This window comes from Dromiciops gliroides, chromosome 4, assembly GCF_019393635.1.
Source record: "Dromiciops gliroides isolate mDroGli1 chromosome 4, mDroGli1.pri, whole genome shotgun sequence".
Classification (NCBI taxonomy): Eukaryota; Metazoa; Chordata; class Mammalia; order Microbiotheria; family Microbiotheriidae; genus Dromiciops; species Dromiciops gliroides.
Window position 1 is genome coordinate 224,041,823 of NC_057864.1, and position 72,089 is coordinate 224,113,911.

The 72,089-nt window shown below is 37.8% G+C and overlaps 1 protein-coding gene across 1 annotated transcript; it reads right to left on the reverse strand.

Annotated features, from left to right (window-relative positions):
- Nucleotides 1–5,450: 5,450 nt before the first annotated feature.
- Nucleotides 5,451–35,364, reverse strand: LOC122754402 (myosin-3). The gene is made up of 39 exons (XM_044002796.1): nucleotides 35,161–35,364; nucleotides 34,101–34,244; nucleotides 31,699–31,855; nucleotides 30,854–30,881; nucleotides 30,314–30,422; nucleotides 28,797–28,889; nucleotides 28,046–28,109; nucleotides 27,867–27,965; nucleotides 25,164–25,267; nucleotides 24,944–25,082; nucleotides 23,699–23,817; nucleotides 23,453–23,602; nucleotides 22,652–22,822; nucleotides 22,252–22,558; nucleotides 22,086–22,156; nucleotides 21,087–21,174; nucleotides 20,871–20,988; nucleotides 19,719–19,842; nucleotides 19,486–19,622; nucleotides 19,086–19,341; nucleotides 18,306–18,548; nucleotides 18,036–18,212; nucleotides 17,813–17,958; nucleotides 17,563–17,653; nucleotides 16,667–17,056; nucleotides 16,432–16,558; nucleotides 15,192–15,310; nucleotides 14,834–15,030; nucleotides 13,155–13,338; nucleotides 12,869–13,034; nucleotides 11,769–11,893; nucleotides 11,011–11,319; nucleotides 10,716–10,919; nucleotides 10,515–10,640; nucleotides 7,914–8,084; nucleotides 7,693–7,797; nucleotides 6,760–6,855; nucleotides 6,508–6,645; nucleotides 5,451–5,599 (listed from the first exon to the last, which is right to left on the reverse strand). Exons 1-39 carry the CDS (start codon nucleotides 35,362–35,364, stop codon nucleotides 5,576–5,578), a joined length of 5,820 nt encoding a protein of 1,939 aa, XP_043858731.1. The 3' UTR covers nucleotides 5,451–5,575.
- Nucleotides 35,365–72,089: the final 36,725 nt, after the last annotated feature.

Sequence of the window (72,089 nt, forward strand, 5' to 3'; positions counted from 1 at the left end):
GCTGATTTTATGGCATCTGTGCAATTCTCTTAACCTCAGTGATTAAAGCTCTCAGAGTATGACTTGCAGAGTAGTTGCTGATATAGGGAGTTTCCTTACCCAACATTAATGAAATTGGAAGATAGTCTACCTCCACTTCTCCACCACTTCCAAGAAAAAAACAAAAAACAGCAGTATAATTCCTTGCAACCCCAATTGCAAGAAGTCCATGTGGTTTGGTGGAAGGAATTTTATGTCTAACAAATAGGGTTTGAATTTTAATTCTGCTGCTATGAATTTTTTTTTTTGGTGAGGCAATTGGGATTAAGTGACTTGCCTAGGGTCACACAGCTAGTAAGTGTTAAGTGTCTGAGGCCGGATTTGAACTCAGGTACTCCTGAATCCAGGGCCGGTGCTCTATCCACTGCGCCATCTAGCTGCCCCTGCTATGAAATTTTGATAATAATTTATCTGGGCCTCAGTTTCCTCACCTGTAAAATGAAGAGGTTGATCTAGATTAGTGGTATAAAAAAATCAAGTAGAAACTAACCCCTGCCAGTCAAAAATTTACTTAGAAAACCACAAATTAACATATCTATATTTTATTGTATTTTTATTTACTTTGCTAAACCAATTCTATCTTCCCATGGGACTAGCATTTGACAACTCTAGTCTAGAATATTTCTATTATCCCTAAAGCTCTAACTCTAAGATCTTATAAAGTTTCCTTTCCTTTTCTTTTTTCCCTTTTTCCAGCTTTTTAGGGTCTTCAAACCACTTTATGTCTTCATTTGCTTTCCTTCTTCTGTGAAAGTTTCTTTATGTGATGAAATGAAAAGAGATTAGGCTAGCCAGTCCTGAACCCCACTAGGCCATTTGCAATGGCCCATTGTGAACTTTTCCCCACCCCTTTCAGGGTATAAAAGAAAGACTGAAGAGAAACTCTTAGGAACACCAGTTATAAAAAAAATAGAGTGGGTGAGTGGGGTAAAATAACCAGAAAAGGAGAGAAATACTGAAAAGAGCTTAGAAACCATTTACATTTTAGTAAAACCCAACAACCATTACTTTTTTTAAAAAAATGGGGCAATGAGGGTTAAGTGACTTGCCTTCAGTTCCTCCTGAATCCAGGGCCGGTGCTTTATCTACTGCACCACCTAGCTGTCCCAACTATTACTCTTAAGAGTTTTAGTTACTGTAGCTTATCTATGCTTGTTTTAGTTTGACCCCTGTTTTCCTATAAGGAAATCTCCCTGGGGATTCTTAGTGTAATTGAAAGAACATTGGAATTAAGGTCTGAATATTTGGCTTGAAAGCATAATTTGGTTGTTTTTACTACCTGTGTGACCTAGGGCAAGTTATTTCCCATCTTTGTGCCTCAGTTTCCTCATCTGTAAAATGTAGAGGTTATAATAAATAATCTCTAAGTTCTCTTCCAATTTCAAAACCCATGATCTTTGCTCTCTTCCTGCTTAATAAGAAAGGTGGTGATGAGGAACCATAAACAATGAAGAAATAGACCTACAGATAGGGAACCATAGGTAGAAAAATAAGTGGTGACAAAAACGGGGAGTGAATAAGAGGATCAATCTCTGGGGTCCAGAGACAAAAGGGAGGACATCTATTAATGGCCACCAGTTGTGACTTTTTCTTTCTCCTCATGACCATGAAAGCACAAAACATCTTACATAAAAATAGCCTTTGCCATTTGGGGCTTACTGCCTCATGTTGGCATGCAGACTGGAGGCAGGCTAGCTCCTTGGAATGTCTCAGCATTGCTGAGGGTAACTAGATCACAGTTCAAGTCCAGAAAGTAGCCATCAAATCCCCTCAGCCCAAGGTTGTTTTTAGAAACAGACCATTTGTAGGGGTATAAACAGACTCCTGCCTGCTAAACAGATTCTTCTCCCCACATTCTCAGCTGCTGTGATGATCCAACCTAAAAGAAATTGAAGGTTGTACCAGCTGGCGGAAAACTTCAAACATTTGTTTTCTCCCCATAAGGACTTGTTACTTTTTTAGAACCAGTGTCCCACATGTGACCATGAAGGGAACTGTCAATCAAAAAAGAGAGTATCTCAAAACCACTCCCAGCAAAGAAGTTGCTCAGACCCTTCCTCTCCATTTCCTCTAAAACTTTGGTTCTCAGTATCTTTTTAAAAATCCAGTGTTCTCTATCTCCCCAACATCAGAAAAAGCGTGTTTATTTTAAGTGTGGCTACTAAGAAGAGGCAACAGAAGCAGCTTTTATAGTGAGAACAAGGGACTGGGGTCAATATATTCAAAAGCAATGCCTAGTGCTAACCTTTTTATCTTTTTCTAACTCTCTTATTTCTATAATTTTTCTACTTCTTGACCATTTCAACAGCTATTTAATTTCTTATTGCCTTGTTTCCAAGATAGGACTTCTCTTTTGTTCTTTAATTGTCACTCTTAGTTCCTTAGTTGAGGTTAGTACAGTGCTTTTCCCCACTTAAAAATAGTGAGATTAGCATCTTGTTAATCTATAGTGGAATTCTTTAGAAAAAGAATTCTATCAAAGTAAGCTATAAAGGACATTTTAAAAAATGACTTTGTTATAAAGGAGTAATATTCCTAAAACATAAATTTTCTCCCAGTAGACACACCCATGGACAGCTTCCAGAATTTAATTCCCCTCCTTTTGCTTCATTTTGAAAATTTATAGTATGTAAAATCACTAGATCATAACAGCACACTGAACTATTGGGTGCCATATTGTATGTTCCAGTCTGAAACTTCAGTTCAGGACTTCCAATTTTGTAAAATGTGTACATTTTCAGTTCTCAATTTTGAAATTTTATAGAATGGGTAGATAGGATGGGATGATCTGAAATGCTGTCTTTTATAGATATCCTCATTAAACTGCAGAAGGTATTTTTTTTTCCCAAATCACCATTTTGGCCATGGCAGTGCCCAAGCACCAATAGCACTGAGTTTGATTTTTGACTTCTGAGTACCAGTGATAATCACAGGTCAGTAATTCATTCCTCTTTTTAATTATTTATCACACTGTTGACTGAGGCATTAAAAAGCCATGTTCCTAGCTCTAGAGAGGCTATGAGGTATATAGATACGAGCAGTCAGAAAGCCTGAGTTTTAATCTCATCTATGCCACTTACTTAGCCATATGGATAGGGGATAGGGACTGGACCTATGATTTTATTGTCATAGGGAACTCTCAGAATGAAGTAACTTCCTCTATCAATGCAGGATAGCATCTTTTTTTTTGAAGGGCAGGGTTAAGTGACTTGCCCAGGGTCACACAGCTAGTAAGTGTCTGAGGCTGGATTTGAACTCAGGTCCTTCTGAATTCAGGGTTGGTGCTTTATCCACTGCACCACCTAGCTGCCCTTTTTACCTTCTTTTTAATTTAGCTGCCTAAAACATTGAGAGGTTAAGTAACTTTCCCAGAGTATTACAGCTTGGATGTGTTCTAGGTGGGACTTAAACCCAGGGATTCTTAGTTTTCAGTCAGGCTCTTTATCCATTATATCACACTGCCTTCCCATATACACTTTTGTTAAGTTTAACTTTTGGTATATCACTTCATCTCTCTGACCCTCCTTCTCATTTGTAAAATGGGGCTAATAACATTATATTAGTACTACCTAACATACAGGACTATTATGAAGATCAAGTAAGAAGATACAGGAAATAATTCTGAAAACTATAATTTGCTATATTGTTGTTATAAAGACCACCTTGAAACCATCAATATGTGGACTCATACAAATAATGGTTTTATTCCTATCTTGAAAGCAAACCCCAAACTTTATAGTTTGCTTGCAAGGATTTTCCAGCATGTTCCTCACCCCTGTTGCCTTTGTAATGCATATGTAAGATAACTTTGGTTATAGGTATACTCTAAAGACTTAACTTTAGGATTTTACACAGTCATTCTCTGTCCCCCCCCCCCCCCCCCCCCCCGCCACTTCTTTTTGGAAGACCTGTCATAGAAGATAAGAACAATTCTGATGCAAAACTCAATACAGAATGGAGAGGGAGGACTTGATACTTGGTCAAAAGAAGCAATTGAATTACCAGCACTGCCAGAAGCTCCAAAAGCTTCCCTCCCCTTACCTTCTGGTTCAATACCAGAATAGTTACATCCTCCAGGATGTAGGGATGAGAGTCAGAGTTTGAGTCCAAGTGTACACATGTCCTAAGGGCTCTTACTTGCTAGACACATTCTTACCAATTGAAGGCAGTATTGCAAATGTTGCCTTCAACTGCTAGTTGTCTTTGAAATATTCCAGACCTGGTCAAGTTAATATGATTACATGTGGTTCTCATACTTTCTAACTGACTGCAATATGATGCAATTTTAAAAAACATTTATTAAATTGCTACTCTGCCCAAGGGCTAAGGGAGATATTTAAGTAAGATAGATTCAGGTCCTGTCCTTAAGAAGCTTTCAGTGTAGTATAACTAATTGCTCAAAATAAACTATTGAATTCATGGAGAGAGAAAGAGAGAGAGAGAGAGAGAGAGAGAGAGAGAGAGAGGAGAGTCAATCCCTCTCTCTTTTCTACCCTAAATTTTCTGGGGCTCTAGCATCCCCCCAAAATGGAGATGAATACATGGTTCATCACTAGTGAGAATAGACTCTATCATATCCATTTTAAGGACAAACCTATGTCTCTGTCTCCCCCATATTTGAGAGTAATTGTTCTGAAAATCTCAGAAGATAAGCATCCATCTAAGCATCCATCCTCAACAAAATAGGGGTGTGCTAGATAAACTCTAAGGCCCTTTCCCACTCTCAATTTCTATAGTTCTCTGATTATATCTATATATTTCCATTTATAAACATTTTCACTCATTGATCCAGACTATAGATATTCTAGGGAATACAGGAGGTTCTGATAGGGAGGAAAACAAGAATATGACTGAGGGGAAATAACAGAAACTGAATCAACATTTTGGAGCAGCTAGGTGGGGCACTGAACTCATCTTCCTGAGTTCAAATACAGCTTGAGACACTTACTAGCTGTGTGACTCTAGACAAGTCACTTAATCCTGTTTGCTCAGTTTCCTCATCTGTAAAATGAACTGGAGAAGGAAATGACAAACCATTCCAGGATCTTTGCCAGGAAAACCCCAAACAGGGTCATTAAGAGTCAGATACAACTGAAGCAAATGAACAAGTGTTCTTCCTGAAAGGATGGAATAAGGTCGCTAATTATGAGATCTTAACTATCAATGACTTCAAACCAGATTATAAAAATGATAACATGAGAACATGACAGCTTTCAAAAGTTTCACGCATTCTCTTGATCTTCCCAAACCTATGACAAATAGGTAATATAGTTTTTTCCCCCATGCAACACTGATTTAGACCCCTTTGGCTCAACAAATTATTGGCTCACAACATTGACACAGAGGACTCTGTTATTTAACCCTTGGTGGGGTAAAAGGATAGAGTGAAACTGCTCAAAAGTGAAAGCAGAGAAAAGTTTATTATGTGCGCGTATATACAGGTGAGAAAATGCCACATGGCAGCTACAAGCACACATGGTTAGGAACCAGGGAAATATACATTTTGCATATTTTTTGCCCAGCTCCCAGAAGTAGATCACTCTTCACTTTCATGCACCACCTGGGAATGGGGGAAAAAAAACAAAGCCTTTTTTATTCATATCAGATATCACTGCATCAATCTGCTACTAGACCCTTACCCAAGACACCTGTATGAATTTACATGCCCATGTTTCAATATGAAAACTCAAGTAAACTTTATGGCCCTTATATCTATGAACAGCTACATATACAACTTCAGGCACTTTATTATTTGGAAATTCTGACCTTAAAACTTCTTTAGGAAGAGAATAAACTGTAGACCAGGCCAGGGAACAAAGAAGTAAATTTTTAGCAAAAGTGACTATAACACAAATGTTTTTCCAAAAATTTTTGCCATTAACTTCAATGACAAAATTAGTAATGTTTCAATACGGGGAAAAATCCCCCAATAGTCCATGTCCCACTTTGTTCCCTATTGTACTCCCCTCATCATAGATGCTTCTCTAATCATAGATACTCCTCTCATCACCATAGACATTTCCCTCTCCCCAGGCTAAGGCTTGGATACACAATTTTTAAGGTGAATGGACTGTTAGAAATGTCTAAAAGCAGATACTCAATTCCCTGCTTTGATGAATCCTCAAAGTATACTCCCTGGAGCAGGGCTTCTTAAACTTTTTCCACTCATGACCCCTTTTTGCCTGAGAAATGTTTACCCTGGGTATATAGATATATAAAGTAGGTATACATAACCTTTTACTATTACCAAATTTTTCACAACCCCCACATTAGTTACATGGCCCCATAGTTTAAGAAACTAGATCCTAGAGAGCAAGCTCAGTAGGACAATATTCTTCTATTCTTTCCCTCTGGGGAGACTCTTCAAAATGGTGGCTTATGCTTCCTCACCCATTACTGCTTCCTTTTGTTTAACTCAATTCAACTAGTCCTTCCTATCAGTTAGAGTGTTCTTCAATGCCAACTCACTCTGGTAGAGGTAAAATCTCGGGTCTTAGCTCTCAGCTTATTGACTTGAGACTCTGCAATATCTGCTCGTTCTTCAGCCTCCTCCAGCTCATGTTGAGCTTTTCTGAATTTGGTGAGATGGGCATTAGCTTGTTCATCCTGAAACAAAACAGCAAAAGGAGGTAAAGATCATGGAGTGGGTTTCATCATGTCTTTTGTGAGAAATAAAGATGGTTTGCCTGTTTCTTAAGATATCTGTGTTGCATGACTTACAGCCTCCTCAGCTTGTCTCTTGTAGGATTTGACCTTTACTTGGAGTTTATCCACTAAGTCCTGCAATCTTAGCACATTCTTTCTGTCTTCTTCACCCTAAAAAGATAAGACAATCATAGTAAACTTAACAAGGTATATAGGTGGTAGAGCGACAGTGACTACCATTTGAAAGAAATACAGATTAAAGGCACCAGGGCCAACTCTCCCCAGCTCTAATTGCTAAGATAATCACAACAGGAAGATTTTCCCCATCTGGTTCCAGTGGCTCTGACAACTCCATGCCATCAGATTAGACCCATCAGAATTTGGGCTGCATTAGTAAAGCATCAAACTGACTGTCGGCTCTCTGCCAATCAATCAAAAGTAATTTTTAAAGTCTCTACTATGTGTCATGGAACTTTGCTAGTCATTGGGAATATAAAGACAAAAATAAACAAGACCTGCCCTCAAGTTGCTTACAGTCTATCAAGGGAGAAAATATGTTTGTGTAGGTGTCTATGTCTACATCTATGTCTACATCTATGTCTGTATGCGTGTATACAAAACATATACAATATAAATACAAGGTTATTTGGCAGTGAAATCACTAACAGTTAGCACTTATGAGGGAAGTCCTCACATAGGAGGTGATGCTTGAGCTGAGCTTTGCAGAAATCTAAGAATTCCAAGATTCTAAACTAAAGATCTATCCAAGGGTTTTGTGTCTCTCTTTTATGACTGTGGTCTCTGGAACACAGTTACATCAGACAAACCCTTATTTTCTATATACCTATAGGCATTTCTGCCTCTGATCTTCTTTCTCTCTATACTTCATTACTGACTTTTTCTAAAGACAAGACATTCCTAATTTCAGTATTTTGGAGAGCAAATGGTGAGGTTCAAACATATCAGAAAAGGCAAAGCAAGAAAATATGGGGTTTTTCTTCTACTTGCCTGGTAGGTCAGTTCTTTGACTCGCCGTTCATATTTCCTGAGTCCCTTAACTGACTCTGTATTTCGCTTCTGTTCTCCTTCAAGTTCAAACTCCAACTCTCGGATCTGGAAAAATAATTGAAAATAATTTGCAGGCATAACATAGACAGGAAGAGAATGTCCAGGAAGCACGGTCTCTTAATCCAGTACATCTAAAAGTTCCATTTAGCTCTGATAGGTACCCGAGTCTCCAGTTTCTGGATCTGCTTCTTTCCTCCCTTCAGGGCCAGTTGCTCGGCCTCATCCAGGCGGTGCTGCAAGTCCTTCACGGTTTGCTCCAGGTTCTTCTTCATGCGCTCCAGGTGGGCACTGGTGTCCTGCTCCTTCTTCAGCTCCTCAGCCATTATGGCTGCCTGGAAACATAAATTACATTCACTTAATACCACATGCTTATAAAGGATTTCAAGTTTTATAGAAATTTCTTCACTATGAGATATATACCATATCTGAGAAATGAAGAAAGGATGAAATAAATGGGGGAGTAACACTGGATCTAAGAGTAAATCCTAGTGTAATTAGGAGACCTTGGCAATGAAAAATATATAATAAGTGCATATTTTAATATGGACCTGTGAGTTCCATTAGTATAAGGAAATCCAGGGAAAGAAACTCCTTCCCACAGTATAATTAGCAACTATTCTACAATAGATAGTATTAGAAGAATGCAGGAACACTGAAGAGACAAGTGACTTGTTCAGGGCCACACAGCCAGTATGTTTAAGAGACACAACTTGAAACCAGGTCTTCTTGATTCAAAGGTCAGCTCTCTCTCCACTTTTCCAATGTTGCCTCTTAATACATAAGTAGGAATTGGGTGCTAATTAGAAAATGGATTACTATTAAAAATAGTTATGGTTATAATTCTAAAGCATATTGAAAATAAAACCGTCAGTTCTTGAAGTAGTAATCCTCAATTAAAGACTGCTTTTCCCTTTCCGTAGGCTAGATTCATTTGGCTCTTTTTTTTTTTAAATTTAGTGCTAATCATTGCTAAATAGACGTCGTGGAAGGAAATAAAAGTATCAATTTTACAAAGTAAACTGAGACATGAAGATGTTAATTTCTATTAACATTACGTAACCAAATTACTATTACGTTACCAAATTGTGAAAGAGAACCATAAAATAGAAGGGATCCTAGAGTTCAACTAACCCAACCTCCCTGTTGTCCATATTAATATGCTAAGTCCCAGGAAAGTGAAATGATTTGCTCAAATTCTCAAGGCTAGTGAGAAGATGGACCTGAAACTAATCTCTCTACTATACCATGGGGTGGTCAGTGAATGTTAGGGCTATCTTTTGCCTTTTCTGTTGTATCTTGGGATATCTAAAGAGGTCCCTATAGAAGCTCTTTAGGAAACCTGGTAACTTTCTGATTCCATCTAGTTGGGTCCATCCTAATCTGCTGCAGTCAACTGGTCAGAAGAAGGGATAATGTATGGAGAGATCAGTTGCTCTAATGACACCTCCAAATGATAAAAACAGAACCTATAGGAAAATCTTGAAATATTGGGTGGATTTTGGGAAGTGTCCATGGAAGGATATGGATAATAATCACACAGGATGAAAAGTCAAAGAAGTATACAAAACTCAAATCAATGAGATTATCAAAATATTGAAGAAGCATAAAATAATCAAAATTCATTCTGTATTTCCCAGTTAGGGGAGAGAAAAAGTGGTGGTGGTGGTGATAGTGCCAAGGACAATGTCTGGATCAACAGTTTTGTTTTTGTGGATTCTGATTTTGGGTGGGAAAGCCATTAAGTTGTAATGATACACAGACAACAAAAAACACAGGACTGAAGAAAAGGTAAAAAAGTTCAAGGATAGAGATGCATCTATAGCAAATAACATTTGAAGAAGCAAGAATAGATGAGATACTCTCAGAGAGATAGATAAAAAGATGGGTGAATTGAATATAAAACAGACATAAAAGGGAAACTATCAAAATGAGACTAAGAGAGAAAGATAGTCAGTCATATATAAAAGAACAACTAATAAAATATAATATAATAAAAAGTTCTGAGTGTACCCCAGAAAATGTTTCTCAAAGCTACAGGTGCATAACTAGGAATTGGAAAAATGATGTCTTCCCTAGAATAGTGGGAAGAAAGGTGAAGGTTCCTTAGGGAAAGAAAGAGGATTTTGTTAGGCAATGGCAATGTTTGTAAGGGAAAATGGTACCTGTTTGTCTCAATTTTGCCTTTGCAATAAGTCAAAGAAAGATAGAATGGAAAGAAGCATAACATAATCACTTCTAGCTTCTCACTCTCTGTGGTATCTGTGAGGCAATGTTGCTGCATATACAAAATTTTTCAACAAGAAGGGAGGACACAAGCTGAGCCAGAGGTATATGGCATAGAAAGAATGTCTACAGCAAAATGCCATTGACTGCACCCATTCATATATATTATCCCTAGACAGATTATTAAGAACTAGTTCTAGTGATGGTTTAATAATCTCACTATTAAATAATGAGGCCAGGGGTTTAGTGGATAGAGTGCTAGACTTGGAGATAGGAAGACCTGGGTTCAAATCCTGACTCAGAAGCTAACTAGCTGTGTGACCCTAGGCTAGTCACTTAACCATTTTCACACGCAGTTTATAAAATGGGGATAATAATAGCATTTAAGTTTATAGGGCAGTTGTGAGAATGAACTGATATGACATATGTAAAGGACTTTGCAAGCCAGCATATAAAATGCTAATCAAATATTAGAGTCCTTGGCAATTGAATGGAGAATAAAAATAATTATGAAGGAAAAAAAAAACCCAAAACCTTACATCTGTTATTGCTTTCTTTGCTTTCTCTTCGGCATTCCTTGCATCCCTAGTGGCATCCTCAACCTCACTTTGGAGTTGGGTGACATCCGTTTCAAGCTTCTTCTTTGTATGAATGAGGCTGGTATTCTAGTGTAAAGAAAAAGAACAAAGTTAGCTTCATGTTCAAGGCTTTCTCTCTTCTCTCTCTTCACTTTTACTTGCCTGGGTGTGCAGCAGTTGCACTCTCTCATTGGAATCCAAGAGCTCCTGTTCAGCCAGTTTCCGAGCTCTCTCCGTCTGTTCCAAAGCAGCTCGGAGTTCTTCCACTTCTGCTTGCAGCAAGTTGGCTCTGCGCTCCACAATGGCGAGCTGTTCTTTCAGGTCCTCTTGGCCTCGGAGAGCATCGTCCAGATGCAGTTGGCTATCCTGCTCAGAGAGACAAGAAGTGTTAAGATCCAGAGTCCACAGTGCTAAGAGATGCTGGTGGCTGTCAAAAGCTAGGGTGTCCATCACCAACCTTAAGCTGCCCTTGCACATTCCTGAGGTGTTTCAGTGTCTCGGCAGCCTGGCGGTTGGCGTGGCTCAGCTGGATCTCTATTTCATTCAAATCTCCTTCCATCTTCTTCTTTATCCGGATGGCCTCATTCCTGCTTCGCACTTCCGAATCCAGGGCACTCTGCATGGTCTCCACTGTTCTCTGGTAGTTTCTCTTTAGCTGCTCAATCTCTTCATCTTTCTCTGCTATTTTTCTATCAATTTCTGATTTTACTTGAGTCAGTTCAAGCTGGATGCGTAGGATTTTAGCCTCTTCATGCTCAAGAGCTGCCTTTAAAAGGAAAAAGAAAAAAATGGTACCAGGGCCAATTCAGAGAACACTATGTTTGGGGCCAGCAAAGGCCCAGCTAAATATGCCACTTGTCATTTCTGTAATACTTGAAACTAAGTTTCCTAGTGTATCTTCAACATACATCCATGTTTGGGAGGAGTTACTAGTTACTACCTCTTATTTGAGATCTTATATTTGTATTTATAGGATAATTTTGTTAAAGGCTTCAAAAGCAACTCTTAGACATTATCACACCTTACAATAATGTTATGCAAAGGGTAAGAAAGGTATCATCACTGCTGTTTTATGGAGGAGAAGTTAAGACAAGGAGAAGAAAAAGAATATAATGAAAAAATCAGGAAATAAAAACTCAGATATCACAAATCTAGGCCAGGGCTATATCAATTCTCCCCCTATTTTTCTCTACTTTTCTTGATACAAAAACCTACCTCTGCTTCCTCAAGAGCCAGTTGTGTATCAGCTTTTTCCAACTCAATCTGCTTTCTTGATTTCTCAAGTTCATGGATGGTTTTACCATTTTCAGCAATTTGTTCAGTAAGATCCACTATCTCCTCTATGAGGTAAAAAGTGGACATTGGTTAAAACGCCTACAGTTCAAAAGATTTTTCTCAACCACTAAATCTGAAATTCTCAAGGGTTGCTAAGTGGCACATTGGACAGAATGCTGGGCCTGGAGTCAGGAAGACTCCTCTTCCTAAAAAGAGTTTGAGGACTCTTCCTAGCTGTGGGACCCTGGGCAAGTTACTTAAGCCTGTTTCCCTCATTTCCACATCTGCAAAATGAGTTGGAGAAGGAAATGACAAACCACTCCAGTATCTTTGCCAAGAAAACTCCAAATGGGGTCACAAACAGTCAGACACAACTGAAATGAATGAACGACAACAAAAACTGAAATTCTACCAATAGAGGGGAGAAAACCAACATAGCTATATGTAAAATGGCATATGCCTCATTGAGGGCCCAGTCATATCTCCACTATTAGTACTTTGCCTTTTGTTTCCATTCCCCAGGAAAAAAAACAAAATGTGAATTATCAAGATTCTAAAGTATATACATGCATTTATATATATATATATATATATACATACATACATTATACATGTTCACACACACATGTATGTATTAGTATATGTGTATATACACACATGTATGTCTGTATGTATATATGTGTGTATACATGCTCTTTCAAGGAGAACATGTTTTAAATTGTTTTTATATTCTCCAACAGCAACCAGTGAAGACCCTACACACAATTAGGCAGCACTTAACTTGCATTCTAGAAGCCTCCCCAAGTCAAGATACTGTGTATGTACCAACGTCATTGATGGTAATTTCTACCTATCTGTATAAAGGTAACTAAAGAGACTACTAACATATTCTTACCCAAGTTGTCAGCATTCCCCTCATGTTATCCCCAGAATTGCTAAGTGAGTCTGAGGGCATGCCAGGTCAGCACAATACCCCATTCTAGCTCAGTAATGTGGCAGGGATTTTCACAAAATATTCCATACCAGTTACTAGAACTTACGCTCCAGGTTCTTGTTTTCTCGTTTTATGGTTTCCAGTTGATCTAAGGCTTCCTCATAGGCATTTTTCAATTTGAAGAGTTCAGTGCTCAAAGAGCGGGACTCCTTTAGAGCCGCTTCCAACTCAACCTGACTTTCCTCACACTTTGTCTTCCATTCAGCCAGGACCTGACAAAACAAAGAGGTATTGAGTTATCCACTGTGGTGAGAACCCAGGCATCCTGCCTCGCAGACCTGAACACTTTCTGCATTACCCCACTGCTTAGACCTTGTGTGTTGATGAGGTACCTTATCAAAATTCCTCTGCTTTTTGTCCAGAGCAGCTGCCAGCGAGTTGGCTCGCTCAACATCTATTATAAGGTCCTCCACTTCTCCTTGTAGCCGCTGCTTTGTCTTTTCTAAGGAAGCACACTTCGCATTCACTGCTTCAACCTGTTCCTCAGCATCTTGAAGGCGTTGGGCAAGTTTTTTCCTGAAAGGATAAGAGACGGAAGCAAATTCTATCAGAATTCTAATACTTTTAAAATTTATCAGGGGCATCTAGGTGGCTCAGTGGATAAAGCACTGGTCTTGGATTCAGAAGTACCTGAGTTCAAATCCAGCCTCAGACACAACGCTTACTAGCTGTGTGACCCTGGGCAAGTCACTTAACCCTCATTGCCCCGCCAAAAAAAAAAAATGTATCTATTCAGTTCAAGTTGAAAAGCATTATTAAGTATTTACAACTGTGCTAAGCACTAGGGATTCAAAGAAAGACAAATATAGTTCCTGTCTTCAGGGTGCTTAGAACCTCATGGATTCATATTTAGATTTGGGAGGTACCTTGGAGGTCCTCTAGTTCAACCTCTTCATTTTACAGATGAGGAAACTATGGTCCATAAAAGGTAAGTGACTGGCCCAAACTCACACCAGGAAGTGAATAACAGAGGTAGAATCTCAACAAGTCCTCCAACTCCAAAGCCAATACTCTTTCCACTGTAACACATTGCCTTTCATTCATCTACTGCTTAGTCTTCTCTTCCTAACATCCATTTATTCCCATCATCCCTGAAGTATTTTCTACAAAAGATTGCTGTGAATAGATAATCTGTATCTTGTTTTCAAAGATGATCAAAGTTCTTTGTCTTTTTGATGGAAACTTAGGAAAGATCAGTCATTTTGTAGTACAGCAAAGAAGAACAGAAAGAAAAGACATATTTCATTAGAGCTCCTGTTTGATTTTTTGTACAAGTGATTCTAAATTCTACCTAATAATAGTATATTCCTATAGTGCTTAGAGATTTGAGAAGTTTCATTTAATTTTCTCTGCTCAGGAAGTGTCTGAAGCAAGATTTAAATAGGTCTTCCAGACTAAGCCCAACACTCTATCCACGACTTCACTTAGCTGCCTGAGGAGGCACCTAATGTGATAGAGGGGAGTGACAGGACCAATAACTACCATAGTTTCCTCCTATCCTCCTCTCTCTTCTCTTCCCCCAAACATGGGTTCGGCTAGAGTTCCCCTAAAAGGTGACAAGGCCATGACTTTATTGGCCCCAGGTTAGAGCAAGGCTCAAGCTGTGTCTCCCTTAATACAGCTTCTGGTGGGCTCTGACTCTGTGAATGGGACTTACTGGTCACTTATGAGCAGAATAGGTCCTACTCATATAGAATTAATGCCCTTTGGACTTGGTGGATATCTGAGACCACTACGCTAGCCTGATGACCAGATGTCTGTCCTTATGGAGACAAAGAAGGTCGTCTAACTGAGCTAAGTGCTGTCCTGTCTAAATTACGGCTGAGTAAACCTCCTTTTGTTAACTGGTTAATGACTTAATGAGTACCTCATTTAGTCTCACTTGACCTGAACAAACAGGTTGCCAGCATCTAACCATTTTAAGTGAAGGGGATATGTTGGTAGATATGGGCTATGTAACAGTGGGATTTTTAGAATGTTAATTCCCTCCAAAATAAACACTATTTCATACTTGGCCTCCTCCAGTTCCTCTGTGCGCTGAATAGCATCGGTCTCATATTTGGTCCTCCACTGGGCAACCTCGCTATTGGCTTTGGACAATGCCCTTTGGAGCTCAGCCTTGGCTTCTTGCTCTTCTTCATACTGTTCCCTTAACAAATCACAGTCATGACGAGAAGATTGTAATCCATGAGCCAGCGCATTCTTGGCCTAGGAAATAAAGGACAAAGAGAACACAGAGAGCATTAAGATACTTGCAGAATTCAATTTTGCTTGATTCTGTTAGCTACAGAATTTTCTTATTCTTCTTGTGGTAACAGAAAATGTAGAGCAAGTGGCAAGTAAGTATTACCACAGTATAGACTATTTACCTTGGTCTCTTCCTCCAACTGTCTCTTGAGTTCCTCAATTTGTTGAGTAAATGCTTGTTTGCTCCTAGAAAGCTGGGATACAATACTTTCTTTTTCTTCTAGCTGGCGACTCAGCTCACCTGTGATCCAAGGGAGTTGGGGAGGGAGGCAAAATTCTTTAATATCATCAACAAACTGCTATTAAGTACCCATATATGGCACTGTGCTGGTTTTAAGAGATAGAGAAGCATATGACTTGGTTCCTGACCTTATCAGATATAATTTTGTTGGAGAAAAAGGATACGTAGATTAAATAATAATATCAGGTAGCACATGCTAAGTGCTAAATGATATGATGCTTTATAAAAGCCATTGGAATGACTTCAGTGAATCTTCAGTTATTTGGCTATGGCTACTAGCAAGTTAATTTACCTGTGTGGCAATAGGTCAGGTCTGGGAAGAGTTATGTTTTCCCAGTCAAAGACACTAAAAGCATTTGCTTCCATCTTTGCTATTTCAAGCCCATGATCCTTATAATTGACCACCTTTTTATAAATTATCTTTTCTTCAATTATTAAATCAACCAACACATTTATTAAGCACCTACTATGTTCTAGGTATTGCACTAAGAGCTTGGAATATAAAGAAAAATTTGTATCTTGTTAAAAAACAAACTAGGATCCCTTCTTTGGGATGTCATACTTGCATGAGTAAAAATTCTCTTTATAACTGCCATTAAGAAAAAGGTGCAGAAAATGAATCATTTGATTTCACTAATGGCAAAACGGAGGAGCAGTGAGGTCTCAGAACTAGAAATCAGAAAGTCTATGGCTTAGTGCCTGCTCTGTGACTCACTACATGCCCCTTAATCTCTCTGGGCTTCAGGCTCCCCAGTTGCAAAATGGGGAAGTTGGACTAAATGACTTTTAAGCTCTAAAACTCTAGGTTCCTATGATTTGTTGGGCAATTGTTCTTTCCTATCTTCCCCAGAGTTATCTTCTTTTTCTGGTATATCACCAAACATCTCTTTGCGAGTTGTTTCCTTTGTTGTTCCTAAAAATGAACTTAGACACATTCATTCTCTAAGCCTTCTTGTCCTTAGTGAGAATCAGCTCTGCCTTTGATAACCTGATGTTTTGTCATCTGGGGGTGGTTTTCATTGATTCTGCACCATTATGGGACACAAGCACGTCTTACTTTTGAAAAATAGTTAATACTCTCTCAGATCTATTCCCTTTTTAACTTTCTGTCACATCCTCACCTGACTCTGTCTGTAAACGAGCCTTCTGAGCAGTCAGCTCATTCAAATTCCTTTGAGTTTCTTCTGTTTTGCTTCTTGACTCACTTATCTGATCCTCCAGGGTCCGACATATCTTTTCTAGATTTGCCTAAAAAGTTGAGAAAGCACAACATCATTATTTTGCTCACAGCTTAATCAACATTAGAGTTTCCTATTAGTTAAGTGCTTTTGATCCCCACATTCAAAAGAAAAGCACCTTAGATTTAGATACGCTTTCCACATTACTAGCGAGGTCATCAATTTCCAGTTTGAGTTCGCTCTTCTCCTTCTCCAGTTTCTGTTTGACCCTCTGCAGGTTGTCGATTTGTTCACTCAGTTCAGCCGCACTATCTGCGTGCTTCTTCCTCAAGGTGGCAACCATAGCTTCGTGCTGCAGCGTGGCCTCTTCAAGATCCCGCCTCAACTTTAGAAATTCTGCCTCTCGCTTCTTATTGAGTTCGATCTGGGTTGAGGTGACGCCTCCAGCCTCCTCCAGTCTTTCGCTAAGCTCCTCTAGTTCCCGGGCGTAATCACTTCGTTGTTTCTCTGTCTTTGCCCGAGTGGCTCTCTCTGCTTCAATCTCCTCTTCCAACTCTTCAATTCGAGCCTGCATAAGATAATCATGCCATGGTCACTATTTTAAAGGATGACTTTAAATACTCCCTTTAAAAAGGGAGGGGGGAGCAGCTAGGTGGCCCAGTGCACAAAGCACTGGCCCTGGATTCAGGAAGACCTGGCTGAGTTCAAATGTGGCCTCAGACACTTTGACACTAGCTGTGTGACTCTGGGCAAGTCACTTAACCCTCATTGCCCCACCCCCCCAAAGAAAACGAGAAAAAAAAAGTGTTTAAAAAATTGTTGAATAAGGAAAGTGTGATATTCCATGCAATGAAGGCACAGTAGTGATTTGTTTTTCTTACTTTGTAGGTATCACATTTCTGAGAGCAAAATGAGAAAGATCTTGGAGGAACAAGTAGGCTCTAGGGCCCCACCCATCTTTACGGCTCCCCAAACTGCCACCTACAGCAGACCTTTTTATTTTAAAGGGACAAAGGAAACTTGGCAGATTATTGGTTACCTCAAATTCTACACCATCCCTATGATGTCTCTTACTTGTAGTTCTTTGATTTTCTTTTGGAATTGAAGGCCCAGCGTCTGTTCATCTTCCAGTTTGCTTTGCAACTGACTATATTCAAAGTCCTTCCTATGGAAAAAAAAAATTAAATTTAAAGAAAACACATCAGAACCACCCACTTTTAGATCCAGAAGGGATGTTAATGATCATCCAAACTCCTGAATTTACAAACAAGGAAACTGAGACGCAAGTAATTTCAAAATAAGAATAAGTAATTTTATGGCATACTTTTTCAGTCTTTCATCCAACTGCTGTTTGTCATTTTCTAAATCTAATATGGATTCCTGGGCAAGTTTCAAGTCTCCTTCAAGCTTTCGTTTATTCCTTTCAAGGTCCACTCGAACTTTCTTTTCTTGTTCCAGTGAGCTTTCAAGCTACAAAAAAAATAGTTTTAGTTTGATAACAAATGACTTTTAAATTATGATCATTTGCTGAGCTGGCCATCACTTACATCATCAACTTGTTGTTCCAGTTTGCTCTTGGTTTTTGTCAATGTATTGACTTTGTCTTCTTCAGCTTGGAGATCATCCAAAGCTTGTTGATGGGCCTCTTGGAGAGCCTTCTTCTCCTTTGTTAGCTTTGCAATTGTTTCATCCAGGCCTGCCAATTCCTCAGTTAGATTTTTAACCTGTGAAAAAAGCACATGGAAAGTCACAGTAAATTATCTGAGCAACCCTCAGTGACTAACACCAAGAAGAAATACCCACAAAGATCATCAGACCTTGTTTTCAGTAGCGTGTTTTTCCTTTTCAACCTTGGCTAGTGTCAGCTCAAGGTCATCAATGTCTTTCTTGAGTTCTGAACATTCATCCTCCAGTTTTCTCTTTTTGGCTGTCAGTTCAGCATTGATCTCTTCTTCATCCTCAGCCCTTTCAGTCACTTCCTTGATCTTAGCTTCAAGTTGAAATTTGGCTTTGATCAGCTGGTCACATCTTTCCTCAGCATCCAACAAATTTTCACTTTCCTTTAAAAGAGAGAGTTATTTCCTTTAAGGAGATAAGGTCTGATATGCCTTACATCCTTAATTATTCTGTAAACACTATGTAATATTCTTCAACTAGTAAATATCAACCTTTATATTGAAAAAGTAACTTTAATTAATTAGTGCCTCAATTAAATCAAAGGTCATAGATTTAGAATAGAAAGGGATGGGCAGCTAGGTGGTAAAGTGGATAAAGCACCAACCCTGAATTCAGGAGGACTTGAGTTCAAATCGGGCCTCAGACACTTGACACTTACTAGCTGTGTGACCCTAGGCAAGTCACTGAACCTTCATTGCCCTACAAAAAAGGAACCTTAGAAACCAATTAGTCCAACCTCCTCATTTTACAGATATCGAAACTGTAGCCCAGAAGGTTAAATGGCTTGTCCACAGTCACACAGTAGTAAAAAACAGAGGAAGAGTTTCAATCCGGGTGCTTTGACTTCAAATCTAGCACCATTTTCATTGTATCATGCTAGCTCCTAAAAGGAAATGATATGAAGGTTACAAAATACATACAGATTGTACTTGGAGCTGAAGGTCATTTTTTTCTTGTAGCAGAGTCACCATCTTTTCCTCAAGCTCCTTTCTTTTTGCCTCTGACTTGGCAAGTTCATCTTTAGTTTTCTGGAATTCTTCCTTGATGGTGGCCATCTCCTTTTCTGTTTCAGCACTCTTAAGGAGAGGTTTAATCTTGAAAAACAACTTCATCCAAGGCCAGTGTTTGACATTCATGAATGAGCGAATGTTGTACTGAATACAAAAGACAGACTCCCTGCAAGAAAACCTTGGTTACTTTGAGAAGAATCTTTTGCCCCCAAAGTGTGTAAGTGTGTATGTGTGTGTGTATATATAATTGTGTTTCTGTGTGTGTGTGTGTGTGTGTGTGTGTGTGTGTGTGTGTGTGACAGTACTCTACCTTCTCTGGACCATCTTTTGGAATTCCACTCTCATGAGGAACCCTCTACACACAGCCTGAGTTCGTGTAATCAATTTAGCCAAACGATCATCCCTCATCTCTTCCAGAGTTCCCAATAATCCAGCTTTAAAAAATACCTTATAGGAGAAAAGTCAGAGCAACACTCAGTTTGGGGGGAGTTTAAGTAAGAAGTGTTTAATGTATGAAATATGTTAGCAATATTAAATAATTACTTTTGTATGTCCAAACTTGTATTGGGTGTGGTCAATATCAATAGATGCCAACAATTTTTCACAAGCTTTCTTGCTGTCAATAAACTGTCCCTCTGGGATAGCACTGGCATTCAATACACGGTACCTGCAAATTCAAAGAAAAGGCAAAATGTTGGAGTGTTAAAGTTGTAAGAACCTTAAAGATGATTAAGTCCAAGCAACTCATTATATAAATAAAGAAGCAGAGGGGCAGCTAGGTGGTGCAGTGGATAAAGCACTGGCCTTGGATTCAGGAGGACCTGAGTTCAAATCCAGCCTCAGACACTTGACACTTAACTAGCTGTGTGACCCTGGGCGAGTCACTTAACCCTCATTGCCCTGCCAAAAAAACCAAAAAACCAAAAAAAACCAAGAAGCAGAGATGCAAAAAGGCTGAAATGATTTGTCCAAAGTCATGCATCTACTTTATGGCAGAAACACAAGTTAGGACTAATATCTCCTGACTAGGATACATGGTTCAATCTCCAGAAAAGAAATATAGAAGGAAGTCCATTAGTTTTCATTTGACCTCCTATAAGCACTTCTCCATTTCAGCCAACGCATAAATAGTCCTAAATCACAGGTCTAACCATATTACTCCCTTGCTCAAAATTTTTAATGGCTCCCTATTACTTCTGAAACTCCTCTGGCATTTAAAACCCCAGCCTTGTCATAAAATGACTTTATTTTAAACAATCTATAGTCCAGTCAAACTAGTGTTCTTGCTCTTCTTCAAACATGGCATTCCTTCTCCTCTTTCTGTGCCTCACCTTTGTCTGGAGTGCACCCATTCCTTATATATCTACCTTTTAGAATTTTTAATTGCCTTCAAAGCTCAGCTCAAGTGCCATTTCTTACATGAAGCTTTCTAGATCCTCCCAACTGTTGGAGTCTCCCACCACCAAATTATCACCTAACCAAACTTGTATGTACTTATATGTATAGAAGTGATCTCCTCTGATGGAAGATCAGGAATATCAAGGTCAGGGACTATTTCATTCTTGTTTTTGTAACCTCAAAGTGCCTGGCACATAGTAGCTTCTTATTAAATGCTTGTTATTCAATTGATTGGTTCAGATGCCAGCATTATTCCTTCTCATTAGAAGAATAAGGCAGGAATTTTTAATCCCATACCTTTGTTTAAAATCTCCATAAAGGATCCTATTTGGAAATCCCTTTCTGCAAATCCTGATACCTTCCAAGACACCATTACAGCGTAGCTGATGTAAAACAAGACTGTGTTCCATGGCTCCTAAGATATAGAAACAAAAAAGAAAAAAATCAGACACACATCAAATTATCTGGCTCAGAGAATGGTTTGGAGATTCATATTGTGAATTTGTGAATTACCTGGGGTTTTGGTTTCATTGGGAATTATACAACGCACAAAATGAGGGTGAGTTGTTCTTAAATTTGACATCAACTTGTTCAGATTTTCCTAAAAAAAATACAAGGTAGGCATGTCACAAAGCTTTAAAAATATACTTACCCTTGATTTATCTCTTTTTACTGAACAGCTCTAGATTTTTATAGAATAATAAGAAATACCCTTTAGAATTATGTATAAATGTAAATGGATAGCAACTTTAACTTTCAGTTTTCATGACAGATGGTCTTATGTGGAAAGAGGCATAGTGGACATTTTAGTGGTACATGTTCAGTTACAACATCCTCTTTGAGCCAGTTTACTGACTCAAAGTAACTATCATTTGTGCAGCACTTCCATGTCTGCAAAGCACTTTACATGCATTTTCTCATTTGATTCTCAAAACAACTCTGTGAGGTGGATGCCATTATTATCTCCATTTTAAAGATGAGGAAACTAAGTCTAAGAAAGGCTAAGTGACTTGCCCAGGGTCACACAGTAAGTTCTGAGATATAGTCTAACCTAGGTCATCTTGACATCAAGTCAATGAAGCTCAACACCATACACACACACACGTATATATGTGTACATGTATACACATATATGTGTGTATGTTTGTGTGTGTGTATGTATATATATATATATATATATATATATATATTTTCCTGATATCATTCACTGGGGTACTAGGTACTAATCCTATGTTATAATTCAAGTCAGAAAGGAAATGTTAAGGGCCTACTGTGTGCAAGTATAGCTTGTTCCCCACTTTGTGGTGTTAAACACAATGAAAAATAATCAGTTTCTGGACCTACTTCCATAATGGTTTCAACTACAATAAATGGTATTGTTAGTATATCTTATCAAATATTATATGATAAAGTGAAAACCTTAAGGCAATATAATAACTCTCAAATAAATCTATTTTGGAACTCCTGGTTTTGAGCTTGATGGCATAAAATCACTTTTCAATTGTCCCCTACCCGGAAAAGAGCTGAGACAGTTTGGAATGAAGACCCCTTCTTCTTGGCTACTTTCTTCTTTCCACCATCTGCTGAAAGAAGTAACAATATAAATTCTTAGCTATATTAAGCTATATTAGCTATATTAAAATTAAGACCAAAAAAGATAATTTCTTATTTTTATTACCATCTACAGCAGAAAAGGTGGCATAAAGATGCGCCAAAAGTTTGTTGGATGATTTTTGGTATAATCCAACAACAGTCTCATTCAGAGGATCCTTGTTCTTCTCCAGCCAGCCAGTGACACTGTAGTCCACAGTGCCAGCATAGTGTATGAGGGAAAAGTGAGCCTCAGCCTTCCCTTTGGCAGGCTTGGGTTTCTGGAAATTGCTGGACTTGCCAAGGTGTTGGTCATAGAGCTTGTTCTTGAAAGAAGCATCTGTTGCTTTGGGGAACATACACTCTTCTTCCAGGATGGAGAAAATGCCCATTGGCTATATTTAAATCAAGGCAAGTTAAGAAAGGTAAATATGAACTTTGGTGACATATTGTAGAGGAGGACTTTGTTAGGGTAGATAGACAGATACCTTCTCAATGAGCTCAATGCAGGCAGCCAGGTCCATCCCAAAGTCAATGAACTCCCACTCAATGCCTTCTTTCTTGTACTCCTCCTGCTCCAGCACGAACATGTGGTGGTTGAAAAACTGTTGTAGTTTCTCATTGGTGAAATTGATGCATAGCTGCTCCAGGCTGTTATACTAATGCCAAAGTATAATTTTAGTATGAAACATCAGTCTTCAAATCAAAATTTAAAAGCTCAACAAAGAGCTTTTTCTTGCCTCAAGCTCAGACTTTTCTACAACCTCAGCCCTTGTTCCCTATTTTGTTTTCCAGACCAAACTTCATCAGTTTCATCCTATAGATGGAAGACACTGGACCAGATAGCAGACTCTAAATCCTATAACCTATCTTATCAGATTTGAGTAGATCACAATCACCATCTCACTTATGCATTTACATCTGTTCCTAACATCACAATCCAGAGGATACTGATGTTAGAGCATATTATTGTTAGTTCATTATTGATTTCTAAACATTTTTCCAAGCTAATTTGTGGTGCTATTCTTTGATAAAGTTGTTTTTTTTCCTATTTTAACCCACAATATATAATTCAAAATTCTAGTTGACTATCATTCCAACTTTGAAAAATAATTAGAAACCTTCCAAATATGGTACTTCTCTTCTACCTAACCCCACTCACTATAGTTTTGCATAAATATTCCATTAATGGTTAAAGTCAGTTTAATGTTTTTGTAGCATGAAAAACACCAAAGCCCCACAAATAAAAGTTGTAGACAAATTCACTGCTAGAAAAGAACATTACAAACCTCAAATATTTCAAAGCCTGCAATGTCTAAGACACCAATGAAGTGTTGCCTTGGCAGCTTAGTATCTAGTTGCTGGTTGATGCGTGTTACCATCCACAAGAATAATTTTTCATACACTGATTTGGAAAGAGCATTTACAGCATGGTGCACCTAAGCAAGAAAAAAAAATACAACAGGTGTTTAAGTTAAAGCCAGTTGCAGTCAGGTATTAAGTATTACTTATTGCCTTTAAGATGAGTCACTTACCTGATCTACAGTTTGACCTTTGGTAACATATTCATTTCCAACTTTCACCCTGGGAAAGCATAAGGCTTTCAACAGATCAGATGAGTTCAGGCCCATCAGATATGCTGTTTTGTCAGCCACTGGCAGAAAGAGAAAGACAATTTACATGTGAGATCACATGAGGGTTAATCAAATAAAAAAGCTACACAGTGCATTATTCAAATATTCCCAGAAATTAAGTTTTCAGATGTGTAGGGGTTTTTTTCCTCTCAATATTTTCACTTTTTCTGTTTGTTCTTTCAAAAGAACATTGATTTCATCAATGTAGAGAATTTCTTCCACCAACACCCCTGACTGCTTTAGTAGATGGTTTTATTGATAGCTATGTTGAAAGGGGGGCAGTTGCCATATTTTGGTGATGAGCCTCTCTGAACATAGAGAGGTCACTGATCAACCAACCCAAGCTATTACTAAGTATACCACACTGGAATAGCCTTGTAGAATTCAAACCCAACATACCACAGGTCAACAATGGTCAAGAGAGTAGGATGACGATCAGCAGTGAAAGAGTAAACTCCTTAGAATGAGATTTTGCTGCTCAGGAAACATGACACATATTTTGAGAAAGCAAGATCCAAGTCTAGAATGACCCCAAACCTTAATGCCACTCCAAATTAGGTAGTAGTATTATAATGGCTAAACAAATGTGAATGACAAGATCCTCCAAACTCTTCACCTTTCCAAGTATGGTACAGTGGAAAGAGTGGTAGATTTGGAGTCAGAGGAGCTGTGTTTGAATCCCTGCTCTCTTGTTTCATATCTGTATGACTTTGTTGTTGTTCAGTCATGTCTGACTTTTCATGACCCCATTTGGGGTTCTCTTAGCAAAGATACTGGAAAGGTTTGCCATTTCCTTCTTCAGTTCGTGTTACAAATGAGGAACTGAGCCAAACATGATTAAATGACTGACCCAGGGTCACACAGCTAGTAAGTGTCTGAGATCAGATTTGAACTCAGGAAGGTGAGTCTTCCTGACTCCAAGCCCAGCACTCTATGCACTATGGTGCCACCTAGCTTTGGGTCAGGCATATACTTTCTTTGTGCTTCAATCTCCTTATCTATAAAAAGAGGGCATGGAAACTAGCTCCTAAAGTTAGGACAACAACTCCCAAAGAAAAACTTTCAGGTTATTTCCACAAAAACAACCTAGAGAATTATCACAATAGGATTCCTCCCTGGACTATGGTAGATTGTTAAGATTTTTACCTTCAGTGCCATCGGGCTCTGCCTGTTCTTCTCGCTGTTTCTGCTTGAACTTCATGGTCCCATAGTGCATCACAGCACCTGTCAGCTTGTAGATTCCTGACTTTTCATCTGGACTGAATCCCAGGATGTCAATGGCACTCTAGAATTTAAATATCAGTAAATAAGTTGACCTGAGTGGTAGATGAGTAATCTTCTGCATCTCTTGTTCCATTCTACTTACATCTGTAGCTAACAACTCCTCTGTGTCATCAATGCTTGCCACCAAGATTTCACCCTGGCTAATGAATGGGTAATCATAAGGATTGGTTGTAATAAGCAGCAACTCTGAAATAAAATAGGAATTTAAAAAGATTTCTCAGATGGAAGAACAGTTCTACTCTACAACTCATATCATAAATTTTAACTGCTATATTTTCCTCTAGGACTGGAAAGTCTCCTCTTAGGAAAAAAATCCAATCTGAGAAGTGATATGCTCTATAGAGGAAATTCAAGCTCATTGGGGGCCTTTGTGACCCTCCAGCACTTATCCCCTAAGTAAAAGGTTTTAAAGAGAATTCCTTATATATCAGCATTGTGCACAAAGCCCAAGAAAATCTGCATGGAAATTTGAATTTGTCAACTAAGAAATAATAGTATGTGTAGTCATGTAGGGGGGAAATATAGCTTCTTTAAGATGTGCCCTATTCCAGAAGAGCCTGCCACAAAATCTTTTAGAATTAGAATCTTCAGGTACCAACAGTGTTATATCTCCAGTTTTGAGACAGGATATACATCAACCACCTACATGAGGATGCCTGCTGACCTAAGGTATCAAAGTTATGCTGAATTGGGGCAGCTAGGTGGCACAGTGGATAAGGCACCAGCCTTGGATTCAGGAGGACCTGAGTTCAAACCCAGCCTCAGACACTTACTAGCTGTGTGACCCTGGGCAAGTCACTTAACCCCCATTGCCCTGAAAAAAAAAAAGTTATGCTGAATCATATGGGTCATATGCATGTGAATTTTACTGTGATGTTATGTCATAAGCCTTAGATTTTTCACACTACCTCTGTGATCTTAAGCAAGTCACTTTATCTCTCTGGGCCTATTTCCTGTTTTGAAAAATGAGGGAGTAGGACTAGATTACTTCTTTTTTTTTTAATTTTTGTATGCGGGGCAATGGGGGTTAAGTGACTTGCCCAGGGTCACACAGCTAGTAAGTGTCAAGTGTCTGAGGCCAGATTTGAACTCAGGTCCTCCTGACTCCAGGGCCAGTGCTCTATCCACTGTGCCACCTAGCTGCCCATAGATTACTTCTAAGGTGCAAAGCAAAAGATATCAATAAAAATTTTAAATAAAAAAGAGAGATAAAAATTGGGGACAAAAAGAGGGAATCTGGAGGATGGAAAATATTGCAGCCAGCATAGTTTTTAAGATGGCAAAGGATAAGGTGAAAAGGACAGTTAGATCATAAATATAATAACATTCATAAGTTCTTAAACACCCATCTGGCAGTAAGTAGGCTTTGGTTACAGAATAATTTTGGACTGCCCTGAAAACTTATGGAAGTACAGGTGTAGGACTTGTGGTCAATTTGGATGAACTTGCTCTATGACGTGGTCAAGATGGATGCACAGACAGACCACTCAGTTCTCATACATGTACTCCAGCAAAAAGCTAAAATTTGGTCCAGATGAAATTATGATCAAGAAATAGAATGAGAAACTATATTAAGTGACTCTTTCCACCTCAGAACTGCACAAAAAGTCATCAGTCTATAGGGAATATGAAAGGAGGCCACCAGTAAATTCAGTGCCAGTGTGGGCGAACTGGTAACATCCACACCTGGTTAGAGACATATGCAAAGCAAGTCCCCTAAGAAAGACCCAGGGAGTTCAGAAAGCCTCAAGGTAGGAACCTTGGAAGTGTTAAGAATCAGCAACAAGCAGAGTCATATAGCAGTGCTCATACCAGAACACCCCAGGTGCATAAAGGCTCTTTGGTCCTAACACTCTATACAAAGATGTCATAAGAAACTATGGACATTCAACATTATGAATCATAAAAATCTGGGTTTCTCAACACCAGGAGGTAGATGTTAGAATAGAAACACAGGTTAAGACCAAGCCAAGCTTGCCCACCCCACTTAAAAGTATAGCAGGAAGCACATTCTGTCCCTGGCCACAATTTCAGGAACTTTATTGGCCCATTTTGTTTTAAAATGAAAAATGTATGGAGTTAAAAGCACCTTTTAAGCTTTCTCCACTGAAAATATATTGGTGGATTCCCATCCTATTGTGCATTTCAGCAACCAACTTTTTCCAAATTAGTAAATTATGTGTGAGGACACAAGGTGGTGCTAAAGGACAAGAGAATGATTTCTCCAGCATAGGAGCAAAGGTGATGGCTTGTTTAGTAGGTCTGTGGTTCACAGTTACATTGCTTAGACTTTCTTCTGTCACAAAGTACACTAACCCTATCACCTTGATAAACCCCCATTGCCACTAAGTGACCGCAGATTTTTGAAAAATTGTTTTCTAATTGTTGTGTCTATGTCAAAATAGCCATACTCTTGGAACAGTTTACCAAAAGGGACTGGCTTCCTTCCATTGTGATGCAATGGGAAATACATAGGATTCGAAATTGAGAAAACTCAGTTTCCAAACCTAGCCCTGCCATTTACTACCTGTCTAGCTCTGGGCAACTCATTTACCCTTTCTGGATCTCATTCTTCATATGTAAAATGACGATTCTGGACTAGATGACCTTTATGGTTCCTTTCACATCTTAATCAATGATCCTATAATCCACGAACTTTTGAAGCATATATATAATGCACTATCTATAGGCAAAACAATTTGATTGACCTGATGAACAAAGTTTGAAATGTCTAAGAGACAGAAATCCCAGTCCGCTTGACATTGAAGTAAAAGCTCTTTCTTACCAATGAGCTCAGGCTTCTTATTTGAAAGAATCTGGTAGAAGATGTGGTAGCTTCTTTCAGCCTTTAACTGGAAAGTAACTCTTGACTTCTCCAGCAAATCTATAACACAAATGAATATTTATTTGCTGAAGTGCCCCTAGTTAGTGTAAGCAGCAACCTGGCCCCAGTTATTTACTTACAGGTCTCAATATCTGCAGAGGCAAGTTTTCCAGTGGTTCCAAAGTGAATTCGGATGAACTTGCCCTATGAGAACAAAGGGAAACCAGAGTTGTTCACAATCAAACACAAATATATTTCACAAGTCAGATCGACTAAAGGGTGCTAACATTTCCCATGAGGTCTACTTGGAAAATAAATATAAATTTATCACCCAAAACCTTTTTTAATTTTTTTTAGGTTGAAAGTATGTGACCTTCCTCTTCTCCCTTTTCATCTTCTTCCTTCAATTCAATATAATCCCATTCAACAAATATTTATTGAGTACCTACTATGTGCTTAAGAGTATACTATACTAGGCCATGGGAGTATAAAAGCCAAAAAGAACCAGTTGATGAGTTTACATGTCACATAGGAAGGTAAATAGAAAGCCTTTCCTTTTTTTATTCTCCTTTTTTTTCTACCTGTCTTCACTTTTGCTTGGGCAAATAGTACTTGAGTCAAGCAAGACTAGAAAATGATCAAGGCTGACCAGTTCTAGGAAAGACAGAAGTGGAGGAGAGGAACGAACACCAGGGACAAACTTTGCCTACGTTATAATGTGAGAGCAGTCATGAGAGTTCTAAGCTATCATGATTAGATCTAGGGAATGAAGATGGTGGCAACTTTGTTCCCCACAAATCCTCCCTTCTTTCTCCCATAACTCCTCTTTTTCTTTCTCTTGGTTTTAATAGGCTAAATTTAATATCCAATCATCATACTAATCTGACTTACAAAACGGGATGAGTTGTCATTCCTCACAGTCTTGGCATTACCAAAGGCTTCCAGCAGGGGGTTGGCACTGATAATCTGGTCTTCCAGTGTCCCCTAGAACCAAAATTTAAAAATAAATAAATAAAATAATAAACCAAGAGGGAAAAGATTTCTTCATTTCTCAAATCAAAAAACTGCACAAACAAAATGAGCACATAGCTTATTTGTGATAACTACTTATACACTAACCTAAAGAGTACCCCCAACTCCAGATAAGTAACTTCTCAGCCTGTTTCCCAATTTGAAATTCAAATAAATGTTTAAGACATTGGACTTGAGATGATTTTGCCTTTTCTATATTAGTTATAATTATTAAATTGTTCTCTTGTACTGCCTTTGTTCTAAAAATATCATTTTGGTGCATAACTAAAATTTTCTAAATTCTGTCCATTTGTTTTCTCCTATCTGAGAAACTTCCAGCAAACAAATCATTTTCAGATCTATTTGCATGAAACCTTTTTTCCCCCCTAAGTCTTTCCTAAGATCATAGCATTAAAAGTCATCAAGTCTAACCCTTTTATTTTATAGATGAGGAAACTAAGTCCCAAGTAAGGTAAGGTCAGAATCAAACAGTAATTGAGAAAGCCAGAATTTGAAGTCAGGATCTCTGATTTCAAATCCAGTACAATTTTCACTGCACTGTTTTGCAGCCTTAAGAATTGAAAGATCTAGAGCAGCTAGGTGGCGCAGTGGATAAAGCACCAGCCCTGGATTCAGGAGGACCTTAGTTCAAATCCGGCCTCAGACACTTGACACTTACTAGTTCTGTGACCCTGGGTAAGTAAGTCACTCAACCCTCATTGCCCTGCCCCCCCAAAAAAAGAAGAAAAGAAAAGAAAAGAAAAAGAATTAAAAGATCTTCATTGTAAATTCAAACAATAAAAAGAAAGCAGAACAGTTCTAAATTTGGAGTTAGAAGATCCAAATTCAAATTCTGATCCTGCCACATCAAAGCATAGGAAGGTCATTTCTCTAAGGGTCTGTTTCTTTAATCATCAAGTACGTTTTACTAGATGACTTCTAAGGTTTCTTCCAGCCCTAAAACTTCTGATGATCACATAGATCTCTAGTTGGAAGGTACCTCAGAGGCCATCCAATTTAACCCCCTTATTTTATAGATGAGGAACTGAGCCCCATTTAATTGCTATACCCAGGATCATTTAGGTGAAAATCAACAGATAGAATCTGAAGCTAGATTCTCTAAGTTCAGGACCAGTGTGCTTTCTACTGTATCAAGCTGCCTCCTAAGCGATCCCTATCTTTGCTCTACTAATATACATCTTCTTTTCTTTGTTATATAAAAGATTCTCCCTTTGTTTTCCAAACTGAAATTTAAAAACATTTTCAATGAGGAAAAATAGAACATGATTGACTGTAGAGAAAGAAGCAAAGTATGAACCCTTCTCACAGAAGTAAAACTATGGCTTTTTTAGATTCAGATTTCGTTCTTCATTTTCTCACGCAGGATCTCATCCTACCTTCATCTTGCCTTCCTTTTTCTTGGCAAGGTCTCCAGTAGCAGCAATTGTTGCAAAGTACTGGATTACCCTCTTGGTGTTGACAGTCTTTCCAGCACCAGATTCTCCACTATTCAAGAAAATTAGAGGATAGGGACAAGAAAGAAGATACACCTGATGGATCTGTTCATGGGGATGGCTTTAACAGAAAATGTTGTGCCCCGTTTGTTTTCTTAGCATCTCAAAGGGATCATCTCTCAAGCAGGGCCATCTCTTTATCATGTTCATCACAAAGTTCAAGGTAAACACCAGCATGAGAGGCAGAGTGCAGCTTAGTATAGCTTTCTTAAGCCTCATTTGTCACCTCACCTATGCCCCACCCTCACTTTTACACATGGACACAGACACACAGATATAGACCTATACATTTCATGTACATGCTCTCTCCTCCACCATCACCCCACATACTATTTTTTTTCATTAAAAGGCCACAGTAAATGATACATTTGCTTTATAATTTTTAAATGGACCATTGAAACTAGCAATGATTTTGCTACTTACGTGATAAGAATAGACTGATTTTCCCGATCTGTCAAAGGAAAACATAGTAACCATCACCAATGCTACCAAAAGAGCAATTATCTCTCCTCTAGTTTACATCTTCCAGTATTTTGACTGTTCTAACTCATTCATCTGCTAACTTTTCATTTCCTTAGTTCTTGGTTACAGGATTCCCACCCAATCACATTTTCCTGAAGTATCTGGCACATTAGTTGAAAATTTTATATGGGCATATTACAACAAGACTGTACAATTACAATGAAACCCATTGAAGTGCCAAGAAATCCTGGGTTCAATGAGTTTATTTTTCACTTTAAAAAAAGTCAAGGGAAATGAGCTTAAAATTCTACTTAGAAATCATCTCTTCCAACCCCCTTATTTTATGGATCAGTTTAATCAATCAACAAATGCCTAATATATGTTTGGCACTGGGAATACAAAATAAAAAATAAAATAATACCTGCCCTCAATAAGTTTACAATCCAATGGGGAAGATATATTTATGTAAATATAGAAAAAATATATTCTAACAGAAAAGGAAATGAAATCAGGAGGGGAAAGTGACTTGCCAAGGTCACACAGTAGTAAGGACTAGGGCAAGGATTTGAAACTACAGCTCAGGCTTCAAATACAATACTGCTTCTATTATATCGCAGACCTTAGAAATCATCAATGCTACTTTCCCCCTTCTGTTTTACATGGAGGGGAAACCAAGACCCAAAGATAGGAAGTCACATCCCCTAAGTCACATGGCTAGCTATTGGAAAAAGAAAAACTAGAAGTCAAATCCCTGACTTATTCTTATATTATTTCCACTGAGCTAAGTTTCCTTATCTGAAACATACCAGTTAACATGAACTGATAGGCATTGTCAGAGATGGAGAAGATGTGGGGAGGAGCCTCCTGGCGCTTTTTGCCTCGGTAGGCATTCACCACCTCTGGGTTATACACTGGCAGCCACTTATAAGGGTTGACGGTGACACAGAAGAGGCCAGAATAGGTCTTAAAGAAGACAAACAAAAATAATATTATAATCTGGATTTCTGGAGCTCCTTTTCTCTTAAAACCCAATAAAGTCATTATATATGTTTTGAGTTTAACTTTAAAATAGCCCTTCAAGAAAAAGAAGCAGAATGAATCTTGTTTACAACTTGCAGAGTTGATGTAGCCCAACTCCATATCTCAAGTGGGTAGAGGGAGAGAGAAAAGGAAGGGAGGAAGAGAGGGAGGATGGGAGAGAGAAAGACAGAGAGATAGAGAGAGCGAGCCTGGAGTCATGAAGACTTGAGTTCAAATTTGACCTTAGACACTTACTAGCTATGTGACCCTGGACAAGTCACTTAATCCCTGTTTGCCTTAATCTACTGGAGAAGGAAATGTCAAACCACTCCAGTATCTTTGCCAAGAAAACCCCATGGACAGTATGGTCTACAGGGTCATGAAGAGTCAAACACAACTGAATGACTAAACAACTAAACAACTCCTTATCTAGAACTCTTATCTATTAGATCATGGTTCCTGACATGAATGGAATGTAATAAGCATTTATAGAACACCTACTACATTGTGCCAAGCACTTTACAAATATTATTTTAATATTGATGTTCATTCCTATTCAATCCATTTTTTATCAAATCATCATAAGATTATGGACCTAGAACTATAAGAGATCTAAAAGGCTATCTCCTGAACCCATTTACAGATGAAGAAAGTGAGGTCCAAGATTGAGGGACTTGTTCAATGTCCAATAGGTAGCAAGTGTTAGGGGTAAAATTTGTACTCGGGTCCTGTGACTGCACAGTTAGTGCTTTTTCTACTGCAACATACTACCCATTGTTTGACCTAGTGATTCCATCAAAATAATAAGAACCAGAAATTCTCCCTTGGATCCCTTGATTCATTGAAACCCTGACTCAAGATAAACTGATTTCTACTCTACAAAATGGCAAGAAGGTCAGCCTTGGTGAAAGAATGGACACTTTCAGCCCACACTTTGAAGGAGTTCCAAAGCTGGTAGCATCTCTGCTGCTACTGATGTCAGTGTAAATCTAGAAGCTGAGATGAGCTAATGATTGGATGGGGATGCCCCAATCAAAATGCAAGGAGGATTTCTGAATCAATCAGGTGAAAGGCTCAACACATGCTCTAGAAGCATTTTGTGGGAACCCTGTCTTTCCCCAAGGCATAGCTGGCTGCCCAGGGCACAATTCAGAAAGCCCTGGACTTCAGGAAGTTTTGCAGAGTGTACTTTCAAATGTTTATTTATATTGTCATATCAAATTAACTTTCAAAAACTGATTCTCTCAGTATGTGTCCAAACTGAGGAAGGAGTGAAGAATAATTCAAGCTATTTATAATTTTGTTATCCCAAAAGACAATACTTGCCTTAGCTCAAAGACTATTCTTATCAATTATTAGCTATAGTTAAACAGCTTCCCTCCTCCTGGCCCAATGAAATGCATAGTTTTCTTAGGGCATGATTTAGACTTATGAAAAGAGACAAAAGAGGCAATTGCCCAAGGCACATTCATTTGCTCTCCTGATCCCTCATCAAGATGGATAAATAATATTCACAAAGCAGGTAGTTTAGCTATAGACAAGGTCTAGATTCTTAGGGAAAGGGGAGTAGCATGTCTATTAAGCCTAAATATCTCCCAAACAAACAAACAAAAAAACACCTCAATCTCCTAGAACACTGCATTTACTTGTTATCCCAACATCAGCCAAATTTGTTTAGCTGTACATTTTATAACTAATGTAACTCTGAAATGATAGTTTGAAGGCTCAGAGGACTATGACTTTAACTTTAAATCACTGAACTGATATTTTTTCATCTTGGTCAAAGTAAAATAATGTTAACTCCCATCATTTTTCATAACATTGTCTAAAATCTTTACCAGAGCCCCTCTCTATTATGATGGCATGGAAATTAACCTGGGTCCTTGAATGCTATGTTAGTATAGTACAAGCTCTGGTACTTCATAACAAGTTGGAAAGGTTCTGAGTAGAAGCTTAGAGATAGACTATGTATCTGAGTACCAGCCTAACTGAATTTGGACAGTCTTATAATCAATCAGATTGTCTATGGTACATAGAAGTGTTGTAATCTTCATTGGTGGGAAAAGTCCCCCTGATGATGTCTATTTTTATTTGAGGCCATTCACAATACACCATTCCCCCTTCCCGAATCATAGCCTGTGGTCTTTCATGGAAAGACTCTCCCAGAAGTGACCAAAAAATTACTGACATAGATCATCCAGGAAGTATAACGATCCTTGAGGTTATATAGGACAGCTGGCTCATTCAGATGGGTCAGCATTGCCATGTCTTCAATCTTATCAAACTTGGGTGGATTCATTGAATACACATCTTCTGGTTTAACAACCAGTGTCTGCAGTAGGGAAGAAAATCAGGATTGTTAGCCAACATTTACTTTGTGCACCTTGAGGAATGCTAAATTAAGGAACTCTGAAGGGATGGCCAAATAGGTCTTCTTTTAACTCTTTCTCTGTTTCCCCCAAGTTGTGAAACTAAGGACTTTTGCGACTTCAGAGTTTAGACGCATTCAGAAACAGAGGTGGGGTGGGGCTGCTAGAGTAGGAAGTTATAGAATTATAAATCTTGAGCTGGAAGAGACATCAGGAACCACTCAGTCTAACCCCTTCATTTTACAGATGAGGAAACTGAGGCCCAGTGAGATTAAGTGACTTGCCAAAGGGTCACATAGGTAGTAAGCATTAAAGGCTAGATTTGGACTCCTACCTTCTGACTCCAGAGCCAGTGCTTTTTCTACTATGCTACATGACTCCTTTGTTTCCATAGCACTTGTCTGGATTACCATTTAGCTCAAAGGGCTGATCTGCCCTTTTCTGCCTTCACAGAAAAAACATTACATGCCTCTTCCCTTGGCATTCGTGGAACAGAACCCAGAGTAGAAAGGGGAAGGTATTCTTGATGTCTGTGATTCAGGCCAGGAACCCTCAGCATAAATCCCAGAGTGACTCCCATATACTTCAAGGGCAGATGTCCAGTCCCCTCCAGCAAGCTTATATAACAAACCAATCTTACTTCACTCTCCTGAGGGAAGCTGAGGTAATGTGTGAAGGAAAGTTATAAGTGAACAATAATAACTCATATTTTACAGCACCATAAAATTTACAAGATGCTTTCTTTTGCAACAGCTCTCTGAGGTGAAAGGTGATGTTTCAGCCACTTAACTTCTTGGGCCTCAGTTTTCTTTTGTTAAGTGGAAATAATATTGCCCACCTGACAAGTTTGTTATAAGGATTTAATAAGATAGTGCTTACCCTGTTATCTTCAGTTTCCACAGTTACCTTCCCATCTTGGGAACTCTTGATTCTCCCTTTGGCATATTCTTCCTTTGTATCAGCCACAAAGCAATAGGTTTTAGCATCAAATGGCTGGTTTTGAGCTTCTATCCGCTCCTTTTCTGACTTGCGGAGAAAAGGAGCGGCTATGCCAAACACTTCCATCTCAGCATCGCTACTCATAGTGCCAACTAGAAAGCAAGCATAGCAACATCAGCTAGATTATCTATCCACAGAGCTGAGTCCCACCAAGAAGATGGTGATTATAGAACTCCTCTCTAGCAACTACACTTACAATCATATTTTTTTGGCTTTTATTTTTTAATCATAAAAGTATTTTATTATTTCCTTGTTACATGTAGAGATAGCTTTCACCATTTGTTTTTATAATATTTCTAGTTCCAAATTTGTCTCCCTCCCTCCCTTCCTTTCTCCATCCCCAAGACAGCAAGCAATCTGATATAGGTTATATAAGTACAGTCACATTAAACACATTTCTGCATTAGTCATGTTGTTAAAGAAGAATCAGAACAAAAGGGAAAAACATCAAAAAACAAAAAAAGTAGAAACAGTATGAACATGGTTCAATCTGCATCTAGATTCCACAGTTCTTTTTTCTGGATGTGGAGAGCATTTTCCATCATGAGTCCTTTGGAATTATCTTGGATCATTATATTGCTGAGAAGAGCTAAATTTATAACAGTTGATCATCACACAATGTTGTTGATACTGTGTACAATGTTCTCCTAATTCTGCTCACTTCACTCAGCATCAGTCCACTTAAGTCATTCCAGGTTTTTCTGAAATCTGCTTGCTCATTGTTTCTTACAACAATAGTATTTCATTACCTTCATATACCACAACTTGTTTAGCCATTCCCTATACATTGACAATCTTAAGAATAGAAAGTACTACTCTTTTACCCTGGCAGCATTGGGTGCTCCATTTATGTGCCCTGCATTCTCACAACCTTCAGAATCTAATATTAAGCCCCCAGAACCAAGACATTTCTTATTGTTAGCAAGAGTCCCTCCAAATTCAGGTGAGCTAACTTTACCACCACATGAAACTTGGGGATTATAATAATTACTCTATAGGCTCAAGGATTCTGAGACAGGGATAGTTACCTCTTTTAGGTCCCTAATCTTAGAAGAGCTACTTAACTGCATACTTTCCATAGTTTCCTCCTAATCAATTGGATTTAGTGGACATTGTCAACCACTGGGCATGCCAAAGTCCATTCCAGCAAAATACAGACTCTGGCTGATCCTACCAAGCTGAAATGCTTCAAGTATAGTGTCAGTGATGGGTTGTGCCAATTGTCTAAGGATCGATCCAGCTAAGGACAGGGAAGATCATTAAAATGAAAAGATCCACCCACCAAATGAGACAACTTGCCCAATGTCATATAAAGCAACTTGTCCAACCAAGAAAGAGCTCAGTCACTAGTTGAGTCAGCCAGAGTTTTAGATTATCTTAAGAGTTTATAGAATATTACAGTCAGTATTCTCACCTTACAATTACACCAACAGGAAGAAGAAAAAAAATTGGTGGAAATATCTGACCTGAAATGGATAAAGCAAAAGGAAAATTCAGAAACATCCAAGAAATAGTTGCTCTATTTAATCAATTCTTGGCAAACACCAAATGCTTAGGAATGCTTATTGATAGAATTGAAGGAGGAGTGATGAATTCACAAGCTGATGGGAGGAATAAGCAACATCTGCCCAAAAGGCATGAAGGCCATTTAGGCTATATTTGTCATTTGAGCCACAATAAAAGTCCCTACTTGCCCTAAACTGCCCCCCCCCAGCTTTCTATGACAATATCCACCCTCCCCCAACTTCTACCTAATTCTAATTCCAATTCCTCTAGACTGAACAATAAAGATGGGGCACTGTCTCAAGAAAGTCTTATGGAAAGAAAAGCATATTCCTATAAGGAAACTTACATTAGCTCTTATTAGCATGAGTTAGTTATACTTACTAAGTTAAAGCTTGGAAATCACCATATGTCTGGCTTTGAGGAGGTGAGCTATAGGTTGGGGAAGTTCCCTTAAGTGAATAAAGGCAGAAGAAGATAGGAATATGAAACCCTGGCCCATCAGGAAGCAACATTGGGTGGGGAACCCAAGGTACCCTGGACAATTAGCATCTTTGCTAACGTTTATATAGGGCTTTAAGGTTTGCAAAGTGCTTTACACATATCTCATTTGATTCTCATGATAACTAACAGTTGTTGCTGTTATTTTTTACAGATTTTACATTTTACAGATGAAATAACTAAGGATGAGAAAGGGTAAGTAACCTGCCCAGGGTACTATAGCTAGTAGGCAGAGTAGAGGAAGGGTTACACACACACACACACACACACACACACACACACACACACACACACACACACACAAACACCTGAAATTCTACCATTCCAGTTCATTCTGTTGGGTTAAAGCATTGTCCTATTATAAAATACAGAGTACTCTTGAGAGGAGTAATTCATGAAAACGTCTATAGGCATTAAAACCCTAGCATGAATTTATCGTGAAAGACATACGAATGAAAGCAGCTCCCTTTAAATGATGTATACCCTAGGTAAGTTTTGTTAGGAGGAAGGTGGAGAAAGAGGTCCAGACATAGGGTATTGTTCTAGTCAAATAGTACTGGAGAAGGGTACTGGATATCTGGAATTACGTAGCAACAGCTTGAAGAAGACCTAACAAAAACTGCCAAGTTCATAATTTTGTTGTCAAATCTTCTGGGTAGGTGGATGTAAAGAGCAGTATGTGGACATCTGGCCATTGAAATACAAGTCTGGAAAATTGGCACGCACCTATGAGGCCATGTTCTGATGAGGACATGATAAGATCATAGGATAAGATTAGGGAGGGAAGAGAAGCATAAAAAGGAGTAGGGATATTTTTCTTGCTTTATATTTTTCTCCCAGCTAGCTTTGGTGGTAGAAAGGTTTGGGTGAGAATAGGAAGAATAAAAAATACTACACTTGGATGATTCTGTGAGAGTATAAGACAATGAAAATTAAATTCTGTAATTCCTAACCCTACAATGCCTAGAATAGAAAGACATATTTGAGTTAGTGACATTCCCAACAACTTAAAGAGAGGAGATACATGCAAGCAAAACATCCGACTTACCTCAACCCTCCCTGATAACAACCAAGAACCTGTCATCCTTTTGCTTTTATATGCTCACTGATTCTGCTCTGGTTCAACCCTTTTCCATATTTGGAAGACCAGTTGCCCAACAATAGAGGCTGAACACCATCCTCCCCCACCCCACCCCTTTTTTTGTTGTTGTTGCCAAGAAAAACATATATGGAAGGGAGTGAGTTCCATGACGATTTTTTCCAAATGCAGAAAACTCACATGGTGGGTTTGGAATTCCTGTCCCTGAAGTACAAGCAGTCTTTTCATCTTACACATGATATGTGTGTCCTTGCTCTCTCCCAGGAATTGGAGTGCAAAGCATACCTAGATGTAAGGGGCATGCAAATTCAGGATCAATGATCTCATTGTCAGTCTAAACTGGGTAAACCATGCCATAAAGCAGAGAGGCAATAAAATCAGAGAAGCTGCCTATCATTCTTATTCCCCAACTCATATGAATATAGCCAACAAAAAAAGTACTTGGAGGTAGAAAAAATTAAGTTCAAGTCAGAATCTGAAATAACTTATTAATAATGTTAAAGTTGCAAGGGACCTTAGAAGTGATCTAGTCCTGCATTCCCCTAACTGCATTCCTTCTTCTGTCAAGATATAAATAGTGAGTGTATTTAAAAATCTTTATCCTACCAATATTTCTCCTTTGAAATATTAAATATGAAATCATGAATCATTCTCTTATATACAATTTAGAAATATTTATAGAATCCCAGAATTCACATCAGCAATGAAAATTAGAGAGAATCTAGTTGAACAACTTAATTTTACAAATGTGGAAACTGACACCTGGAAAGGTGAAGTTATTTGACCAAGCTCACATAAGTAAGAAAGGCAGCAAAGTCAGTATTTAAATATAGGTAAACACATCATATGCAACAATTTTTAGCATGAAAATGAGCTTTAATTTCCTCTCCTTTGTCCCCAGCTCTCACTAATCAACATTTATTCCAAAGGTATTGCATGACTACAAATCGTTCTGCCTGCCTTTTATAATTTCTTGCAATAGAACTCACCTTGGTATGTTTCCATAGTCAAATTTATTTTAAAACACTGATCTAGTCCAACACTTGAATTTCAAAATTGAGAAAAATTCGCCTCTAATAGAAGTGTCTTGTTCATATTAGTATTATGTTTTCATTATTATTAAGTAGCTTGTCCAAAATTACTTGGCAGGCTAGGGAAACCAGCCAAGGACTAGAATCCTTGGCTTTGCAGCTGTAGACAAGTCATTTATTCTGAATCTTGTTTCTCATCTGAAAATAGAGTAAATAATATTTGCACATGGAATTTGTTATGAAGATTAAATGAGATAAGGAAGAAATGTTTTGAAAATTATGAAATTTTTTTTAGACTGCAAATTCTCTATTCAATTATAAGGGCAGAGACAATTTTGTCCTATCTTTGTATCCCTAGTGCTTAGCACAGTACCATATATGTAATGGGTACTTGATAATTGTTGAATTAAGTTGAATTAAGCTATGGTAGTATATTTATGTAGACTGTTATTATTTTTTTTTAATTTTTTTTTTTTTTAGTGAGGCAATTGGGGTTAAGTGACTTGCCCAGGGTCACACAGCTAGTAAGTGTTAAGTGTCTGAGGCCGGATTTGAACTCAGGTATTCCTGACTCCAGGGCCGGTGCTCTATCCACTGTGCCACCTAGCTGCCCCTAGACTGTTATTATTAACAAAGAGACATCAAAATATTATGTAAAGGGAAGGAATTGTAAGTCAGGTCAACTTTTCATCCCATAGTTAAAGATGAGTTAGAAGTCATTCCCTTTAATTGTCTATCATTCCCTCTAATTAGGTTTCTATCAAGTTGCTCTTTTCTTAATTACCAGCAGGACCAACAAGTTAATACTCAGTGACAGGCAACTATTAGATTTGTCAGTGTTCTTAGTAACAGCTGCTTCTAAGTGTTTTTGTTATTAAGATATATTACCAATTAGGAAAGACCAGCTGCTGGGGGGTGGGGAATAGAAGAGGAGTAGGTGTGGCAGAGTGAGAAAGGAGAAGGTAAATTTGAGACATTTCCTAAGTATACTATGAAAAATTCTTCTCTGGTTTTCCCCTAAGGTTGGAGGTAAGGTTGGATTTAAAGCTTTCAATGACCCCCAAATTTTCTTTTACAAGCTAGAGCTTTAAGGAGTTATGAAGACTATCCAATGACTACCCAGTCCAAATAGAATACGATTCCAAATTTCAAGTTCCAATTCATTGATACAGGTTGTGCTTTTCCCTGGTATACTTCCAAACTGGGCTCAGAGATAAGAGATTGGTCTAAAAGGTGCAATACGTAAGCACCAGGAGAAGTCTCACAGGTCTGCATTCATCACAGTGACAGTTTTTGGAAAAGCCTTTGAAATGGTTTTTAAATAAGTTAAGCCTGAAAAGACTTGGCAGTCAGTCAGTCAGCCAACCTCCTGTGTATTGATTCTATATTTAAGCAAAATAAGCAACCACCATAGAAAAGTATGAGGATTCTGCAAGGACCCCACTGCCCAACAATGGCACTTTCATAAACCTACCATGTTATTTCCTTCCTTTCCTATCTGACCTGAAATAAAATACCACAATTCCTTTGAAGTAATATCCAAACTAGGAGCATTGGCTTTAAAAGACCATTATTTAAATGAACTTCAGTTACCTGGCATAGCTCCCTTTCTCCTCCCGTAATCATACATTAGAAGGGCTATTTATCAGAGTCTAGAAATACACAGAATTTCAGAGTTGGAAGGGACCTCAGCAGAAAGAATCTCATGGTGATGTTCCTAATAAGTTATATAACAGTCTCTGTTTGAAAACCTCCAATGAAGAGGGAAACCAATATTTCTCATCCCACTTTTAAATTCCACTTTTAGATCACTTTAATTTTTGGAAGTTTTTCCTAATACATTAAGATAAAATTTAAATTGTGGCATACAGCTGTGAATACTACTGAAGAATAATGATCTCAATGATCTTAGAAAAACATGGGGGCAGCTAGGTGGCACAGTAGATAAAGCACTGGCCTTGAATTCAGGAGGACCTGAGTTCAAATCCAGCCTCAGACACTTGACACTTACTAGCTGTGTGACCCTGAGCAAGTCACTTAACCCTCATTGCCCAGCCCCCAAACAAACAACAACAACAACAACAACAACAACAACAAAACATGGATAGACACATGAAATAATGAAGAACAAAATGAATAGAACCAAGAAAATATTGTATACAGTAACAGCAAGATTGTTTTAAGAACAACTTTTAGTGAATAAGTGATTTTGACTCTTATAATTACCCAAATTACCTACAAGTAGCCTATGAAGGAAGGCACTATCTGCATCCAGAGAAAGAACTCATAAATAGAAGCATGTATAGAATGATTTTACATATATATGTGTATAAATATATATATGTGTGTGTGAATATTTGTGTCTAATGGTAGCCCTTTCTAGGGTGGGGGAGGGGGGAGGGAAGAAAAAAAGAACAAAAAAGAAATACACATGATAACTTTATTATATATTCAAAAGGAATAGCAAGTTGTACATAAGAGATTTGCAGTTTTGCATGTAATCCTTTTTTATTATACTAGTATGGAAATGTTTGTTTTATTCCATAAATTAAAAATAAAATTGGGGCAGCTAGATGGCACAGTGGATAGAGCACCGGCCCTGGAGTCAGGAGTACCTGAGTTCAAATCTGGCCTCAGACACTTAACACTTACTAGCTGTGTGACCCTGGGCAAGTCACTTAACCCCAATTGCCTGACTAAAAAAAACAAAAATTAATAACAAAGTTTAAAAAAAAAAACTAAATTTACTTCTTTGCAACATCCATACATCACTTCCCAAGTCTACTCTGTAGCCAAACAGAACAAGTCCAATATTTCTTCCATACAATATATCCTTCTCTCTTTCTCTGTCTCAGACCTGAGTTCAAATCTGACCTCAGATACTTACTAGCTGTATGACCCTGGGTAAGTAATTTCACCCCAATTGCCTTAAATCTCCAGGGCCATCCCCAGTCATCTTGATAACATATCTTGCCACTGGCCACAGATGGCTCTAGAGAAGAAAGTGAGGCTGGTGACTGCACAGCCTTTCCTCACTTAAATGACCCAATTCACTGCAAGTCATGACATCTGCCATGGTCCTCTTTGGAATGAAAGACAAACAACAACACAACAACAACAACAACATAAGATAGTCAGTTCTGCTATAACATGTTTTAAAAACAGGAATTTGTTCTGAGGTTGATGTATTAGGTAACATTGTGAGCATAACTTGAAATTTGAGTTTGTTTCTGCAGGATTTTCCCCCAGAAAAATATTGAGAATGTAGAAAACTAAAAGTTCATGATAAAAAGTTGCAACCCTTCAAATGTTCATGTTCACAAGCAAACTTCAGGTCTTTTATAGGTAAAGTGGCATATTTACTGCATATCTTCTCTTGCAGTAGGAGCTGTGAACGGAGAAGAGCTGGCAAATACCACCCCACCCACACCCTATCCCCATTTGCCATGGACTCCTGCATGAAGCTGAAGTTACTGTTTCTCCAATTTTTTCGTACTAGGATCAGGCCAAGTAGAACCTGGAGCCCGAGGTCAGGGTCACTATTTATTGTAATATTTATGTATTACTTAATCATTTAACATGCATGAAATTGTGCTCCAGTTTTAATTAAGTTTTTGTCTTTTTTTTAATGTGTCATTGAGAATATTTTGAGCATTGTGCCCTAGCCCTGTTTTCCTCATAAGCCTTGTGGTTTTTATTGTTTGATTTTTGCATGATACATTGCTTTTTGGGAAAACTTATGTCAAGTTATAGTAAAACCACAAAATCCAGCAACAAGAGATAGAAAGAGAAATTCCATTTAAAATAATTGTGGACAATATAAATTACTTGGGAGTCTAGCTGTCAAAACAAACCCAGTAAGTACGTGACCACAACTCTAAAATACTTTTCACACAAATAAGGTCAGATTTAAACAATTGGAAAAATATTCATTGTTCATGGGTAGGCTATAGCAATCTATCAAAAATATCAGTATCAGATCTGAAACTGTAATATAAAGTGGTAATAATCAAAATGATCTGGTACTAAGAAATAGAGAGGTGGATTATTGGAATAGAATAGGTACAAATTACACTATAATAAATCACTGCAGCAATCTAGTGTATGATACACACAAAGATATAAGCTTTTGGCACAAAAACTCATTATTTGACAAAAAATGCTGGGAAAACTGGAAAACAGTATGGCAGAAACTAGGTATAGGCAAACATCTCACACCATATACTAAAATTAGGTCAAAATGGATACATAATTTACACAAGAAGGGTCATACCATAAGCAAATTAAGAGAGCATGGAATCGTTTATCTGTCATATTTATGAACAGAGGAAGAATTTAGAACCGAAGAAGATATAGAGAGCAATACAAAATTTAAAATAGATCATTTTGATTATATAAAATTGAAAAAATTTTGCACAAACAAAACTAATGTAACCAAGATTATAAGGGAATCAGAAAACTGGGAAAGAATTTTTGAAACAATTATCTTTGATAAATGCTTCATTTCTCAAATATATAGAGAACTGAGTCAAATTTATAAAAATACAAGTCATAGGGGCAGCTAGGTGGTGCAGTGGATAAAGCACCGGACCTGGAGTCAGGAGGACCTGAGTTCAAATCAGGACTCAGACACTTAACTTAAGCTAATAAGCTGTGTGACCCTGGGCAAGTCACTTAACCCCAATTGCCTCACTAAAAGAAAAAATACAAGTCATTCCCCAATTGATAAATTGTCAAAGGATCTGAACAGGCAGTTTTCAGAGAAAGAAATCAAAACTATCTATAATCACATGAAAAAATGCTTAGATCACTATTGATCAGAGAAATACAAATTAAAACAACTTTGAGTTACCAACTCACACCTTACAGAGTGTCAAAAATAACAAAAAAGGAAAATATTGGATGTTGGAAGGGATGTGGGAAAACTGGGACACTAATCCACCATTGGTAGAGTTGTGAAAAGATCCAGCCATTCTGGAGAGCTATTTGGAACTATGCCCAAAGTGCTATATAACTGTGCATCTAGCAATGTATGTCTTTACACTTATCCCTACTAGACTTTATTTGACCTAGTAGTATAGCTCTTAAAAAATGTTTTGTGGGGCAGCTAGGTGGCACAGTGGATAAAGCACTGGCCCTGGATTCAGGAATACCTGAGTTCAAATCTGGCCTCAGACACTTAACACTTACTAGCTGTGTGACCCTGGGCAAGTCACTTAACCCCAATTGCCTCACTAAAAAAAAAAAATAATAGTAATAATTTCAACCTTATTCAATCATCAAGTTATAAAATGGAATTTTCTGGAATAGATTCATCATTGCTCAGATTTGGGACCTTAGGGAGTTCTGATAAATGTTAAAAGAAAAAAAACATTTCTTCAAAAATGTAGGACACATTTGTAAGTTTAATCTACATTTTTAACATTTTCTCCATCACTTTCTTAAGTCTAGATAATCAAAAACCCAATGAATCAAGCTGTGATTTGTAGCATTTGCCAATTTCTAAAATGTAACTGTATTTACACTGAAATTTTACAACCAGCTCTCATAAGACTGTATGAGTTGTCTCCATCTTTGGAAAGAACATAGGTTGGCCCTTATGCCTAATCGAGCCTTCCCCATAATAATAAGCCACAGGCTATTCTTAGGATGAAGGCAAAAGCTACAGCAACCCTGGATCATTGTATTGCTGAAAATAACTAAGTCATTCACAGCAGATCATCTTAAAAAATTGCTGTTATTTTGTATACAGTACATTTCACTTTGCATCAGCTCATGTAAGTCTTTCCAGGCTTTTCTGATAGCATCTGGCTCATCATTTCTAGTAGCACAAAAGTGTTCCATCATAATCTTATCCAACAAGTTGTTCATCCATTCCCCAATTGATGGGCATCCCCCTAATTTTGAAATCAACTTTTTTTAAATCATAGACCTATAACATTAATGAATATTGATTAAAAAATTCTAAATAAGATCCTACCAGAGTATAGTAATTCACCTAAAAATAATTTATAATGACCAAGTTGGATTTATATTGAGGATGTAAGAATGGCTCAATATTAAGAAAACAATCATGATAATTAGGAATATAAAAAAAAGCTTCCAAACATACATAATCCAAGCTCTTGGAACAAAGACTCATTGGCAAAAACTGCTGGAAAAAATTGGTAAAGAGTAAGGCAGAAACTAAGTATAGACCAACATCTCACACTGTATACCAAGATAAGGTCAAAATGAGAACATAATTTACACATAAAGGGTGATGCCATAAGCAAATTAGGAGAACATGGAATAGTTTATCTGTCCGATTTATAGATAAGGGAAGAATTAAGGATCAAGTAAAATATAAAACCTTTACAAAATATAAAACAGATCATTTTGATTATGTAAGATTTTTTTATCATAAACAAAACCAATGCAACTACAATTATAAGGAAAGCAGAAAAATGGGAGAAATTTTTGCAACAAATAACCTCTGATAAAGGCTTCATTTCTCAAGTATATAGAAAACCATGTCAAATTTATAAAAATGCAAGTTATTCCCCAATTGATAAGTGGAAAAAGTATCTGAACAAGAAAATTTCAAAGAAATCAAAGCTATCTATAGTCATATTAAAAAATGCTCTAAATCACTATTGATTAGAATAATGCAAATTAAAACACCTCTGAGGTACCACCTCAGACCTATTAGATTGGCTAATGTGACAGAAAAGGAAAATGTTGGATGTTGGAGGGGGTGTGGGAAAAGTGGGACATTAATGCACTGTTGGAGTTGTGAACACATCCAGCCATTTTGGAGAGTAATTTGCCCAAGTTACTTAGTAAGAATGCCCAAAGGACTCTAAAACTGTGCATACCCTTTGATTCACCAATACCACTGCTAGGTCTATATCCTAAAGACATTAAAGAAAAGGAAAATGACTTATTTGTACAAAATATTTATAGCAGCTCTTTTTGTGGTAGTTAAGACTTGTAAATTAAAGGGATGCTCATCAACTGGAGAATGGCTAAATGAGCTGTGGTATGATTACTGTGATATTATTGTGCTATGAGAAATGACAAGCAAGATGATTTCAGAAAAACCTGCAAAGATTTACATGAACTGATGCATAGTAGAGTGAACAGAACCAGGAGAATATTGTATATAGTAACAGCCATACTGTTCAATGAAAATCTGTGAATGACTTAGCCATTCTTAGCAATATAATGATCCAAAATAATTCTAAAGGATGATGAAGCATATTATTTTCCTCCAGAGAAAGAACTGATATGGTTTGAATACAGACTGAAGCATGCTATTTCTCACTTTCTTTCATTCTTTTTTTATTCAAGTCTTCTTATAGAAAATGACAAATATGGTAGTGTTTTATTTAATTGTACTTGTATAACCTATATCTGAATGCTTACTGTGGGGAGGTGGAGGGGAAGGGGAGGGATAGAATTTGGAACTCAAAACTTTTTTTAAAAAATGTTAAAATTGGTTTAACATGTAATTGGGGGAAATAAAATGTATATTTAAAAGAAAAAAATTTGTTAAATAATATTGGGATATGGTGGGGGAAGGAATACTGGGATAAATTTTGATAATATAAAACAAAAAAAAATTAATAAACATTTATTTAAAAAATAAAGTACCTGACGCAAAATCTCAATTCAGGGTATAGTGTGGATGAACAGAAGACACTAATAATAAAGAAATATTTTGATAAGAGGCCTTCAAAGACACAAATTCAAAAGAACAAAGCATATTTACAACACCTACAAGCAAAGCTTTAAACAAGCAAAGTCTGACCACAAGACCTACTAGAATTTCTTAGTGAAATGAAGCAGGATCTTTAAAATAAGCAATGCATCAAGGAGAGTAAGTAGCATAGTACATAAGAAATAACACTTCATCCAAGTAACAGATTCTCTGAAAACTCTACAGTAATCAATGATGCCATGAGACTCAAAAGATGAGAAAAATAGAAGAAAAATCAACTGACATAGAAAATAGATAAAGGAGAGTTAACCTAAGAAATCAGATAATCTAAGAATTTTGAAAAATCATGAAAACTTCCTATAGCAATTAGATGCAGAAGGCAACGTGAAAATTTAAACAATACATTGGACACATTTTCTCTTATCTTACACCATTTTCAATCTTTCTCCTTCCATCTTTGATATACAACTGAGATCTGGTTTCCTTCTAAGGCCATTGCATCCCCAGCCACCCTTTCCAAGACTGGCTACACTTTTATTCATAACCTGGTCATACTCTCTGGTCATGGTCAAGGAGTTGTAATGCAGCCTATTCTCCATTATCACTTGTAAATTCTCCCTCCACTTCCATCATTCACCAGTCTCTCTTTGAGGTTTGTTCAATTAAAAAATATCATCCAACATAAATTCTTGTAACTGTTGTTTATTGACCCTCCCAGTACTCTATCCTATCTCAAGGCATTCAGTTCCTAGCTGACAATCTTTCTCTTCATACCAATTTTGGTTTTTATTCTGAAGGAGTCCAGCATAACACATTGATGTTCCTTCAAATATCCTAACTTCCAAGTTCTCAATTCACCCAACTACCATGAGTCCTTCATTCCACTTCTTACTCTTGAGATTCCCTTTACTCATACTCAAGAATTCTGAATTTCCTTTATCTGATTATAGTTTTTAATCTTTCCACATCTTCCAAAGACTACATCCCTTCCCTAGTCCTTACCATGACTAATCCTTCCAATCTATCAGTACTATCACAGCTTATCATCCTGGCTCTAACTATATACTTCTTTTTTCCCAATCTTGACACTTCAGTGAGCCAGTTTCATGGTAGTCAGTCAATCAATAAGCATTTAGTAAACACCTACTATGTGCTAAGCATTATGTTAAGTGCTGGTGATACAAAGAAAGGCAAAATATTTTCTATGTCCCACAATCTAATGGGTGAGATAATAAAAAACAACTATGTAAAAACAAGTTATATGCAGGATTAACAAGAAATAATCAACAGAGGAAAGGAACTAGAATTAAGAAAAATTTAAGAAAAGCTTCCTATAGGAGGTAGGATTTTAGTTGGGATTTAAACCTGGGAAGTGAAAATGAGGAGGGAGAGCTTTTCAGGCATGGAGGACAGCCAGTGAAAATGCCCACACCCAAGGGATAGAGTGTCTTCTTAAAAGAAGAGCAAGGAGTTCAGTGTCCCTGAAAGAATGTGTGGTGGGGAGGTGGTTTAAGGTGTAAAAAGACTGGAAAGTTGGAGAGGGATAAGGTATGAAGGGTTTTGAATGCCTAACAGGATTTTATATTTAATATTAAAAGTGATATGGAACCACTGGAGTTTATTGGGTAGAGAGGTGACATGATTGGACGTGTCCATTTTTCCCAAAATCATTTTGGCAGCTGAATGGAGGATGTACCAAAATGAAGACTTGTGGCAGACAGATCCACCAGCAAGCTATTCCAATAGTCCAGGTGTGAGGAAATAAGGGCCTGTACCAGGGCATGTAAGTGTCAAAGGAGAGTTGGAAGAGTATTCAAGAAATGTTCCAAAGGTAAAATCAACAGGTCTTGGCAACAGTTTGGATACTGTGGGTAAAAAAGATAATGAGGAGTCAAGGATGACACCTAGTTTGCAAACTTAGAGACTGAAAGGATGGTGGTGTCCTTTACAGTAATAGGAAAGTTTGGTGATAAAAGGTAATGTAGGGGGCAGCTAGGTGCCTCAGTGGATAAAGCACCGGCCCTAGATTCAGTAGGACTTGAGTTCAAATCCAGCCTCAGACACTTGACACTAGCTGTGTGACCTTGGGCAAGTCACTTAACCCTCATTGCCCCACAAAAAAGGTAATGTAGAGGAAAGGCAGTAAATGCTCAGACTTACTGATACATTTACTCCAAAAAGCCTCCAAACACATCCAGAAAACAACTCCTAGAGCAGCAGAACCTACAAAAAGATGGCTGAGGTTATTTTCCAGCCAAAGACATCTTGGAAGTTTGGTAGGAGGGGGAACTAAGCTGGAAGGGGATCCAGCCCGACTGTTGTGCCAATAGACCCAGCCCTAGACAGGCTGCACCAGAGAAACTTATCCCTGAGCCTCTAAATCAGCTACTGTGAAGGCATCTTCTAGAACTAAGCTCACAGTCTGGTGAGAGGGCTGAACAGCTGGCTGGGGGAGGTGGGGAGTCTATGGGGCTATATGCAGGAGCTAAGTGGGGATTTGGATGTCCTACCCCAGCAGGGAACCAGAAAGAAATCTTGAGTGGTGGTGGCCCAGGTTGGGGAGGGGTGCCAGTTCACTGGAGCTAACAAAGTTTTGCTGCCTGGTTAATTGCCAAATTGGCCTGGGGTTATATACAGACCAGAGAAAAGGCCAGGCAAGTGAATAAACTGCCCCTCATTAAATCATAACACCTGGAACCCCCTGAAGCTTGGGACAGTATAACCTGGAAGCAGGACCCTACACTAAGAAGGATTTAAAAGTCAAGTAAAAGATGAACAAGATGAGCAGGCAGAGAAAGTTGAGAACCATAGAAAGCTTCTTTAGTGACAAGGAAGATCGAGGAACATCCTCAGAAGAGGATAGCAACATCAGGGCCCCTACATCTAAAGCTTCTAAGAAAAATATGAATTGGTTTCAGGCCATAGAGGTGCTCAAAAAGGACTTTGAAGATAAAATTAGAGAGGTAGAGGAAAAAATGGAAAGAGAAATGAGGGTGATGCAAGAAAGACATGAGAAAAAAGTCAACAGCTTGAAAAGCCAAATGGAAAAGAAGCTACAAAAGCTCTCTGAAGAAAATAATTGCCTAAGAATTAGGATTGAACAAATGGAAGCCAGTGACTTTATGAGAAACCAAGACACAACAAAGCAAATCTAAATGAATAGAACAAATAGAGGGCAATGTGAAATATCTTCTTGGAAAAACTGCTAACCTGGAAAATAGATCCAAGAGAGATAATTTGAAAATTATTGGTCTACCTGAAAACCATGATCAAAATAAGAGCTTAGACATCATCTTCCAAGAGATTGTAAGGGAAAATTGCCCTGATATTCTAGAAATAGAAAGTAAAATAGAAATTGAAAGAATCCACAATCCCCTCCAGAAAGAGATCCTAAAAGGAAAACTTCCAGGAATATTATAGCCAAATTCCAGAGCTCCCAGGTCAAGGAAAAAATATTGCAAGCAGCCAGAAAGAAGCAATTCAAATACTGTGGAGCCACAGTAAGAATAGCACAGGATCTAGCAGCTTCTACATTAAAGGATTGGAGGGCATGGAATATGATATTCCAGAGGGCAAAGGAATTGGGTCTACAATAAAATATCACCTACCCAGCAAAACTGATTATAAATTTTCAGGGGAAAAATGGGACTTCAGTGAAAAAGAGGACTTTCAGGTATTTGTGATGAAAAGACCTGAACTGAATAGAAAAGTTGACTTTTAAATGCAAGACCCGAGAGAAGCATAAAAAGATAAACAGGAAAAATAAATCATGAGAGATATTAAAAGGTTAAACTGTTTACATTCCAACATGGGAAGACGATATGTTTAAATCATAACAGCCTTCTGAGTATTAGGGTAGATGATAGAAATAAATTTAGACAGAGGGCATGGGTGGGAATTGATTATGAAGGGATGATACCTGTAAAGCATTTATTCTTTGTTTCTCTTTTTTTTTTTTGAAGGAGGAGGAGGGTGATTGGGGTTGATGAGTATCTTGCATCTGAGGCCAGGTTTGGGCTTGGGTCCTCCTGGGTCCAGGGCGGATGCTTTGTCCACTGTGTCACCTAGCTGCCCCATGATAACATCTTTGGGGTAAAATTGAGTGGGGAGAGGAATACACTGGGAGAAGGGTTAGGGGAGTGGTAGAATGGGGTAAAATCTCATATGAAAGAAGCAGAAAAGGTTTATGGAGTGGGTGGGGGGGAGATGGGGGAGGAGTGGGGAAATGAAGGAGCCTTATACACTTCATGATTAACTCAAAGACCTTAATCTCATCAGAGTTGACTCAAGGAGGGAATAATGTACACACCCAATTGGGTGGAATAATCTCTCTAACCCTGCAGGAAAGTAGGAGGAGAAGGAGATAAGGAGGGAAAAGTGAAAGGAGGGAAGAGTGAGGGATGGGGCAGTCAGAAGTAAAACACTTTTGAGGAGGAATAGGGTAAATGAAGATAGAAAATAGAGTAAATATCATGGGAAGGGAATAGGATGGAGGGAAACAGTTATTATGATTGATTAATGATAGATTGATGAGAATGACAAAACATGGTACTTTGTGAAGAAAATTCTTTGTCAAGTTTAAGGTACTATATATAAAAGTCATCCATTACTGTTGTTGCAATAATCAACCTCATGGGTTTATTGTAAGTAAATCTCTCTTTAAAGTACTATATAATTATAGCTTACTATTAAAAAAAATGATGAGCAGGATACTATCAGAAAGGCCTGCAGGGACCTGCATGAGCTGATGCAAAGTGAAATCTACTGTATACAAAAGAACAGCATTATTGTGAGATGATCTGCTGTGAATAACTTGGTTATTTTCAGCAATGCAATGATCCAAGACAACTCAGAAGGTCTTATGAAAAAATGCAATCCATCTACAGTGAAAGACTGATGGTATCTGAAAACAGATGGAAGCATATTTTTTGATAGTTCCTTAATCTGAAGTTTTGTTTTTGTCTGTTTTCTTTCACAACCTAGCTAATGTGAAAATCTTTTGCATGACTACTTATGTATAACCTATATTGAATTGATTTGAGTTCTTGGGGGGTGGGGGGAGGGAGGGAGGAAGAGAAGTTGGAACACAAAGTTTTAAAAAATTGATGTCAAAATTTGTTTTTACATGTAATTTGGAAAATAAAATTCTAAACAAAAAAAGGTAATGTTTTCAGTTTTAGACATGTTGAGACAGGTGATTAATAAGCAATTGGAGATAGGAGAAAGCAGGGAGGGCTGGATAAGTAGATCTGAGAATCATTAGAATAGAGACAACAACTGAATTAATGGAACATCACCATGTGAAAGTGTAGAGACAGAAGAGAAGAAAGCCTAGGACATTGGCCTGTGGGACACCCACAGTTACTGTGCATGAACTGCTGGATGAAGCTGAATGACCAGCAAAGGAGACAGAGGAGTAACAAGATAGGCAGAAGGAGAACAAGGTAAGAGTCATGTCCTGAAAACCTAGAAAGAAGACAGTATTAAGGAAAAGAAGGTAACAGTGTCAGACACTGCAGAGAGGTAAAAAAAAAAATGAGGATTGAGAAAAGGCCATTGAAGTTGACAATCAAGAGATCATTGGTAAATTTGGAGAGAACAATGATAAGGTCAGAATCTATACCACAGAACATTGAGAAAAGAATGAGTGGAGAAGTGGAGGTTTTTTTCTAGATGTCTAGCTGAGAAGCAGAGGAGTTATGTAGGTCAATATCTGGTGAGTAATGTAGGACCTAATGAGGTTTTTTGCAACCTTTGACCATATTTTCCTGTATAGTCTCTTCTCTCTGGGTTTTTGTGACTCTTCTTTATATATAACCCCTATTTTTCATTCTTGCATAGAATTAATTGTTACTTGAGGTTTTTATGACCCCATCTTTTGGCTAGAATTTAAAAGCCCCTGGCACGCTCAGGCCAGTGCCTCCACAAACGGCACAGTGCTCCACCCACTGGTTGTAGCTGTTGCCATGGCGCTGGCACCTCATGTCATCACCACTTGCTGACACCTACATGGGCCTGGCAAAATTATAATGACTGGAAGCCCAGTGAGGGCAGTCATGTGACTGTCAGTCAGAGCTGCCAGCCAATTGGCTTGGGGCTGTGTGTGGTCAACCTGGGGTCTGCTGGGAAGAAGGGAGGTTTTTCGCCATTCTAGCTTGAAGCTGGAAGGTGACAAGACACTGCTGTGTGTTCTTGGCTGATTCCTGGGTGGTGGTGTTATTCAAGTTGTATTATTTCCCTTTCCCCATTTTATTTCCTTTCCCTTTATCCTACTGATCCTGTTTGTATTATTTTTAAGTTTGTCCTTGTTAAATAAATCCTGCTCTGTTTTGAGGGAGGCTGTGGGTCTCCTTCCTTGCCCCAATATTGCGGCGAGCTGCCTAGCTAACATTCCCCAATTCAAAATAGAACATTCTCTAGAATGTTCTGGAATCTCTAGAAATATGTCTTCATTAATAGCATTCCTACTAACTGTATGTGTTCCCCAACTCTCTGTTCTGAGCCCTTTTCTCTCCATATTCTCTAACTTGGTGATCTCCTCAGTTACCTTAGGTTTAATGATCATTCTTTGCATGTGGATTCACAGATCCATTTTTTCCAGCCCTAGTCTCTCTCTTGAGTTCCAGTCACTCATTACCAACTGCCCATAGGTATCTCAAATTTAATGTCCCAAACAGAACTCATTATATTTCTCTCAAAATCCATCTCTTCTCACTCCAATCCATCCTCCACACAAATTGATTTTCCTAAAGTACAGTTCTGACCATGTCACCCCCACCCACAACCCTACAAACACAGATTCAGCTTCTTATTACCACCAGGATCAAAGATAACACTTTAGCGTAGCATTTAAAACTCTTCACAACCTAGAAACATGGTGATAGACTATTGGGCTTGGAGTCAGGGTTCTAATCCAACTACTAGTGCCTTCTTCTCTAAGATTACCTTACACTTTTATCTTTTTATCTTGTATATACTGATTTATATACATTATTCTCCCTCCCCCCCCATTAGACTTCTTGAAGGCAGGAACTATTTTTGCTGTTTTCTTTGCATCCACAGATCTTAGAATCATGGCTAACACATAGTAAGTAAATAACAGATCTTTGTTAATAAACTGAGTCTGACAGTACTTGGAGAGTAGGCTTTTATAGGTCAAGAGAAGCTGAGGGTTGAGACTATTTGGATAATTTAGACTTGACCTAACAATTGTTATTCTTGGTTTTCAAACAAAAAAAGGTGTGTGTGTGTGTGTGTGTGTGTGTGTGTGTGTGTGTGTGTGTGTATGAAATATCAAATATTTCTCCATGGAATAATCCCTAGTACTGCCACAACAATTGCACATCTAGGCAAACAGCATGATACTGCTGGATAAGTAATTCCTAATTAGCTCCCTAGTTCAGGGAGGCAGCCAGGGAGTTTCCCTACTAGGTAAAAATATCCAAGGCTCATATAAATGAAATATATCCATGTGACACTCATTCCTTTCCAGGCGAGGTGAGAGAAAGACAGACTGTGCTTCTTGCTGTGAGGGAGGGGAGGAAAGATGGGGTGATGGAGGAGAGGGAAATGGGACTCCTGATTACAGCAAGGGGTTTACTTCATTTGCAGAGATACATTGAGAGGGGAGTTTCAGGGAATTTCAGTAAAAAAAAAAGAGACAAATAGAAAAATAGATTTTAGTTGATGTCATTTGCTTTTATATCACCAAGAGATTAATTTGTATTCCCTCCTTATCACTTCTCAGAGTTCCATCCCCTATAACAAAAAATTTAAAAGCACACACAGAGAAAAAGATGAAAAATAATTCAGTAAAACCAATCAATACATTAGGATGGGGGGGGGGAGATGTCATTTAATACAATGTTCTACATAATGGATCCCACATCTTTCAAAAGAATGAAGGGAGGTGTCTTCTTTGGGCCAAACTTGTACTTTATAATTTTAGAATATTAATGCAAATTTTTTGTGCTTGTTATTTCCATTTACATTGTTTATAGTCATTGTGCATGTTATTTTCCTGACTGCTCTTTTACTTTGTGTTAGCTGATGTAAATCTCTCCATGCTTCTCTGTATTCACCATTTTCATCATTGCTTGCAGCATTACATTCATGTAGAGGCACGAATTCTTGAATGGCAGACTGGAGACCTCAGAGCCTCACACATATATGAGAAGTGAATCCCATCATGCCTCTTAACCACTAGAGCTTGTTACTCTAGAGACTTCTAAGAGTGGATCTCCTCAAGATGAGAATGCTCTCTTTCTTTCAAGGTGCAATCTAATTTTTCTTCTACCTTAAGATCTCATTTACTCTTATCTATTCTTTGATAGATTCTAATCTATAGGACTTCTCTGATTACAGTTTGCTAATTTGCTTCAAATAAATGGCTTTACTCAATATTTACTATTGGTGATTGTCTTTTGCATAATTAGCATTTGGTGGGAAGGAGTTAAGATGGTGAATATAAGCTAAAGGCTACCCTCCCCCTTACAGTAAGTGCTGGGGATAGTTGAGGAATAGTAGTTAGATACAAAAACTGCTCTTGGAAACTAGAGGAGAGATCACTCAGACTCATTGGTTGCAGACCATGGGACCTCCTCACTAGCTCTTAGTGATGGAAAAGCCCTCTTCTTTCTCTATGCAAGAGTGGGCCAGACCTCATAATTATCCATACCACCAAAGAGCTATATCTTTATGTGAGTAAAAAGTTTTTCAGTTTATTAGAAGGAAGAAATGAATGTGTAGTTAGAAACAGGCATACTAATACTAATAATAGCAAAAAATGACAGCTGACATCCTGACTGTAAGAGGAGACAAAAACTATATATATATATATATATATATATGTATATATATATATATATATTCATGTATATAAAGATACAAAAACAATCTGGAGTATTTTAATGCAGCTCCACATATCTCATAGGCCCTCAGAATCTTATATAGCATAGTTAAGAATTTAATGTCCATAATGAGAGTCTTAATCATCAAACAATTTTCCTCAAAGAATTTTAATAAGGAAGAAATATGTGAACTACATTTTAGGAAAATATCCATTAATTTTTTTCACACATTTTGGCACTTCAAAGGGAAATTCCCCTTATGGGAGAATGCCATCTTTTCCACTGATGTTATATAAATGAGGCATATTAATAATAACTATTTTATTAGCATTTTTATAAAGACAGGAGCAGCCATGATTCTTTTAATCCCAGCCCAGCAATATTTCCATTGCCACATGCAGAACTGAGAATGGAATTTACTCCTAATTAAGGAAGAAAGAAATGTTCTGTGTTCCAAGACCATAATGTAGATCTGTCGACATAAAGATGGAAATTCTGTGCTCTCTTCTTGTATGCCACTCACTTTCCCCTGACTTAGATTTCCTCTGCCCTTTCTTTCTGATGTAATTAGAAACAGTGTCTCACAGATCAGGAAGCAGCATTCTTCAGATCTCCCCTCTGCTTTCAGCATGATGTCAGCCTCTTCAGCAAATGCTTTCTGGATCAAGTGCCTTTTCTCAGTGACACAGTGAGGGGATTAGGTGTCAGTGGAAAGTTAAGAAGTTGGTTATTCTGAGCAAGGATTGTTCCTAGACATGCTTTGAAGTCCCAGCCTCCTGCTGTGCATTCTAAGAAGGCAGTTATAATGAAGAGACACCCCAGCTTCCATGGCTCATTTCTAATTCAGCAATTCTTGGAAATGCTGAATAAATCAGGGAAATAGTCAACAGATGAATTCTCTTTTAGGCACTAGAGGCACATGACCAATTTATTGTACTATATTGCATTGAGCAATGGACTTGGAATCAAGAAGATAGATTCAACTTCTATATCCAATACTTCTTATCCATGTGACAATGGGAAAGTCACTTAACTTTTTTTAGCCTGTTACCTTATATGTAAAACAGAAGTAATAATACCTATGATATGTGTCCTAGTGAGATGTCATGAGATTCAAATGAAATAATTTATATAAGGTACTTTGAAAGTTTTAAAGAGCAAAGTTTGCTATCTAAATGTCAGTTCTTAATTATTATTATAGGTATAACTCATGGCCCAAAGCAGTTCTGGATCATATGGGGCTAGGTTTATAACTTGGTGGATTTTCTCTTTTTTTCTTTTGCTTTCTCTTTCTCTTTTTTTTAATTTAGAATTTTATTTTTCCCAAATTACATGTAAAAACTATTTTTAACGTTGATATTTAAAACTTTGTGTTCCAAATTCTTTTCCTCCCTTCCTCCCCAACTCTCCCTTAAGAATGCAAGCAATTCAATATAAGTTACACATGTGTAGTCATGCTGTAAGGGGCTAAAATTCTAGCTAGTCTGTCTAAAATATCTAATGAGTGGTCGCCAATAAATTATAAGCTTTAGCAACAGTTTAGACTTTTAAGCATTTATTAAGGAGAATAAGAATTTGGTGAAGAGAAAGAGAAAGGCCTAGATACATCTATCTACTAAAGGGAGAGCACATTTCTAGCTCCACTCTCTACCAGCATCCTGAGGAAAGAGAGCGAGAGAGACAGTCTCACCCCCTCTTCCTCCCACAAGAAAACGTCACTTCTTGACACCAAAGAAAAGCTGCATGGCTTGCCCTCAGAGGGCTTCTCTCCTCATGGTGGAGCTTTCCTACAGTAAGTCTCCAGCAGGTGGCATCATTCCAATTATTACAATGCAAAACATTTCCATATTTGTCAGCTTGTGAAAGACAACAGACAGAAAAACTTTAGAAAAAGGAACTAAAAACATTATGCTTCAATCTGTATTCAAGCATCATCAGTTCTTTCTCTGGAGATGGACTGCATTTTTCATAAGTCCTTCAGAATTGTCTTGGATCATTGTACTGTTGAAAATAGCTAACTCATTCACAGTTAATCATCTTACAATATTGCTGTTACTTTGTATATAGTACATTTCACTTTGCATCAGCTCATGTAAGTCTTTCCAGGTTTTTCTGATAGTATCCTCCTCATCATTTCTTATAGCACAATATTGTTCCATCATAATCTCATCCCACAATTTGTTCAGCCATTCCCCAATTAATGGACATTTCCTCAATTTAGAATTCAACTTTTTGGGGTTTTTTTACATCTTTCTGGAAACCAACCTAGTAGTGGTATTACTAGGTTAAAGAGTATGCATAGTTTTACAGCCCTTTGGCCATAGTTCCAAATTGCTCTACAAAATGTTTTAATCAGTTTAGATCATTTTCCCCATATCCCCTACATTTTTTCATTTTCCTTTGATGTCCAATATATTATCCAATTCTATAGCTATGAAGTAGTACCCCAGAATTGTTTTGACCTATATCTCTCCAATCAATAGTGAGTTAGAGCATTTTTTTTTCATATGGCTATGGATTTGATTATTTCATCTGAAAACTTCATGTCTTTTCATCATCTATCAATTGGGGAATAGCTGTTATTTTAACAAATTTGATTCAGTTCTCTATGTGTTTGAGAACTGAGGCCTTTCAGACAAACTTGCTTCAAAATTTTTTTAGTTACTATTGATAACTGTATTTCCCTTCCCTCTATCCTATTTCCTCCCCATGACATTTAGTCTATTTTCTATTTTCTTTCACCCTGTCTCTCTTCAAGTGTTTTGCTTCTGACTGCCCCCTCTCCCAATCTGCCCTTCCCTCTATCACCCCCCACCCGTTGTCCCCTTCCCCTCCTACATTCCTACAGGGTAAGATAGATTACTATACCCAACTGAGTGTGTATGTTATTCCCTCTTTGAGCCAATTCTGATGAGGGTTAGGTTAACTCACTCCCCAGCACCTCTCCCATCTTCCCCTCCACTCCATAAACTTTTTCTTCTTTTATGTGAGATACTTTACCCCATTCCATTTCTCCATTTCCCTTTCTCCCAATGTATTCCTCTTGTCCCTTAATTTAACTTTTTTAAAGATACCATCCTTTCATATTAAACTCACACCTGTGCCCTCTATCTAAATATACTCCATCCAGCTGCCCTAATAATGAGAAAGTTCTTATGAGTTACAAGTATCATCTTCCCATGTAGGAATGCAAACAATTTAACCTTTTCATATCACTTATGATTTTTCCCCGTTTATCTTTTTATGCTTCTCTAGAGTCTTTTATTTGAAAGCCAAATTTTCTATTCCGCTCAGGTCTTTTTTTTCATCAAGAATGCCTGAAAGCCCTCTCTTTCATTGAATTCCCATCTTTTCCCCTGAAGGATTATAATCAGTTTTGTTGGGTAGGTGATTGTTGGTTGTAATCCCAATTACTTTGCCTTCTGGAATATCATATTCCAAGCCCTTGGATTCTTTAATGTAGAAAATGCTAGATCTTATGTTATCCGGACAGTGGCTCCACAATACTTGAATTATTTCTTTCTGGCTGCTTACAATATTTTCTTCTTGACCTGAAAGTCTGGAATTTGGCTATAATATTCCTGGAAGTTTTTATTTTAGAACATCTTTCAGGAGGTGATTGTGGATTCTTTCATTTCTAATTTAGCTTCCAGTTCTAGAATATCAGGACAATTTCCCTTGACAATTTCTTGGAAGATGATGTCTAGTCTATTTTTTTGATGATGGCTTTCAGGTAGTCCAATAATTTTCAAATTATCTCTCCTGGATCTATTTTCCAGGTCAGTTGTTTTTCCAATGAGATATTTCATATTGCCTTCTATTTTTTCATTCTTTTGGTTTTGCTTTATTGTCTCTTGATTTCTCATAAAGTCATTAGCTTCTATTTGCTCAGTTCTAATATTTAAGGAATTATTTTCTTTAGCGAGCTTTTGTATCTCCTTTTCCATTTGGCCAATTCAGCTTTTCAAGGCATTGTTTTCCTCATTGGCTTGCTGAATCTGGTTTTTAAGGTGTTATTTTCTTCAGTATTTTTTTGTGTGTGTGTCTCCTTTACCAAGATGGTGACTTTTTTTTTTTCATGATTTTCTTGCATCACTCTCATGTCTCTTTCCATTTTTTCCTCTATTTCTTACTTTATTTTCAGTCTTTTTTGAGTGGGCCTATGACTTGAGACCAATTCAAGTTTTTTCTTGGAAGTTTGGGATGTAGGAGCTTTGACTTTATTATCTTCTTCTGAAGGTATATTTTGATCTCCCTTGTCACCATAGAAACTTCCTAGGGTCAACATTTTTTTCTTTTTGCTCATTTTCCCAGCCTATTTCTTGACTTTTAACTTTCTCACAGGGGGGCACTGCTTCCAGCATGGAGAGCACACTGTCCCAAGCTTCAGGGGATTTGAGCAGCTGTTCTCTGAGACACTTCTAGGAATTTGTAAATCCTTAGTTCTTCCAAGTTGGTATGATTTAAGGAGAGGTATGTTCTTGGCCTGTGCTCTGGTCTGCAAGCAACCACAGGCCTGCTATTCTGCCCTGGAATTATGAACAGAGTCCTGCTCCACTGTGACTGCAAGCTCTTGTGTGCCTGTGCTCCTCCCCAGCCTGGGACTGCCACCCAAGACTGTGACCTGGCTCTAAGTATGGGCAAAACAACAGAGTCCTGCCTTGGTACTAGCAAAGAGACCCCTGTAATCTCCTTCTGGCCAATTGTTCGACCCCCTTATCATCTGTGGGCTCAGTTCCAGGAGTTGCTGCACCTGAAGATTCAGAGGCTCCTGAGGCCTGCTCCTGGTTTGCTGGGGCTGGGTCTGGGTCTGTTCTGGGCTGCACTCTACTCTTACCCTGGTACAACAGCCCTTTCCTGCCGACCTTCTAAGTTGTCTTTGGCTAGAAAATTATCTCACCCTGTCCTTTTGTGGGTTCTAATTATCCAGTAATTGTCTTATGGCATTATTTGAAGGTATTTGGAGGGGTCTTGGGGACAGCTCAGGCAAGTCACTGCCTTTTCTCTGCCATCTTGACTCAACTTGGTGGATTTTCATTAATTAATCATCTCTATGACTTATTTTCCTACCACTCAGATAATTTAGTAAATGTCTGAATTTAACTTATGTATGTCATTCAGTCATATGTTACATCTGAGTTGGTGAATGTATCCTACTTCCTAGCATTTTATATATACATATACACACACACATACACACACATACATATATATATATTTATATATACATTATATATACACTCACATATATGTATGTGTATATATATGCATACATGCATGTATGCATACATGTAGGCAGGTAGGTATAAAAATAATAGGTAAAAGGGCTTTAAAATTAAAAGCTAAGAATGCTGATGTCTGGAACTATTTGATGAGTATAGGACAGATATATATTGCCTATTAATGGCTTGGCTGATGGAAATATAGATTTTGGTTTCTCACCATAAGATGAAGGCAAGCCATTTCACAGTGGAGAACCTTACACTGAAGCAGTAGTGTTGACCAAGCCAAGACCTTTAAGTAACAAAACCAAAACTTTGTGTCTAAGTAGAGTCCTAAGAGCTGGGTTATAGGAAGACCTTAGAGTATGCACTGCCATTTGCTGCTTGGAAGAGTCAAATGGAGGAAAAATTTTGCTGCTTGGAAGAGATGATCAGAGGAGGTATCATTTCAAGCACTGTACTTTGCTACCTGGTTAGTGGAAGTCCCTCAGATCCCACCAGCCAAGGGACCAGACCTAAGAAAGCTCTGTAGTTCTCAGCCCTACAGTATCTGTTTTGTCTGAAATCGTTTAACATTACTTTAGCATTCTAGAAGAAAAGCAACCCTAGTATAGCAGTTGACATAGAACAGCACTTCTATTAGGAAAGCAGAGAGGCCCAGAAGAGGATTAGCCCTGCACAAAGTCATCAATGTGGTCTCCCTGAGGCAGACAATAGTGATCAGGCTCTATAGTTTTGAGTTGTGGGTTGTGCCAGGAACACATGTCCCCTACTCATATGCCTCCAGGCCATTGTTTTATGTTTGTGCTTATTCTCCACCAAGGACATTGTGTTCATTGGTGGGAAAATGTATCCCACTCAACTTTTGGATAACTCTAATTCTTAAGAAATTTTTCCAGACATCAAGACCAAATTTGCCTCTTTAAAACTTCCATGCATTGCTCTCAGATCTCTCCTTTGTAGCCAAGAATAATAATTATTCAGTGGAGTGACTCAGGGACTTGTGTTTGAATCAGTGCTATTTAATGTTTTTTTTTTTCATTGTTGTTGTTGTTAATAACCCAGGAAAGTTCATAGATGTCCTTCTTATAAAATTAGTAGATAACATAAAGCTGAGAGAGAGAGTTATATAATGGATGAAAAAGTGAGGATCTAAAAAGATCTTGACGAGCTAGAATAGTTGAGAATATGAATTGAATCTAGTATGGAAGAAAATAAGCATTTATTATATGCCCACCACAGTAGGCACCGGACCAAGCACTTTACAAATATTACCTAATTTGTTCATCGCAACAACTCTGTGAGGTAGGTTCTATTATCTCTATTTTATACTTGAGAAAACTGGGGTTGTGACTTGCCCAGGATCACATAGCAAGTAAGTGTCTGAGGCCAGAATTGAACTCAGGCCTTCCTGACTCCAGGCCCAGAACTCTATCCATTGTGACACCTAGCTGAAAGAAATAAATGTAAAGTTTTACACTTGAGTTCAATAAATTTATTACATAAATACAGGAATTTGGATGAGAAAGATTTATGGGCATTAGTAGACTTCAAGGTCATTATGAGTCAACAGTATAATATAGCAGCTGAAAATGTTAATGTGATCTTGGGTGTCATTAAGAGATTCTTAACTTCCAGGAATAAGGAGGTGTTAGTCCCTCTTTACTCTTATCTCGTCAGACCACATCTAGAGTGTTAATGCTTCATTTTGGGCACTACAACTTAGGAGGGACATTGATTGGAGTGTGCCCAAGAGATGTTTAGCCTTGTGAAGAGAAAAGTCAGGGGAAACATGAAAGGTGTCTTCAATTTTTTTGGAAAGATTTTCATATAGAGTGGGACAGTTCTGTTGTCCCCAGAGGCAGATGTGGAGCAGTGGAGAAGAGGAGGTATTGAAAAGAGGCAAATTTAGTTTTACTATCATGAAAAACTTTCTAATACCAGCAAAAGTGATATGGACTTCCCAAGGAGTTAGTGAAGGTCTTCAGCTGAAGCCTAGATGGCGACTTATCATGTGCGTTATGGTGGCAAATATCTTTCAGCTATGGATTGGACTAGATATCTTATTATTATTATATATAATATAATGTATTTATGATATCCTTTCTAATTATGAAATCCTGTGTGATTCTATGATTTTACTGACATCTTTTCACCAGTCCACCATTTGACAGCTCTTTCTCTGAATTTCAGTTTATGACACACATCCTCTGGAAAGTTTTCCTGAAAAACTTCACAAATTCTCTAACCCATTATAATAACTTCTGATTAATCCCTCCTCTTCAGCTCACTTTGTTACAATTATAATTAGTATACATATTTCTATGGATTATGTATTGGAGTATCTCTTCTAAGAATCTAAATTCTTTGAGATCAGGTATTACGTCTTTATATACATAGTAGAGAGGTCAGGAAACATCTGCTAGAATCCCTTACAACTCTTAAAAATTCTACAAATCTCAGTTTGCCCAGTTCTGTTGCTTTCCTCTAAACAACTTTGATCAAATTAATCTGAAAATTCTGTTAACACATCATAATGATTCCAATCAGAAATTTCAAGGTGAATTTGAGCAATGGTGTTCAGAAGAAAGTAAAATGATGCAACTAACTGGAATGTTAGAAGTGGGACTGCGATTATAGATTTAGGAAGTGTGTTTCATTAATAGCACTAGCCAAAAGAATGGGGAAGCTAGGAAAAAATGTAGAAAGTCAGGATATAACTGGATTACATTTGAGAAGTCAGTAGGACCTTCATTTAGAAGTTTACTTGGAAAAAATGGAAGACCTAAGAGTAGATGAATGGGGAGAAGAGGTAAGTGAAAAGTCATATTTGAGAGACATTTTACATAAAGTTTCAGCTGAGTACATCATGAAAAGGGTTGAGCTTTCCAAAAGAATCTATTTATATGGCAGAGAAAAAGGTTCAGGAACATAGATACCTGATGTGTGTGTGCCTGCATGTACACATGTGTGTTTATGGGAGGAGCGGGTTCCTAGAAGTGATTTACAATTTGTAGTTTTCCAATGAAGAAATCAAAACAATTTATAGTCATATGGAAAAATGCTCTAAAATTTATTGATGAGAGAAATGCAAATTAAAACAACCTTGAAATATCACCTACCACATTGGCTAAAATGATTGGAGGGGAAAGTGACAAATGTTGGAGAGGATGTGGAAAAATTAGGATACTAATTCATTGCTGGTGAATTTATGAACTGATCCAACCATTTTGGAGAACAATCTGGAATTATGTCCAAAGAGTTATTAAGCTGCCTATGTCCTTTGACTCAGCAACACTACTACTAGGTCTATTTCCAAAGATGATTAGGGAAAAAGGAAAAGAACCTCTATGTTCTAAAATATTTATAGCAGCTCTCTTTGTAGTGGCAAAGAACTAGAGGTTATTATCTTGGAGTTTTATAAACTCAGAGTTTATTAAATGGAGAGTCAATATGGTAAGACTTGCATTTGAGGAAGATAAATTTGGCAGCTAAGGGGAGGCTGGATTTAAGAAGGAAGAGATGAGGCAGTGATACCAACCAGCAGGCTACTACTGCAATAGTCCAAGCATATGATAATGAAGGCATATATCAGGGTGATTACAAGAAGTTTTTCTGAGTCTTCCATAATCTTGGTGATTTTCCAATGAGACTACTCTCAATTATTTAGTAGGACACTTTATAATCTTGCCTTGTAAAATTCAAGATGAGTACAGAAACCACAATAAAGATTGTTGAAATTTGTGCCAATATCTGTTGCAAAGGATGAAACAGTAAAGCAATTCTAGAAGGATTTTTTTTTAAAACATCCTTCAAACCACATCAATGTATACATTGATAGTGAATTATTTGTAATGGTGAACATGTGAAAATGGGAAAAATATTTTGGGGGAATAAGAAGTGAAAGAGGCCAAAACCATGTGAATTATTGGGACATCTCCCACTTGTTATATCATGAATGGTTTCTTGTTTTAAATTTTACCTTTTGTTTTTATACCAGTCATTTCCTGACATACCGTTACAAATGAATTCTCCCTTCTAACAAAGAAAAAGTTAAGTAAAATCAGCTGACACAAAAGCATGCCTAATTATGTATGCTACACTTCACATTTATAGTATTATACCTCTCTTAATCATTTGACCTCCTGGGCCAAGATTAGCTATTATAATTTGTCAGTGTTCAAATGCCTTTCAATGTTATTTTCATTTATATTATTTTAGTCATTGTGTACAGTCTTCTGGTTCTGCTTATTTCAATCTGCAATAATTAATGATTCCCCTAAGCTCCTCTTAATTATTCATATTAATAATTTCTTATGATGCAATGACATTCCATTACCTTTATATAATACAATTTATGTAGAATAACCCAAAGCCTGATGCCTATCCAATCACAGAATCCTTGCTGCCAAGTAGAAGGAATCCTACAAAAATATTCCGTCATCCAATGTCCAAAAAGCCCATCTTCTACTTGCTCCCTGATCCAGTTCTTTTATGGAAAAAAGATAAGGACCTTCCAGCTGGTACAAAAATGAAAGGCAAAACTTAAAGCTATGCCCCCACCCAGGAATGCAGCATATGCCCCAAGTGTAAAGGGAGCCCCAGTGAGGCAGCCCCAAAATAAGGACGCTAAAAGGTATAAGAATGGATAGAACAGGTACCAAGAGTCTGACTGACAATGACCAGCTGCCTCTAACTTAAACCAACAAGAGATGTACCTGCCCTACAGAATTCCCTTGTACCTTAGGGTCTTCCTTTATATGTTTTTACCTGTGTTACTGGCCCCCAGGAGGTGTCCAAAATCTTTGGAACAATCCCTCTTGAGTTCCCTTCAACCTCACAGCATTGTCAACTATAGCCACACCTTTTTATTAGTCCCAGCAGCATTATTTATTGCCTGAACATTCAAGTATCAAACACAACTTCTTTTTTTTGGCAGGGCAATGAGGGTTAAGTGACTTTCCCAAAGTCATACAGTTAGTAAGTATCAAGTGTCTGAGGCTGGATTTGAACTCAGGACCTCTTGAATCCAGGGCTAGTGCTTTCTTTATCCACTGCATGACCTAGCTGCCCCCTTCTGTTAAGCTTTTAAAAACCTTCACAACCTTTTCTTAATCTATCTGTTACTTCATGTACCCAAATGGCCTTCACACCTCATACTCCATTTTCCCTCTCAGTGCCTTTACACTCATCCCTGGAATATACTACCTTCTCACCTCTACCTCACAGAATCCTTATCTTCCTTCAAGTTGCAGCTTAGTAACTCTATGTAGTATGGCTACTGACCTCATCAACTGAAACTGCCCTCTCTAGTTGAAAATGATGGTCTTTCTTTTTCTTTCTTCCTTCCTCTCTCTCTCTCTCTCTCTCTCTCTCTCTCTCTCTCTCTCTCTCTCTCTCTCTCTCTCTATCTATTGCAGGACAATGAGGGTTCAGCAACTTGCCCAGGGTCACACAGCTAGTACCTGTCAAGTATCTGAGGCCGGATTTGAATTCAAATCCTCTTCAATTCAGAGCTGGTGCTTTATCCACTGTGCCACCTAGCTGCCCCAACTCCTTTTTTTGAAAATTATGCTTTTTCAATCATCATCCTTCTTGACCTCTGCAGCATATGATGCTATGACACTCTTGATCTCTTCTCTTCCTGCAAAGTCTCTACCCTTTAGGTTTTCTTTTTTTCTTTTTCTTTTTTTTGCTGGGCAATGAGGGTTAAGTGACTTGCCCAGGGTCACACAGCTAGTAAGTGTCAAGTGTCTGAGACCGGTTTTGAACTCAGGTCCTCCTGAATCCAGCCCCAGTGCTTTATCCACTGCACCACCTAGCTGTCCCCCGCTTTAGGTTTTCATAACAAGTGTTCTTTTCTGGCTCTCCTATCTGTTCAATGATTCCTTTTCAGTCTCCTTTACTTAATTTTCATCTAGGTTAGATGGACTAACTATAGGTGTCTCTGGGATGTGCCCTTTTTTTTGATCACTTTATATTTATACTAAGGGCTTTCTTTAGTTCTCATGGATTGAATTATTATCTCTATGCAGATGATTGCCACATCTATATAACCAGCCCTAGTATTTTTGCTGAGATGTAATCACACATATCCAACTGACCCTTAGATATTCAGAACTGAATGTCCTATAGTCATCTCAAACTCAACATGTCCAAAGCAAAATTCTTTATATTTTGCAAAAACCTCTCTTCTAAACTTTGCTATTTCTGTGGAAGTTACCATCAACTTTTAGTCAAACTAGGTTTTTCATCTCAGTATCATGCTACACTTCTCACTCTTACTTACAACATAAATACAAGCCATTGTTAAATCTTGTCATTTCTACCCTTAGCAACGTTATATGCATTCCCATACATCTTCATTCACAAAGGATGAGAAATGTGAAATATGCTTTTTATTTGCCATTGCCTTGAGCCCTGCTGTTTGTGTTCCCTCCATTTAAAGGCCCAATATCATAACTGTCATACCTTCTCTTTAAAGGCAATTAAACTATTTAAGCCTCAGACCCTTCTGAAATTGTGAAGTATCCTTTTATATTTCAATTTCAGTTTTTGCCTTTCTGACTTTCAACTTTACTAAATCTCAGTGACACATACACATAGAATTGGTCTCCTGTCACCATATTATCCCTAAGCTACAGCTCTAGCATCTAGTATGCAACCTAGATTTGTATGGTCCCAGAGAATATTAATACAATTTAAATTATGCTTAGTTCAGTTCTCATATCTTTTAAAGTATCCTTCCCAAGACCTCAATGTTTGATAAAAACTGCTGGGAACTAGATAGCATCTTGGCATAAACTAGGCATAGACCAACATTTCACACCATATACCAAGATAGGATTGAAATAGATACATGAATTTGATATAAAGGGTAATATCATAAACAAATGAGAGGGGGGCAGCTAGATGGCACAGTGGATAAAGCACTGGCCCTGGATTCAGGAATATCTGAGTTCAAATCCAGCCTCAGACACTTGACACTTACTAGCTGTGTGACCCTGGGCAAGTCACTTAACCCCCATTGCCATGCCAAAAAACCCCAAAAAACCAAAAACAACAACAACAACAACAACAACAACAACAAAAAATAAGTAAATGAGAGGAGTACAGAATAGTTTACCTTTCAGAACTGGTGATTTGGTGTTTTTTATAATGCCATCTTTGCTTCATCATGGTCAGACTGAAAAGATGCAAGCTTTAAAAGCCTAAGATTAGATGGGTGTGTACTTTAAGAGATTATAGAACAAACAACACAAAGAACATTTATTGAGTCAAAGTATCAAACTAAATACCTAATCCCCACCTAGGAGTTCGCCTACACCCACATGGGCCTGGCCAAATTATAATGGGGAAAGGCCAGGGGGTATGTTAAACCAACTGGAGACTCAGCATTGCTATAGAACCACCCTGCCTGTGAGAGAGGCATGAAGGAGGAGAGAGACTCTCAGAGAGGGGCAGAGAAGGAAGGTAAAGAGAGAGAGGAGCTAGTAGTGTTTGATCTTCAGATCTAACCAGGAGACACTGCTAAGCTGATTTTCCTTAGAACTGCAGATTCCAGGTGGTGGTGAGTTTGTGTTATTGAAGCGAGGCTGGCTTGTTAGGCCAGCTGGACTAGAAAGAAATTTAGTGTTTGAGTTAGTTTTTGCCAGACCAAGCTGTTCTGAGTAGCTGAGGAAGCAGAGTTTTTTCAAGGTACCTGGGAGTCTTTTTACCCTAGAGATTTATATTCTAACTATCTTTGAAATGGGTCATATTTTTTCTTTTCTCTATTCCCTTTCTCACTGTCCCTAGCTTTATTAACTCCACTTGTATTGTAAATTTTGTTACTATTAATAAAAACTGATTTGTTTGTGGAAAAGAGGCTTTTAATCTCCTTTCTTATTAGTCTGTGAGACATAACTGAAAAAGAGGCAGTTTGGAGAAGGGAAAACTCTGGACCTAAGGCCCCCCATTATTTTCTGAACCCCAGTATTATGGTGAGCCGCCCAATTAACTCCCCATACTAAATTTGGCCTGGACAGATCTATGGATAAGGAAAGAATTTATGACCAATTATGTGATGTGAAATGGATAATTTTGAGTACACAAAATTAAAAAGTTTTGCACAAAGAAAGTCAATGCAGCTAAAATTAAAAGGAAAGCAGGAAACTGGGTGGGGGAGGATTACAGTAAATTTCACTGCTAAAGGTCTCATTTCTTAAACAGAAAGGGAACTAAGCCAAATCTATAAAAATAAAAAGCATTCCCCAATTGATAAATACTCTAAGGATATGAATAGGCACTTTTCAGAAGAAATCAGAGCTATCAATAATCACATGAATAAATGCTCTAAATCACTTTTTTTTTTTTTTTTTGGTGAGGCAATTGGGGTTAAGTGACTTGCCCAGGGCCACACAACTCATAAGTGTTAAATGTCTGAGGCCGGATTTGAACTCAGGTCCTCCTGACTCCAGGGCCGGTGCTCTATCCAATGTGCCACCTAGCTGCCCCTCTAAATCACTCTTGATTAGAGAAATGCAAATTAAAACAACTCTGAGGTACCACATCACACCTATCAGATTGATTAAAATTTGAGAGGAAGGGAACATGATAAAAGCTGGAGATGTGGAAAAATAGGTACACTAATGCACTGTTGGCAGAGTTGTGAACTGGTCCAACTGTTCTGGACAATTTAGAATTATGCCCAAAGGGTTATAAAATCGTGTATACCCAGTGATACCACTACTTGGTCTGTATTCCAAAGAGATCAAATGAAATAGATAAGGATCTATATTTTCCAAAATATTTATAGTACATCTTTATTTGGTGGAAAGGAATTGGAAGTTGGGGTGGGGGTGCCTATTAATAGGGGAATGGCTGAACAAGTTGTGATATATGATTATGATGGAATACTATTGTGCTATAAGAAATGACAAGGAGGATGTTTCAGAAAAACTTATTTCAACTGACGCAAAGTGAAGTGAGCTGAACCAGGAGAACAATGTACACAGAAACAGCAATATTGTAACAAAGATCAACTGTGAAAGATTTAGCTACTCTGATCAAGAAGATGATCAAAGACAATTCCAAAGGACCTAAGATGAAAAATGATATCCACCTCCAGAGAGAAAACAGATGAATTCTAAGTGCAAATTAAAGAATACTTTTTTCAGTTTATGTTTCTTGCCTTTTACTATTTTTTTGCAACATGGAAATGTGTTTAATGTGACTTCACATACATAATTGATATAATATTGCATACTGTCTCAACAGGTAAGGGAAAGGAGAGCAGGGAGAGAATTTGGAAATCAAAAAAATTTTAAATGAATATTAAAATAAATAAATTTTAGAAAAAATAAGAATCCTACCCAGGTGTTGCCTTGGAAACTTAGAATCTTAGATTTATAGAACAATTATGATAGAGGTGATCATAAAGTCATTTAATTCAACTTCCTTATTCTAAAGAGAAGAAGCAGATCTAATCAATGAGCATTTATTAAGTGCCTACTCTGTATCAGGTACAATGCTAAATAATGAGGACAAGAAGAAAATAAAAACAAAAAGTATCCTGCTCTAAAGGAGGAGTTCACAGTATAATGTGGAAACAACATGGAAATAGATATGTTCAAACTAAAAATATACAGGATAAATTGAATATAATCTTAGAGGGAAGGCACTAACATTAAGGAGACAGCTAGGTGGTTCAGTGGATAAAGCACTGTGCCCAGAGTCAGGAAGACATGAGTTCAAATCTGGTCTCGGACACTGTTTGCCTTAATCCACTGGAGAAAAAAATGACAAGTCACCAGGACCTTTGACAAGAAAACCCCATGGACAGTATGATCCATGGGATCATAAAGATTTGGACATGGCTGAACAAATCACATTTGGGGGAAATTGGGAAAGGTTTCTTAAAGAAGTTATAAATTTTTCTAGGACTTGAAGGAAATCAGGGAAGTCAGGAGACAGAGATGACTGGGGAGAGAATAACAACCAATGAAAATACACTGAGGTTTACCTTAAAAAATATAAAATATCCAAACTACCCAAAAGTCCAGATAGAGATCTCAAACCAATCTAAAAAAAAACCAAAAACAAAAAGAAAATAGATTTAGTTATAAAGGAACTACTGAAGAAGAACAAAAACTCTTGGTCCTGATAATTCCAAGGTCAATTTTATCAAACTTTGAAAGAATAATTAGTGCTAAGATTTCACAAATTTTCAAAATTTGAGAAAGACAGCACCATCCCAGAGTCCTTTATTAGACAAATTTGGGGCTGATACCTAAAACAGGAAAAACTAAAACACAGAGAGAAAACTATAGTCCAACATAATAAATGAAAACTGACTCAAAATTTAAAAAAATTCTGTCAAATAGACTACAGTGATTAATCCAAGAAGTCATTCATCATGACCAAGTGAGATTTATACCAGGGATGCAAGGATGGTTTACTTTAAGAATATAATCAACATAATTAATCATATTAAAAACCCAAACACCCTAAACCATTTGTGATCATCTCAGTAGATGCAGAAAAAAACCTTTGACAAAGTGTTTATGCCGCAAACTCTACATGGTATAGGAATGTTGTGGTTGCTTAACCGTTCAGTCATTTCCAACTGTTTGTGACCCCATGGATAGCATGCTGGACCCTTCTATCCTCCATTATCTTTCAAAGTCTGTCCAAAGTTCATGTTCATTGTTTTGATGACACTATAAGATGGATACATCTTATCCTCTGCTGTTTCCTTTTCCTTCTGCCTTTAGTCTTTCCCAATATCAGAGTCTTTTTCAATAGGTCCCATGTTCTCACTATTACATGAGTCAGGGAGACAACCAGAAAACTACCGCAATACTCCAGGTGTTAGGTGATGAAAGTCTTCACTAGGTTGGTTCCATTCTCAAAGCGGGTGGG

Coding starts and splice junctions, on each gene's coding strand:
- LOC122754402 (XM_044002796.1), bottom strand. CDS start 35,364: ATGAGTAGCGATGCTGAGATGGAAGTGTTTGGCATAGCCGCTCCTTTT. Junction 6,856..7,692: donor TCAAAGAACTGACCTACCAG/GCAAGTAGAAGA, acceptor TTATCTTTTTAG/GGTGAAGAAGACAGAAAGAA. Junction 5,600..6,507: donor GAGATTTTACCTCTACCAGA/GTGAGTTGGCAT, acceptor CCCCATTCCCAG/GTGGTGCATGAAAGTGAAGA.